This window comes from Oryx dammah, unplaced genomic scaffold (genome assembly GCF_014754425.2).
Source record: "Oryx dammah isolate SB20612 unplaced genomic scaffold, SCBI_Odam_1.1 HiC_scaffold_21, whole genome shotgun sequence".
NCBI lineage: Eukaryota > Metazoa > Chordata > Mammalia > Artiodactyla > Bovidae > Oryx > Oryx dammah.
The window spans coordinates 34,409,910-34,481,998 of record NW_024070205.1 but is presented as its reverse complement, the minus strand read 5'-3'; positions in this window follow the sequence as shown (position 1 = coordinate 34,481,998).

Here is a 72,089-nt window from a genome sequence, read left to right as displayed (position 1 = left end):
ATTAAAGATACAACCATTATGTATAAAACAAGCTATAGGGATATACTGTACAACACATGGAATATAGCAAATATTTTATAATAATTTCAAATGGAGTATACCTTTTAAAAGTTGTGAATCACTATATTGAACAATTGTAATTTATATACTATTACATACATTTATTGGAGAAGGCAATGGCACCCCACTCCAGTACTCTTGCCTGGAAAATCCCATGGATGGAGGAGCCTGGTAGGCTGCAGTCCATGGGGTCGCTAAGAGTCGGACACGACTGAGCGACTTCACTTTCACTTTTCACTTTCATGCATTGGAGAAGGAAATGGCAACCCACTCCAGTATTCTTGCCTGGAGAATCCCAGGGACAGAGGAGCCTGGTGGGCTACTGTCTATGGGGTCTCACAGAGTTGGACATGACTGAAGTGACTTAGCAGCAGCAGCAGCATATACATTTATATATTATATATTATTATATATTAACTATACTTCAATTTTTAAAAAAAGATTCATTTGACAATTTCTGCAACAACAACAAACAAGTCCATAAGGATTTTTATAGGGGTTGCTTTCAATCTTGAAATCAGTTTAGAAATAACTGCCATTTCACAATATTGACTGCTCTAATTGCTTCCAATCACAGAACATAGACAGTCTTTCCACTTATGTAAATCTTTAATGTCTCCATAAGACTTTGTAGTACAGGTTTTACACTTTGTAATTTAATCCAAGTACTTTATTCTTTTGGATGCTACTGTGAATGAAATTGCTTTCTTAATTTCATTTTTGGATTGTTCATTTCATTGTATAGAAATAAAATTGATTTTTGTATGTTGATCTTGTATCCAATGACCTTGCTAAACATATGTATTAGTGCTAGGAACTTTTTTGTAGATTCCTGTAGATAGTCTACATATATAATAAAGTCATTTGTGAATAAATATTGTTTCACTCTTCTTTTCTATTCTAGATAGCTTCAATTCATTTTTCTTGCCTTATTGCACTGGCTAGAATCTCCAGTAGAACGCTAAACAGAAGTGGTAAGAATAAACACTCTTGTTTTATTCATCTTAGAGAGAAAATATTGTTTCACCATTAAGTATGATTTAAACTATATTAAAGACTTAAACATCCAGCAAAAAGGATTCAAGAACCAACTTGAAGAGGCTCCCACTAACCAAAGATGGGAAATATGAACATCAATAATATTAGTAACTGCAATGGATTTAAAACCTCTTCAGTTCAGTTCAGTTCAGTCGTTCAGTCGTGTCTGACTCTTTGCAACCCCATGAATCGCAGCACGTCAGGCCTCCCTATTTATCACCAATTCCCGGAGTTCACACAAACTCATGTGCATTGAGTCTGTGATGCCATCCAGCCATCTCATCCTCTGTTGTCCCCTTCTCCTCCTGCCCCCAATCCCTCCCAGCATCAGAGTCTTTTCCAATGAGTCAACTCTTCGCATGAGGTGGCTGAACTATTGGAGTTTCAGCCTCAGCATCAGTCCTTCCAATGAACACACAGGACTGGTCTCCTTTAGGATGTACTGGTTGGATCTCCTTGCAGTCCAAGGGACTCTCAAGAGTCTTCTCCAGCACCACAGTTCAAAAGCATCAATTCTTCGGCACTCAGTCTTCTTCACAGTCCAACTCTCACATCCATACATGACCACTGGAAAAATCATAGCCTTGATTAGACGGACCTTTGTTGGCAAAGTAATATCTCTGCTTTTGAATATGCTATCTAGGTTGGTCATAACTTTCCTTCCAAAGAGTAAGCATCTTAATTTCATGGCTGCAATCACCATCTGCAGTGATTTTGGAGCCCCAAAAAACAAAATCTGACACTGTTTCCGCTGTTTCCCCATCGATTTGCCATGAAGTGATGGGACCAGATGCCATGATCTTCGTTTTCTGAATGTTGAGCTTTAAGCCAACTTTTTCACTCTCCTCTTTCACTTTCATCAAGAGGCTCTTTAGTTCCTCTTCACTTTCTGCCGTAAGGGTGGTGTCATCTGCATATATGAGGTTATTGATATTTCTCCTGGAAATCTTGATTCCAGCTTGTGTTTCTTCCAGTCCAGCATTTCTCATGATGTACTCTGCATAGAAGTTAAATAAGCAGGGTGACAATATACAGCCTTGACACACTCCTTTTCCTATTTGGAACCAGTCTGTTGTTCCATGTCCCGTTCTAACTGTTGCTTCCTGACCTGCATATAGGTTTCTCAAGAGGCAGGTCAGGTGGCCTGGTATTCCCATCTCTTTCAGAATTTTCCACAGTTTATTGTGATCCACACAGTCAAAGGCTTTGGCATAGTCAATAAAGCAGAAATAGATGTTTTTCTGGAACTCTCTTGCTTTTTCAATGATCCAGCAGATGTTGGCAATTTGATCTCTGGTTCCCCTGCCTTTTCTAAAACCAGCTTGAACATCTGGAAGTTCACGGTTCATGTACTGCTAAATCCTGGCTTGGAGAATTTTGAGCATTACTTTACTAGCATGTGAGATGAGTGCAATTTTGTGGTAGTTTGAGCTTCTTTGGCATTGCCTTTCTTTGGGATTGGAATGAAAACTGACCTTTTCCAGTCCTGTGGCCACTGCTGAGTTTTCCAAATTTGCTAGCATCAAGTGCAGCACTTTCACAGCATCATCTTTCAGGACTTGAAATAGCTCAACTGGAAATCCATCACCTCCACTAGCTTTGTTCATAGTGATGCTTTCTAAGGCCCACTTGATTTCACATTCCAGGATGTCTGGCTCTAAGTGAGTGATCACACCATCGTGATTATCTGGGTCATGAAGCTCTTTTTTGTACAGTTCTGTGTATTCTTGCCATCTCTTCTTAATATCTTCTGCTTTTGTTAGGTCCATACCATTTCTGTCCTTTATTGAGCCCATTTTTGCATGAAATGTTCCCTTGGTATCTCTAATTTTCTTGAAGAGATCTCTAGTCTTTCCCATTCTGTTGTTTTCCTCTATTTCTTTGCACTGATCGCTGAGGAAGGCTTTCTTATCTCTCCTTACTATTCTTTGGAACTCTGTATTCAGATGGGAATATCTTTCTTTTTCTCCTTTGCTTTTTGCTTCTCTTCTTTTCACAGCTATTTGTAAGGCCTCCTCAGACAACCATTTTGCTTTTTTGCATTTCTTTTCCATGGGGATGGTCTTGATCCTTGTCTCCTGTACCATGTCATGAACTTCTGTCCATAGTTCATCAGGCACTCTATCTATCAGATCTAGTCTCTTATATCTATTTCTCACTTCCACTGTATAATCATAAGGGATTTGATTTAGGTCATACCTGAATGGTCTAGTGGTTTTCCCTACTTTCTTTAATTTAAGTCTGAATTTGGCAATAAGGAGTTCATGATCTGAGCCACAGTCAGCTCCCGGTCTTGTTTTTGCTGACTATATAGAGCTTCTCCATCTTTGGCTGCAAAGAATATAATCAATCTGATTTTGGCGTTGATTATCTATTGATGTCCATGTGTAGAGTCTTCTCTTGTGTTCTAAAACCTCTTATATATATTTAAATCCACAAGTTCATATATGATCTTAAAGCACACAAGCAAAAAATTAACTGATTATTGTAGGATGCTAAGATTGCTGGGAGAAATACCAATAACCTCACAAATGCAGATGACACCACCCTTATGGCAGAAAGAAAAGAACTAAAGAGCCTCTTGATGACAGAGAAAGAGGAGAGTGAAAAGTTGGCTTAAAGCTCAACATTCAGAAAACTACAATCATGGCATCTGGTCCCATCACTTCATGGCAAATAGATGGAGAAACAGTGGAAACAGTGGCAGACTTTATTTCTGGGGGCTCCAAAATCACTGTAGATGGTGATTGCAGCCATGAAATAAAGAGATGCTTACTCCTTGGAAGAAAAGTTATGACCAACCTAGACAGCATATTCAAAAGCAGAGACATTACTTTGCCAACAAAGGTCCGTCTTGTCAAGGCTATGGTTTTTCCAGTAGTCATGCATGGATGTGAGAGTTGGACTATAAAGAAAGCTGAGTGCTGAAGAATTGATGCTTTTGAACTGTGGTGCTGGAGAAGACTCTTGAAAGTCCCTTGGACTGCAAGGAGATCCAACCAGTACATCCTTAAAGGAAATCAGTCCTGAATGTTCATTGGAAGGACTGATGTTGAAGCTGAAACTCCAACACTTTGGCCACCTGATGCGAAGAGCTGACTCATTTGAAAAGACCCTGATCCTGGGAAAGACTGAGGGCAGAAGGAAGACAAGGGGACGACAGAGGATGAGATGGTTGGATGGAATCACCGACTCAATGGACATGAGTTTGAGTAAACTCCAGGAGTTGGTGATGGACAGGGAAGCCTGGTGTGCTACAGTCCATGGTGTTGCAAAGAGTCAGACACGACTGAGCTGAACTGAACCGAAAGGAAATCAACCCTGAATATTCGTTGGAAGCATTGTTGCTGAAGCTGAAGCTCCAATACTTTGGCCACCTATCATGAAGAGCCAACTCATTGGAAAAGATCCTGGTTCTGGGAAAGATTGAAGGCAAAAGGAGAAGGAGGCAGCAGAGGATGAAATGGTTAGATAGCACCACCGATTTAATGGGCATGAATCTGAGCAAATTGTGAGAGATAGTGGAAGATAGAGGAGCCTGGTGTGCTACAGTCCATGAGGTTGCAAAGAGTCAGACATAACTTAGTGACTGAACAGCAACAACAATGAGTTAATGGGTTATCAACAGTGACTGACATCACAAAAGAAAATCAGATAGTGTGTGTCCCCGATGGAAGAACATTTTGCTGTATCAAAAAAAAGAAGAAGCTTGAAATTATTCTGATCCCCTAAACAAACTCCCATTTTATCAGCTCTATAGATGGCAGATAAACACAGTAAAAAGGACACCTTGGGAATATAGACAGCAAATTCCAGACTGTAGGAAACTCTATAGGACAAATGACCTGATTTCTTCAACAAATTCAGTGACAAAAAGAGTAGAGTGGGGAAAGTGGGAACACATAGAGTAAAAGAGACAAAGAGATAAATCAACCAGTCACAATATATAAATCTTACCTGGATACTGAGTCAAACAAACTCTGGAAAAAAAAAAAGGATGGTGGTATTTTTACAAAATTGGAATTTTGAACAATGACTGGATACTTAATGATGTTTAGAATTATTACTAATTTTCAGAGTAACAATTTTAGTGCAGAAGTATTTTTAAGGTGATCATGTACAAACACTAGAGAAGGAAATGGCAACCCACTCCAGTGTTCCTGCCTGGCAAATGCCATGAACAAAGGAACTGGATGCGCTACAGTCCATGGGGTCGAAAAGAGTCGGCCACAACTGAGGAACTGAGCACGTGCACATATACATCAGGGGTTCCCAGGTGGCTCAGTGATAAAGACTCCAAGTATATCTTTTGCAGGAGATGCAAGAGACGTGGGTTCGACCCCTGGACTGAAAAGATCCCCTGGAGAAGGAAATGGCAACCCACTCCAGTATTCTTGCCTGGAAAATCCCATGGACAGAGGAGCCAACCAGGCTGCAGTCCATGGAGCAGCAAAGAGTCAGACACGACTGAGCATGCATATATATGTGTGTATATATGCACACACACGCACACACACATATATATATAGAGAGAGATGCCTATATGTATTAGAGATATATACTGTAATATTCACTGGTGAAATTATACAGTCTAAAGTATGCTTCAAAATAATGTGCGTGGTGGGGTATGTGTGTGGATGAGACAAGACTGGTTGTCTGCTGTCTCCCACAGTTGAATGTGGGTGATAAGTATATGTAGTTGATTATACTAGTCTTCCCACATTTGCAGGTATTTGAAATTTTCCATAACAAGAAGTTTTTAAAAAGAAGATGCTGATGGAATTTAGAGTGAACCCTTGGTAACATCTTAAGTCTTGACTCATCTCCAAATAAGCTGTGTGACCTTGAACAAATTACTTGATCTCTCTGTCGAAGTAGACACAATATATACAAGCTCCCCAGCATGCTGCAGGCCACAGAATACATATTCTTCTTGACTCTTGATGATAATAAACTTGGCTCCCTTTTGCAGGGTTCCCTGCAGGAAACGGGCTTCTCAGGTGGCACTAGTGGTAAGGAACTCACCTGCCAATGCAGGAGACATAAGAGACAAGGGTTCAACCCCTGGGTTGGGAAGATCCCCTGAAGGAGGGCATGGCAATCCACTCCAGTATTCTTTTTCTATCTTTTTTAAAAATTTTAATTGGAGACTAATTACTTTACAATATTCCAGTAATCTTGACTGGAAAATCCCCATGGACAGAGGAGTCTGGCAGGTGGCAGTCCATGGGTTTGCAAAGAGTCAGACGTGACTGAATGACTAAGCACAGCACACACAGCCAAAGTCCTAGAGCTTCAGCTTCAGCATCATTCCTTCCAATGAGTGCTCAAGGTTGATTTCCTTTAAGAGTGCCTGGTTTGATCTCCTTACTGTCCAAGGGACTCTCAAGAGTCTACTCCAGCATCCCAGTTCGAAAGCATCAATTCTGTGCTCAGCTCTCACATCCAAACATGACTACTAGAAAGACCTTGGCTATACGAACAATGTCTGCGTGACTTCTAAAACAGTAAGCATCTCCAAAGAACTTCCCTTTGTCCAGCTGGAACCCAAGCCCCGGGCAGACTCTTCTGTTCTTGTCCTTGCCTTTGGTCACATCCCTCTCACAATGAGGCACATGGCAGGGACCGGCTACAGGAAAATGCCGTCCTTGCAGTTCTAATGGCCTCCTGGCCCTGACCCCAAGTGTAAAACAGGCCCCTGTGACAAGGCACAAATGCAGTGTCCTGGAGCCACGGCTGCTACTCCTGAAACAGTGCTAAATCTCCATTCTAGTGGGCAGTTAGGAAATGAGAAATGCCACCCCTAATTGCAGCTCACATATTTATGTACCCACACCTTTCTTCCTGATCTTCCCAACACAGAACAACCTGATTTAAATGCACCATTACAAGTACACAGCCTGGTCCAAAATGTCAATAATAAGCATGGCAACAATTACTATGACAACAAGAGGCTCTGTTTACGGTGTGTCAGACACAGAGGAAAGCCCTTTACACCCATTTCTCAACCTAATCCCACAACCACTTTCATGGGTGGGTATTGTTACCCTCATTTTCCAGGTGAGAAGGTCTGAGGCACAGCAAAAGGAATTAACTTTCCCAAGGTCACACAGCTCATATGGGCAGAACCGGCAAGCCACCCACTGCACCCCTTCCCAGCATCTTGCTATGAATCCCCAGCACATCCCAGGGACCCTCTCTCCTTCTCTAGCAGAAACGAGCCAGGGCGTTTTCAGAACCCCCGGGAACCATTCAACGCTTCATACAAAGAAAGGATCATTTGAGCTTGATTTAAATTGTTCCTATAGTTCTTCCTTTTGTTGCAAGGGGAGGAAAGAAACCTGGAAAAGGAATGTCTCCCCTGCTTATCTCCCTCACACACAAACCCAGCGAGAGTGGTAATTGATGGCGAGAGCATAGCAAGGTTGATGGGACGCCAAACGGAACCCCGAGATTCCACGGCGACAGCTCAAGTCTCACGGGAAGGGGCTAGCTTACTACCTTTCAGCCCGGCCTCTTCTGCCTTGTTTATAGGGTCTTCACAGTTTGGGGGACCAGGAGCAAGGGAGCGGGTAGGGAACAGCCTGTGTCCTCCCCGCCCCTGCCCCAGTCTGGCCACTCTGGGCTATTTATGGAACGATCAGGAAGAAAGGGCTGTCAGGCCCGGCCTGGGCTGCAATCTGCCAGATATGAAAACCAATTGCTTTTCATAATAAATTCCAGCTGGAGCCATAGAAATAATAAGGACGAGGAGAAGGTAACACCAATTTGCTTTATTTGATTAGCTCCGTCTTGGGCGGTCCAACCCTGGCTCCTTTTCATCAGAATAAGGGCAAATTGAAAATCGTAAAAGAGGCTTTCTTATCAGGGGACAAACGGCTGGGGAGATTCATATGCCTGAGAGCCCCCCGCGAGCCATGCCGGCATGGCTGCTGTGCCTGCCCATGATGGCTTAGATGAGTTGATCCCAGAAGTCACTCCCTCAGCCAGCTGGAGGACCCCTTGGCATTGCTGTCACTTTTCTGAATAAAGGCAGAGATGACCCCAGTGGGGGCATGGTCAGCCATGTGCAGACCACGTGGAGGCCTGCCCTCTATGCTGCACAGGGTCTCCCCCTGGCGGGTAGCCCCCAGACCCTCTTCTCCAGGGCCCATAGTCCTCCTGGAGGGCTGAAAGCAGAAGCGGGGGCAGCTCAAGCTTCCAGAACTCAGAGGCAGAGCCAGTGCCTTTCCCAAGGATGTCCACACGCAGGCTGCTAACCACAGAACAGCTCATTTCAATGGTGGCTGGAGGTCACAGAAAAGAAAGGGCTGCCTGGACCAGGGGACGGTCATGACTAGGAATCACTCCAGAGCAGGTCTGCAGGGACTCACTAAAGCTCCCAAGGCACTCAGTTTGAAATTCTCTTGTGACATTTGGTGATTTATTCAACTAATATTTACTGAGCAGCTATCATGGACCAGGCATTTGTGGAAGGCCAATCTAGGTACTGGCAAGAATAGAGGGGTCCAAAGGCCCACCTTTGTGAAGCTCAGGGGTAGGGGGGGAAGAACATGTGGGTGGAGGAGGAGCAAGAAGCACTGGGGCTGCTGGAGCCCATGCTGGGGTGAGGGGAGGGACAGGTGGCACCAGTGAGCACATCCTACGACATCTGGCAGTGATGGGTGACAGCCACCTGGGGACACCTCTCTCAGGACAGAACACCTGAACAGAAGCCTAGAAGAAGGCAAGGGCTCACCTGGGGAAGCTCCCCAGGAAAGACTTTCTCATAAAGAAGATAATAAGATGAGGGCCCCATTGGTACTCTTGGGGCATGACTAGAGGGCAGGAGCAAGTGGTGGGGGCATGCAGGCAGAAGAAGAGGCCAGAGAGCAGGGTGGGGCTAGATGAGGGGTCCTGAGGGAGGGCAGATTTTGTCCTAAGCATGATGAAAGACACAGGTCACCCAGGTAATGACTGTGTTACCTGCCATAAAGGAGAAGTGAGGAGTCTGGGTTTTAAGGCAGGCATGACATGCAACCGAGCAACTTTCACTTTCACTTCACTTCACTGACACGCAACACAAGGTGACATCAATGATTGCAGACACGTTGGTAAATGCGAGGAAGAAAAGTAGAGGGAAAAAAAAAAAAAAAAGAAAAGTAGAGGGTACCGAAAAGGCTATACCAGGAGGGTCTCGGCTAGGTTGGGGCAGGGGGTTGTGCCCTCCAACCTGCAGCCCACCACTCCTCTAAGAATTCTGAACTTGACCTTCAGGGGGATGGGAAGGTTTTAAAGCAGAGTGGGCTTCCCTGACGGCTCAGTGGTAAGGAATCTGCCTGCCAGTGCAAGAATCATGGGTTCCATCCTTGATCCGGGAAGATTCCCACGTGCTGGGGAGCAGCTAAGCCTTGTGCACAACTACTGAGCCTCTGCTCTAGAGCCTGAGAGCCGCAACTACTGAATCCATGTAATGCAACTACTGAGACCCGTGTGCCTAGAGCCTGTGCTCCACAGTAAGAGGAACCACCACAGTGAGGAGCCCATGCATCTCAACTAGAGAGCAGCCCCTGCTCACAGCATCTAGGGAAAAGCCCGACCAGCAACGAAGACGCAGCACAACCAAAAAATTTTTAAAAAGCCAAGAGTGGGGTGACTTTGGACGTGACATGTCTGCCTCACCCAGGTTGTCTTGTTCTTATACCTCCTCCCCCAACATAAAATCTTGTAAATAGCAAACACTCCATAAATGCTCAACGAGTGAGGTAATCAAGCAACTCAGTGGCTGGAACAAAGGAAATCCTCTCTCTTCTCTTGAAAATGGAACATGCAGAAAGCATCTCTTCCATTTTAAGTGCTTGGCCACTGAGGAAGCAAAGAGAAAAAGGTGAGAGAGAGAGTGAATGAATGGCCTCCCCATCTGAGGACTCAATATTATCCGGAAGAAAGCAGGCCTTCCATTCCTGCCTCTGGCTGCAACCCAGGTTTGGGAGGTGAGTCTGGAGGAGCCAAAAAGGGCATCATCGTTCAAATGCCACCAGGTGTCTGGGTCAAGTTTGACCCCACCAACCTCTCATTTGGCCCTAAATAGAGCTGGGCACTTCCACAGACCCTTACTGTCATTTTCCAACACTGATATTTTATTAATAATCCAATGTAAATCTGAGAGAAAATTAATGTGTCAGCTCCTAGCAGGAAGGACCGAACATCTCAATGTGATGGTCTGTTAGAGTTGTCATTTATCATTAGCATGCAATTCAAGGCAAGCTTCCCACGTTCTGGCGGGAGCTTCCGAGACAATGAATCTCTGGGAATTAGCTTCTGGTCCAATTATTCCTGTTTCCCCCCTCCCCCACCCCCCACCTACCTAAGAGATAAATTCTGTCTCAGTGGGAGGAAAAAAAAGAAGAAGAAGAAAAAAAGGGGGAGGAGGGAGTTTGCTATTCTCCTTCCTGGTTGAAATCAATTTTTCTCAAGGAGACAAGGCAATATTCATTTTGTGAGAAGGGAATACAGCTATACGCTAAAGACCAATAAATGGAGCCCTTCTGATGAAAACTTCCTCAAATCAAATGTAGGGGAACCTCTTAATGGGCTTTGTTCTTCTTTCCCATAATCCATTACTATAAAGAGGAAGATGGGGAGAGAGAAGACACTGCCAAGGTAGGAGCTTGCGTGAACAGCAGCTAGGGCCACCTTCCAGCTGACCCAAAAAAGTCACCGCAAACACTGGTCTCTCCATCTGCTCAGCACACCTTTCCTGCAGCATTACTGTTGGCCCTGGGGGTGCAGCACGGCACAGACAGGCACTCTCTGGTCCTCAGGGAGCTTACAGTCTAGTGAGGAAATCCATCGGTAAAAAACACGTAACAGAGAAGAGTATCAAGAAAATAACCCAGGATAGGAATTCTGTGCATTGAAATAGAACTGTTCTGCCTAGGAACTTTTTGTTTTCAGCCGTTAGTCAGAAACAGAAAAATGCAGTCTGGAGAAAATCAGGCTTCTGGTTCTCACGTGAATAGGGTAGTCAGACGGACGGCAGCTTCTGGAGGCAGCCGTTGGCTCCTCCTGGCCGAGGTGACTGGAAGCCCTGCTCAGACTGACCTCGCGGTCCCACACAGGCATCGCCAGGCCTTGGGGGTCCAGGGGCCCTTCCACCTTCAACGGAGCTCAGAGTCAACCACACTGTCTGCCCCAGCAGGCAGTCCACCTCAGCCCGCAGGCCTGTGCAAAGGGCTGGGGGCTCTGGGTCAGGGAGAGATCCCTCCGCCTGGGAGTCCTTCCACAGGCCCCCAGCCATGAGGAGGGTGTCCCCCCACAATGCCGGACCCCTTCCACACCCTCTGCCAGCACCATGCGCAGCCCCAGCAGGACACTGCGCAGCTGAGCTGTCCCCGCTCCTGTAGCCTCATGAGGGGACCCTGCTCGTTTTGTTGGAGCTCACAGGGTTCTCTCCTTCCATCCGCACCACCCCAAAAGGCCTCTGCTCTTAGTCCCCCATTTCTCAGAGGAGGAAGCCATGTCTCATTGACTCAGGGTCATGGAGCTGCCAAGTGGAGCCTGAACTCAGCTCCCTCCTGGGCTGTCTAATGCGGAGCAGGGTGGGGTGGGAGAGCAACCTCTGCCTCCCCACCCCCATCTCAGGATTCCGGGACCCCACAGGCTTTGAGTGGAAACCTCACAGCCCAGGTGCATCAGCTGAGTATGGCTGCACCCCTCTCTGCCCGATACACCTCCCCCCACCACCACCCTCAGCCCCAGCTGTGCTCTCTTTCCTGCCCGCTCTTCCTCTCCAGATGTGGCCTGGACAGCATCTGGCTTCTTCCCATCTTCAAACCACATCACAGGGCAAAGACGCTGCCTGGGCAGGTCCCTAAGGGCCTGAACCAAGACCTCCTGCTCCACACAGGAGGGGCGCTCTCATTCAGGGCACAGACTCAAATGTTTCCTGAGTTGGGAGCCCCCTTGCAGGTGGACACATCTGCCTTCTTTTGCATACAAGCCCCTGGGGACCCAGCGATGGCCCCTATTCTGCCCACCATGTCCCTCCTGGGCACACGAGGGTACCTCCCACTCTGACTGCTGATGGCTCCCACTGGCAGTGGGCATGGAGCTGGGTCATTCTGAGCTCAGGAGGGGGGGACCCTGGAGCAGGAAACACATCATCTGCCCACAGCAGGACAGGCTCTGATGGCCTACGCCCTCGGCTCTCAGGGAAGCCATTGGCACGGTTCTCCTGCCTAGTTGGCCTGGTGCCCAGGGGCTGCAGGGGCACCACGAAACCATCTCAGCTGCCCAGCACCCGAGCCCAGGAGTGATGACCCTCTCTGCCCAACCCTGCACTGGGTCCCAGGCAGAAAAGCCGGAGTCATCACCTCCAAGGCCAGGACTTGCAGCCATCACCTCCGTCATGACTTGAACAATGATTTTTTTGTTTTTTTCCAACATAAGACAAAAATCCCTGTAAATGCAGCTGGATTAATAACAGAATCAGGGAAGTGACCTTTGGTGCAGATGGAGGGGTGATGAGGCAGAGAGAGGCAGAGGGATGTTCCAGATGGCAGGAGACAGAAAGAGCTTTCTCACAGGAAAGGGTCAGCCTGGGGAGGGCTGCAGTGAGGCGGGGGTGGTCTGGGGATGGGATGAGGCCCCAGGGGCATGGTGGGATGCCGGGAGCCTTGGGGCCAGGGAAACTGGGCAGAGAGCACCAGGCCAGAGCTGGTGCTCACACCTCGGCCTCCTTGACTCGGCTGCATGGGGGCCATGTTCCCCAGTGACATTGATTCTTGGTCCCTGAAGTTAAAGAGCCCCAGGGAATTCTCCACCAGGGGCCCCAGGGGCCTTTCTTTGGACTCAAACCAGCCTTTCAAAACCCCCAAAGGGAGTATTTGGATACAAGTAAGAATGAGTCCCAGGCTCCACATTTTCATCAGTGGTTCTCTGTGGCCCCAGGGACTTTTTACCCACCTGGGTTCCCAGTTTTCCACAATGAACATATACTGTTTTCTAACAAGAGAAAGGGGGCAATTCTCTCCCATTGAGCAGCTGGATTCTCAGGGAGGCATAAGCTGATTCCCTGCTATCTGTGCACGGGGTCTCCTCCCCTCCAGACACAGACTGCCTCCCTCCCCGCCCCTCCTCTTCTCTGCCCCCACCCACTGGACCCAGCCCCGACTCTGGTCCTCTCTTGGCCCCTGCAGGCCCTGCCTCACTGGCACTTGCCTTCGGGCTCCTTGAGAACAGGGGCCATGTCTCACGAGTCTCTGCAGACGCGAGAAAGTCCTCCCGGGCCAGTGTCAGACTTGCAGCTGGTGACGGTGGCACAAACAGGGCGGTGACGCTCTGATGCGGTGGGTCAGCCGGCCAGCCCTGAGTGCAGACCTCTGCCCTCACCTCCCGCCCCGCCCCTAGACCTTAGAGCCACCTCTCCCCCCGACCCCCGGACACCGAGAGTCTCGACATGGCCTCCTCCAGGGTGAGGCTCCCCACACTCAGGGACATGCTCAGGGACACACTGAGCCACACTCTTTCAGCGCCCCTGGCACCAGAGAGTTCCGTAGCTTGGCATCCACAGCCCTCTGCCAGCTGGGCTCAGCCCACTTGGCCACCGTTTTCCACACGTGGCCTTAAGCCCCAGTGGCCCCCAGGCCTCCACGTCTCTGTGCTGTGTGTCGCCTTAGCCCAAAGTCCCTTTCCTCCTCCCCAGGCCGGAGTTCAGAATCCTGTTTGGTTCTTGGAGGCCCATCTCTAACGCTGCCACCACCTCCCTCCCCAACGTGAGATTAAATGTGGCACCTCGACCCTCCCAGAGCACAGGGTTCCTCAACCTCAGCCCTCCCTGCACCGGCCCTTGGCTTTTATTCCAGTGGGTTCCATGCGTCAGCCTCCCCAGAAGGCTGCAAACCCTTGGGCGAATACCATATCCATTTGGGGAGTGGTCTTCTATGGACCTAGTGGTGTCCTAACTATGGAAGGTCTTCAGAAAGATCTCCGATGGGTTCCGCACCAGGGCTGAGAGCAGCAGTGACCTGTAGGGACTGCTTCCAGCCCCAGTGAGGGGACTTCCCCGGTGGTCCAGTGGCTGAGACTCCAATCTCCCAGTGCAGGGGTATTAATAACAACCTGAGGTTCAATCCCTTGTCAGGGAACCAGATCCCACAGGCCGCAACTAAGACCAGTACAGCCAAATAAATAAATGTTTGGTTTTTATTTTTAAAGAGAAAGGCAACAAGTCCTGAGCACTAAGTGAGCTTTGGAAACTGTGCACGCGCCCATTTGATTCGGGCAATGACTCCGGGCAGGAAGTAATACCATCACTCATCGTCATGGTCAGAGGCCTGAGGCTCACAGCTGTTAGACAATTTGCCCAAGTCCTCCAGGCAGATACGAGTGACACCAGGATTCCGGTATAGGTGGGTCTCACTCCAGGAACATGCTTTGATCACTGTCCTAATGCCATTTCACTTGGAAGATGGTTACAGTTTCACAGAGACTCACAGTGTGAACCAAACCGTCGGAGACGAGGAAAAGCTCTCCTCTATCTTGCCCCCGATCCGGAAGGCCTAAGTGCCCTGGATGTTAAATTCCCCCACCTCCAGAGCACACACTCCCCAATGGAAACATGCTGTCCATACTTTCAAAGAGCATTCAGCCCCAACCTCGAGTTGCAGGGCTTCACCGTCTGGAAAATCCTTGGCTTTCATTCATGACAACCTGAATTGTGCTGAAGGTGTTTTGGTCAATAGAGACCTCTCGCCTCCTTTCTTCCGAGCTCGTAAATCAGAGCCCTATGGTCCAATGGCCATGATGTCCCCCTAATCACCTCACTGCAATATTAATAAGGCTGTTCAATGCAACTGGTTCCTTCCAAATTGTCACATAAAGATTTGGTAAATGTCAGACACATCATTTACTAGAAAACGATGTTTCACTGCCAGGGGAGGTAGGTGGCTGAGAGAATGAGGTAAAAGGCCCAGAGATGACCTTAAGGCAGCTCACGGCATGCAGTCCTCTAGCCTGGAGCTCCTAACTTGGGTCCTTCTCGCCTGGCAAGCAGCAGTCACCCTTGGTGAGTCCACCAAGTGCAGGACACTGGGCAAGGACTTGTGGCAGATGGGCAGGGTTAGGTCTGGCTCAGAAAGAAACAGCAGTCCCTGTCTGCAGGCAGCGTATAATCCTGTTGGTGCAAGAGAGAACGCCTCACGATGCTTCTAGCAAATTATTATCCCCATTTTAGGAAGCTGAGAAAGTTCCAGGAACATTGACCCACATGTAAGCAACTTGACATTTACAAAGGGATAGGTTCCCAAAAGTAAATTAGTGCCATGTCAACTGCTTATACGACAGTCAGCTGTACCAGGCATCCCTGGGATATAAACCCAGGATCTCCTGTTTACTAAACAGTCACTTTAACCAGCTAGAGTTGGACTATAAAGAAGGCTGAGAGCTGAAGAACTGATGCTTTCAAACTGTGGTGCTGGAGAAGACTCTTCAGAGTCCCTTGGACTGCAAGTAGATCAAACCAGTCAATCCTAAAGGAAATCAACCTGTTGGAAGGACTGATGCTGAAGCTGAAGCTCCAATACTTTGGCCACCTGATGTGAAAAGCCAACTTATTGGAAAAGACCCTGATGTTGGGAAAGATTGAAGGCAAGAGGAGACAGGAACAACAGAGGATGAGATGGTCGGATGGCATCATCGACTCAGTGGACATGAGTTTGAGCAAACTCCGGGAGATAGTGATGGACAGGGAAGCCTGGAGTGCTGCAGTCCATGGGGTCACAAACAGTCAGGCACGACTGAGTGACTGAACAACAACAACAACAACTGCTCATTAAAAGACAGGGAGGGAATTCCCTGGAGGTCCGGTGCTTAGGGCTCTGCACTTTCACTGCAGGGGACCTAGGTTTGGTCCCTGGTCAGGGAACTAAGATCCCATAAGATACGTGGTATGGCCAAAAAAACAAACAAAAAAGGATGGAGGCTGGTCCTACCAATTGGGGTGGGCAGATACACAAACAGTGACAATCACCACAGCCTAGTTTCTGATGGAGAAAGTGGAAATCACCTATGAATGGCTTCATTGAATTGCTCTGGTAAATGAATCACAGTATATTGATATAATGGAATAGGATACAATTATTGTTTAGTTGCCAAGTTGTGTCTGACTCTTTCACGACCATATAGACTGTACTTTGCCAGGCTCCTCTGTCCATGGGATTTCCCAGGTAAAGAATACTGGAGTGGGTTGCAATTTTCTTCTCCAGGGGACCTTCCTGACCCAGGGATGGAACCCACGTCTCCTGCATTGGCAGAAGGATTCTTTATCACTGAGCCACCAGGGAAGCCGAAAAGTGTTTTATAGAACTTGTATATTGTTGTTTAGTCACTAAGTCATGTCAGACTCTTTTGCGACCCCAATGACTCCAGGAGATACTGGAGGATAGAGGAACCTGGCCAATGGGGTTGCAAAGAGCCCACTTTTGCACTGGGGAGGCTCACTAAGTCTGTGCCTCTGGGATTATGACTTTCTCTGGAGAGGAGACTAAGGCAGAGAAGTGAACCCCAGAAATCGTGCTTACTGTCCTGGGGATCCTCTGTGTTTCTCTGGGGTCACGTGGCACATCACACTGGGGTACAACCCTCGACACTCTTCCTGTGTGGCTAGACTCTCTGGAAAAGAAGTTCCAAATTTCAGAAATCCAATGTGTTAGAAGCTAACTCCTATGGCTAGTCAGAGAAGCTCCCAGGATATTTTTGGTTGGCGAGGAAGAGTAATGGGAGAGGAGGGGGCTATGTGGGAGAATAAAACATCTGACCATTAGTGAGAATTTGCACCATTATGGCACATCCCACCCCCCACCAGCTGGCACCCTTTGGCTCCCTCCTGACACTTCTAGACTGTCCTCAAACTCTTTGTGGGTCATGGAGAGGGAGGCCCTTTCTGCCACTCTGCTGGCTGCGGGCGGCTGGAGATGCACCTCGTGAATCGAGGCTCGTCACAGTGGCAGCCTGTGCAGAGAGCAGCAAATGAAGCTGCAGCCTGGTGGGCAGGGTTCCAGCAATCCATCCCAGTGACATGGGGGAGCTGTAGGAACCTAGGGAGCTATAGGAACCCAGGCAGCTAGACCAGCAGAGGTGCATCTGTTGAATATTCCCATGCCCAGAACCCCAGGGGTGCCTCACCAGCCCTAGAGCTTTGCCCTTGACAAGTCACCCAACACCAGGAGAGAGGAGCCATCCCTCCGTGCCTCCAACCTGCTTAGGGAGGCATCCGGACCCCACTGGAGAAGGAGGTGGAGAGGGGACTGGCGCGCTCTCAAATTTTGTGCTGCTATGTACCATCATCTGATATGATGATAATATCTCATGATGAAACCACTACATGGCAGATTTCCTTTCGAGTTAATTTTAGTAAGTGGCAATGCTTTAGAAAGCCTGCACCATGGACCTTGCTGGGAGTGTGAACACAGCTGCTGGGAGTCGGCAGCTCCTGGTTTCTCCCTTTGCTGCTGAGTGGAAGGTGAGCCACCCCCTGCGATGGCCCTGCCAACTGGGAGAGGCCTGCAGACTGGCACAAAGCTAGGCCATCCAGTGGCAAGCTCACCAAGCACCTCCGCTCTGGCTTACAGTCTGATCTTGAGCAGCTATTACATTTCCAGCTAAGCCACAGTCATTCCTGCTAATAAAATGATGCTGGCGAGATCTCAGTCAGACCTCACCTGCAGGGAGTCGGCCTGTCCCCACAGGAGACATTCAAGGATGCTCTGGGCTCTCTGGCTTTATGGCATATGGCATACGTCAGGGGGTCACATATGCCACTGCACATCACGAGGGTTTATGCTAGTGGTTGTAATCATGGCTATTCTGTGGTCATATTAAGCCCAGCATCTCTCTGGTCATCGGTGCTAACCAAGGTCTTCAGGAATTTTTCACTCAGCTAATCACCTGCTAGACTAGCTGTCTACCTTCTACTGACCACACCGAAGATGGAATGATGCCTTCGTTAAATTTCTCATAGATCCAAGTGAAAGACAGGTCTAATAAATAAATTAAAATACGTCTAATAAAATAATATTTGAGATTAAAAGGAAGCTTGCTTGCATATTCATGAACCAAGTGAAAACTCAGATGAGCTCTTCTAAGCTTCTTACTCATGGGGAGTCACAGATTGAACATGTGCTGAGAGCATTTCTTAGCAAATATAAGCCTGGCAAAGGCACATTCACCCACGAGTTCATTGAACAAGCAGTTATTAACCATTGCTTTGCATTACTACTTATTTTGTATCTTCACCCCTCTTTGTAACCCTAGGACCTCATAGAAATAGTAGGTACTCCACTGACTGCCTGTTGATGACACTAAAATGCACAATCCCTGTCCCCAAGTTATTTATATGTAGTCAAGGAGGTAAGAGTCACTTCCTCCATGAAGTCTTCCTGATCCCCCTGGACCATGTTTGGTGACCCTGCCAGGCATTTCCCAAGCAGTCCTTACTCTCCCTGCCTGGCACCCACCCCCAACACATACAGACACACACACACATGTTTAATCGTTTCTATCCTCTGGGGGACAATAAGCTTGGGAAAGGCAGAGAATCTGCTTTGCTTCTCACAACCTGACATATAAATAAAGGGAATGTCCAATAAATCATTATTAGATGAATAAAAAAAGGAATGGATGGACATATGGGTGAATGGATAGGTGGAAGGGTTGGAGGGTGGGTGGGAGGATGGATGATGGATGGGTGGGTGAGTAGATCATGAATGGATGGGTAAATAAATGGATGGATGATGGATGGATGCTGGTTGGGATGGATAAACGTATGATGGATGGAGATGGATATACAGATATATGGATAAATAGGTGAGGGGGTTGGAGGATGGGTGGGCAGATGGACAGTGGATAGATGGGTGGGTGGATGGATGATGGATGGATAGGAAGATGGGACGATGGGTGGATGAACAGGTAAGTAAAGGCAAGAAAAAAGTTTAAGCTGTACCCCATGATAAAATGTACTGAGATGGTGGCCAGCAAGGGTAGGGAGGAGTGAGTGTGTTGGTAAGATATAGAAGGAAATGTCTCCCAGATCTTAAGAAAGCAAACGATTTGGCTTCCTCTGTGCCAGACAGTGTGCTGGGCAACTTATGAGCATCGTGTTGCATCCTCGCCAGGCAGGCGTTTCACCCATGTGGGGAAGGAAACCAGGTCCTGCAGATCAGCCTGCTCAACTGCAGAGCCCACATGCAGTGGAGCCAAGATGGAGAACATCTGCTGACATAAGCTCCCTCCACAAAGGCTGGAAGACCAAAAGGCATTTCCTGGCCCAGCAAGGGACAGTGCTACGAAGAAAGAGGTACCCATGGGAATCTCTGCAGTGGGCAGAGATGAAGTTGCTGGCATGGCAATCGTGCCCCTCAGAACAGAGATAAGGAGTCACAGTTCTCCAGGGGGCCCAGGATGCATGACCCCCTCCAGTCTACAAAAACACAAGCTCCTTCTCTCCCAGGCACAGCCACTATGTCATAGTGGGGAATGGAGTGGGGTGTCCTAGAGAGGCAATTTGACTTTCCTAAGTAACATTCTATAGTTGCCAGAGTCAGGAAACAAGAAGACAGAAAGGGAATGGGAGGGGATGAAAGAGAGCAGAGCCCAGGAAGGACCAAGTGATCCATACAGATCAGATCTCCACCCCCATCACAGGGACACTAGACATGAGGCATCCTTACAGCCAGGGGCCCCCAAGGAGCCAGCCCAGGAGACGCAGCATCAGCCTACCAGGGTCCCAGCCCTTGGCACAACACTCAAGGATTCTCTCAAAAGCATCATCTATTTAGCTGATAGCCCTGAAGTGTTTCATTTAGCTGGAAGTCATGGTTGGTCCATTTTCCAGATCTAAGAACCCTGCACATTATGTCTGGTAGCAAAGCCGTTCAATAACCCAGATTCCTCAACCTACCCCCAATCTGGAGAGCCAGCAGTTCAGACAACTTATAGAAGGCAGAGCCGCTGCTGCCTCCCAGGCCAGGTTTATTACTGTGTGTGTGTGTGTGCATGCATGCACACACGCGCGCATGTGTGCATGTGGGCGTACACTTCGGGAGGAGGAAGAGATACCACATGGCAGTTACTATCCCTTCTGACCACGGGGTAAAACTTGCCAATTTCTTTACCTATTTAATTCTCCCACTGGGGTAAGAATTATCCTCAAACCACTTATGAGAAAATCAAAACCCAGTGAGGTTCAGGTGACCCCAATCCTACAGCTATGAGCAGCAGACCTGGGATTCTAACCCAGATCTATCAGGGTCCAAGCCCATGCTCTCACTTACAACCCCATGTGGCCCATTCAGCAGACCTGGGGACACTGTACAGTGTGTCCACACTCTGCCCATCACAGTGTAAGGAAGAACAGAGCCCACAGTCGAAGAAATTGGCAAATTTTTCAGTTTAACAAAACTGAACAGGTTTGGGTTTCCCTGGTGGCTCAGTGGCAAAGAATGTGCCTGCCATTGCAGGAGACATGGGTTCATCCCTGATCTGGGACTATCTCACACGCTGGGGAGCAACTAAGCCCATGTGCCACAACTATTGAGCCTGTGCTCTGGAGCCAGGGAGCCACAGCTGTCAAGCCCATGAGTCACAGCGACTGAAGCCCGTGAGCCCTGGAGCCTGTGCTTTGCAACAGAGAAGCCACTGCAAGGAGAAGCCCGCCTGCCACAGCTAGAGAAAGCAGCCAAGGCCCAGAACAGCCAAAAATAAAGAGCTAAACACAATTACTCATAAAAATTGACCAGGCTTGATTCTGAGCAGACTTCCTCCTTCAAAGGGTCACACACTGCGAGTCCCCGGGAGCCACACTGCTCTTCAAAGCTCCCTGAGGACAAGGGCTCTGAGTCTGTCTTTGGTTCTCCAGAGCCAGTGGTTTGAAGCACAAGGGAGAAGAATGCAAGAGTCACTGAAAGTGTGAGTAAATGAATGAATGAACAAGTAAATAAACGCCATGAATGACAGTGCTGTCTAAAGGCAAAACAGTGGGGCTCTGGGAGAAAAACACGCGAGGTCTCAGGGTCTGTGCATCACCCAGAGCATCTCGCCTGGCACCTGACCTCCTGGGGTGGCCTGCATGTCCACACAACGGATTCTGAGGACACCACACTGTTCATCAGGGCCAGTGCCTAGAGGGCTTCCAGGGCCTCCTGCCTTTGGCCCTGCCACCTGGCAGGAAGGATTCCCGGCCAGCATCCACACAACACCACTACTAAGAGGTGGGGGAGCCCACCTGGTCCAGTCTGAGGGTGGGAAGAAGCTGTCATGACCGAAGCCTGCCCCATCCTGTGTCCTACAGCTCCTGATCATGTCCCCCTTGTCCGGGCACACAGGGACCTTAAAACCCCAAACTGGAACGGGGGTGCCAGACTAGAGGGTTCTGTGTGGATGCAGGGACACCAGCCCCGACCCACTGCCTGTGAGCTGACATGAGAATGCACGGCACCCTCTCCCACCTGGTACAGATGCCCCTTAGGATGCCAGGGCAGCCCAGACCATGTGATACCCTCTCAGAGTCTGTCTGAGCACCTGTTCCTCCTCCAGAGGGTCGGAAGCCACAGAGCTGACGTGGTCCCTTTTCCTGGAGCCCACAGAGGACAGAGCAGATGAGCAGCATCTTACGGACATCAAGTGACCAAACCCTCCAGAGGGTCTTCAGCGACCCTGTGAGCGAGTACTCCTGTGCCTAGAAGGAGGGCATGACCCAGAGGGAACGCGGGGGAGTGGGGCAGGACACACACGCTGGCAGGAGGCCAAGGCAGTGACCCGGCTGTCCCCCCAGCAGAGCTGAGGTTCCTGCAGAGGGAGGGTGTATTAACAGAATTTCCCAGTGGGCTCTGCTTCTCTCTGTTGCTCGTCTGGGGCTGAAAACAGATCCCTGACAAGCTCTCCCTCTCTTTCCAGGGGCCTCAGTTTTCCTGCTCTAACAAGTCATAGGTGGTCTATTTTCAGAACAAAGATGGTCGATTCATTCCTTCCACACACATTCTTAGGCCCCTGTTACGTGTTGGGCACTAGTCCACTTCCCCAGCCATGGAAGGCAGAATCCAACTCAGGTTTTGGACCCTGTGTGAAAATTTTGTAAAAAAAATATGCTTGGATGGGGAGCAGCCCCTTCTTGACAAAGACCTGCAGACGTGGGAATTCCCTGGTGGTCCAGTGGTTAGGACTCTGAGCTTCCACTGTAGGGGGCACAGTTCTGATCCCTGGTCAGTGAACTAAGATTCCACAAGCCACACAGTGTAGCCAAAAATGAAAGACCTGCAGTCGTGCATACGCTAGATCACACTCCAGCAACAGAACAGCACTGCTCCCTCCCATGTGCCACCAGCAGTTACAGCCTCATCGATTCCAACCTCCCCAGCAAATGCGGAAACTGACAACTCTCCAGGATCGCACTGAACTATGAGAAAAGGCTGGCCAAGCAGATGAGATGTGGGTGATCTTCCAGGGGATACACTCAATCGTCTTAAGCAAGCACACCTTTTCAAACATGTCCACAAGATTCATTTGTGTACAATCAACATGAAAACACTGTGGATGACAGCGTTTGCTATAAACTTGAAATTGATATAACTGCACGATCTCCCAAGATGCTCTACAGGCAGCTCTTTCCTGGTGATCTAGAGGCTAAGATTCCATGCTCCCAATGCAGGGGGCCTGGGTTCCATATCTCGTCAGGGAACTAGGTTCCATCTGCCAGAACTAAAGATCCCATATGTCACAGTGCAGGCTGAAGTTCCTAAGTACCACAACTAAACCCAGTGCAGCCAAATATATAAAAAAAAATTTAAATGCTCTATAGGGGTCTTCTCAGTAGCTAAGGCACTGGTGGTCACAGAAACCCAAACCTCCCCCTCCAACAGGATCCCCCCAAACAACAGATCAACAAAGTTAATAAATAAAAGAACACACAAGCCACAGCTTTAGCAGAACTAGAAGACAGAGACATTATAATGCCAAATTATCTCTAAATAGAAAGATAAACATCCATTTTCCCCATTTCCAGTAAAGCGACTTCTTCAATTCTCACCCAAAACCTTTGTAGAGAGCTAAGGGGTGGGAAGGGCTTCCCAGATGGCTCAGTGGTTAAAAAAAAATTTGCATGCCAGTGCAGGAAACACAGGAGATGTGGGTTCAATCCTTGGGTCGGGAAGATCCTCTGGAAGAGGAAATGACAACCCACTTCAGTATTCTTCCCTGGAGAATCCCAAGGACAACAGTCCATAGGGTCCCAAAGAGCTGGACACGACCAAGCACACGCTCACCACTACAAGGGGTGGGAAAGGGTCCCAAAACCACAAGAAGAGAGGAGTAGACAGTGGAGGGCTTGGGAATAAACCACAAGCATCTGGAGAAAGAGAAAGCATAACCTAAGTGGCAAAAAAGAAAAACTGGAAAAAGAATGCAGAACATTGACCAGGGTTCACTGGGTTTAAAAGGAGGGGAGAATTTAAAGGTGGGCATGGGCAGGAGAGAAATGAGGGGTGGGCACCATCCAGAAAGTGTGCAGTAAAGGGAGAGAAGGCAAGAAACTGACATTTACAAATCTGCAAAACCAAAATAATAAAATATATCCAAGGACACACTCTTCTTCAGTCCCCTCCCCCCACCAAAAGTCAACCATTAAAGAAACTGCACTCTGCTACACTGACAGAAGAGGGGGCACTTGAACTAAAAATCACATGAACCACTCGGCCTGTGAAATAGAGGTGGGAGCATCTTCATCTATATAAAGGCTGCTCAGAGAAGGAAGACGAAAAGAAGAATCCAAATATTTCATCTGATGAAAATTACTCCAAAAACACAACCATAAGGCAGAAGGAAAAAACCTGAAAAATAACATTGCAAATGGAATTAAAAACCTCAAAGAAGCATTTGAGAAACTATCCTCACAGCCTGCAAACCAAAAGATCAAATAACTTACAAGGGCAAGAGATTTAGACTGTCATTAGGCTTCTGAACAGCAACCTACAAAGCAGAGCGGTGATGGAGCAGCGTTTTCATGAAACTCAAAGTAAGAAGGTGTGAATCGAAAAGTTTATATCCAGCAAAGCAGGTCTTTAAAATCAAAGTCATAGAAAAAAAAATGGTTTTAAACACATAAGAACTCAGGGAATAAGGTACCCACGAGCCAGCCCTTCTTAAGACATCTACAGAGAATTAACTTCAGCCGGCCAGGAGATAACGGGGACTCTTTGCAAACAGATTTACAGGGACTTTTTAATATATTTAATTATAGGCCTAAATTAAATAGGGGAGTAGGGAGAGAAGAATAATGTACACATTTTACATGTTTGGTCAAAGTGAAAATAATACAACTACAAAATGGCAGGCAACAAAAGAAAGACAAAAACAGAATAAGCTTAATCACGGTGGTACAGGGAATTTTATATAATATATACACTTTGCACAATGATGACGGTACAGGAAGTTAAGGGATTTCACCTGCAACTGACAAATCAGATAGTAAAAGCTCAAAGAGGACTTAAAAAGATTTTTAAGCTAATAAGTATCAATACAAAGGTAGCCAGTAGAACAAAAATGGAAGCTTTTTGCATATCAAAAGAAATTAAATAATAAGTGAGCAAAGAAAATGTGTCATGTAGAGAAAGAAGTACAACAAATAGAACATAAAATGTATTATTCATAAAATATTATGAAAATGTTAAGACCAACCTTGTCAGTCATATAAATATTAGACATATAAGTGATTGTGAACAGGCTTAACTCCCCTATGAAAAGAAATAGATTTTTGATTTGGCTTAAAAAACACAATCCAACCATATATCACTTACAAGAGGCACACTTTTAAAAAGGGATTCAGAAAGGCTGAAAATAAAGAGTTAGGTAAAGATATATCAGGCAAATAGGAACAGTAACAATGCAAGTATTAAAATCTTGACATACAAGTTGAATATGCAGAATTCAAGGGGAAAAAGAAGCCTAAATGTGGCAAACATATTCTAATACTAAAAAAAAAAAAATACTAAAAAGAAAAAAATTCAGATTTCACAATGAAAATATAATAGGAATGACTATCAGTGCACAAAGAAAGACTAATACTACCTTTATTAGTAGAAACTGTAGCAAATGAAAGAAGAAACAGATGGAAACACACTAATAAGAGAGTACTCTTACACACCACTTTCAGCACAAAAGTGATCAGGTAGGCAAAAATGTAGGTAAAGATACAAAATCTAGAAAACATAATCAATAAAGCAATCATATGGAGATATTTAGATACCTAATATTAGAAATCACAACTTCTTATTAAGTGCCCATAGATTATCCACAGAAATTGATCATATATTGGGTGACAAATAGTAAGCATGTCAACCTTGATGCTGGGAAAGATTGAGGGCAGGAGAAGGGGGCAACAGAGGAGGAGATGGTTGGATGGCGTCATCGACTCAATGGACAAGAGTTTGAGCAGACTCTGGGAGATGGTGAAAAACAGGGAAGCCTGGCATGCTGTAGTCCGTAGGGTTGCAAAGAAACATGACTGAGCAACTGAATAACAACTCATAAACTAGAAATGTTTCAAAGAATTTTTCTGATCACTGTGTAGTAAAACTAGAAATTAACTTTTAAAATAAACTATTTTAAAGATACAAAGAAGTATTTCTCTTTTGTGTAAGGGGGAAAAAGGAGAAACTAATAAAATATTAGCAAAAGAAAGTCAGGACAGATAAAGTGAAAATGATTGGTTAACACTTCTCTGTGTCTACCCATTTTGCATTGTTTTGACTTTTGCAACATAGGAATCTTTTATATACTAAAAAGAAATCAACAAAGATGGGGTGGGACCCTAAAGTGGAATAAAAACAAAAGAACCTAACTCTTTTTTCCAAGTATAACATAAGCAGAGTGAATGGGAGTGGGGAGAGAAAGATTAATCTGAGTAAATTTAACCAGAGGATTTCAACTGACTTCAGACTAAAGCCCAAAAGTGCTATAAGCCAATTTTGAACTCTAGTTAGTAAGTTTGTTTTCTTCCATGGTATGGGTTAACTCTTACTTAACTACTTTATATGGATTTTGGGGTTTGGAAAATAATGTATTCGGAAAAATTTCTCCTTTGTTGAAGGAAGTTCCATATATGGAAAGATTAAAGGCCAGAATGAACCTAAGGTATTGGATTGGAATTGGTGTCATTACAAATGGTTGGTTTTACACATACCTGCACGAGTGTATATGTGTAGAAGTAGTTGAACATGTATGTGTATGTGCATGTTTGTGTATTTCTGAGTGTATACTCACACACATGTTTCTTATTCTTTCTATCAAAAGAGCGAACACCTAGAAGCAATGATACCGGTAGCAACGAATACATCTAAAATCCAGAAGCCATTCTCTACTGAAAGAAGCCGGACTTCAACAGAAAGCCCAGAACTAGTGGGAGGACAGTGCAAGGCAACCTTGGAAGAGTTCATTGTGCCAGAAAGTGAGGAAATGCTCAAAAGTGGATGGAATGAATGAATGACTGAGACAATCAATGACATGTACAAATCTCAAAATCATAGTGAAGAGAATAATTCTTACACAGAAGAATACATGCTGTACATGTTCCATTTATATGAGATTCTAAAATAGGCAAAACTAATTTATGGTAGGAACAAAATCAGAACTGTGGCTGCTCATGAGGAAGATGGGGACAAGGACTGATTGGAAAGGAACATGAATTAATTTTCTTGGGGGTGATGACAGTGCTTTATATCTTGACATGAGTTTGAGTTATGTGGTGAACACATTTGTCAAAATGCATCAAAGGGTATACAATATTTGTACATCACACTGCATGCAAATTTTACCTAATAAAAGACCTATAAAAAATATAGATCTATAGACAATATCATGTCTGCCCAGTGTTTAAGGATGCCTACAGCTTACTATGAAATGCAATTAAAAAATAAGATGAATTTCTGGAAGGTATACAAGTCACTATGGTAAAGCCTGGTAAAATGTTAAAGAATCTAGGTGATAAGCATGTGGATGTTCACAAAATATCCATTAATTTTCTCTATGTTTGAAATTTGTCAAAATAACAAGTTGTAAAAAATATCATGGGGATTTGTCAAAAGGACACAGCAGCCAAGTGAAAGGTACTCCCACTGGCCAAAGCTGTGACAATTTAACCGCTGAAATAACTGGATTATAAACCACTGGACCAACATATAACCCACTGAATATAACTCAGTCAACCCACTGAGTAAAATGGGAATACATGAGTACACATGGGTATAAATAAATGAGTAAATAAACGAATGTAAGAAAGCAGAAGCTCTTCAATACAGTAGAAAGAACTAAGCAATAAATAAATTTAGAAAAAAAAACACCATCTGGCAAATATTATAATAATTCAGACAAGAATTATCAATGGATGCTAAAACAAGTGGGTAAAAGTTTAATGAAAAACAAGATATTTACATAGACCTAAACTATTTCCTCACAAAATGTTAATTAATTACAAATGGGGTGAAGTAACTTTAGACTAAGAAATGCAGCAGATATCATCTTAACCAACAATCAGTGTTAACAGCTCCAGGAATAGGACAGCTGGTACCATGTACCTCTTAATAAGATACACTGAAATGACCCCACATGACTTCTGTGATCTTCCTGCCTGAAATGCATGTCCTGAACCTAGTCATGAAGAAACGCCAGACGAACCCAATTGAAAGGACATTCTTCAAAATAACTTGTACTCTTAAAAACAAGGCCAAGGTCATGAAAGACAAAGAAAGACCAAGGAACTATTCCAGATTCGTGGATATAAAAGAGTCACGGGGGGCTTCCCTGGTGGCTCAGTGGTAAAGAGTCTGCCTGCCAGTGCAGAAGACACAGGTTTGATCCCTGATCCGGGAAGATCCCACATGCTACAGAGTAAGCCTGTGCACCACCGCTGTTGAGCCTGTGCTCCAGAGCCGGAGAACCACAACTGCTGAGCCCACACGCCACAACTGCTGAGCCCATGCACTCTAGAGCTCAGGCTCCATAACGAGAAGCCCACATACTGCAGTGAAGAGTAGCCTCCACTCTCTGCAACTAGAGAAAGCCCGCGCTGCAAAAAAGACCTAGCCAGCCATAAATAAATCAGATGATTTTGAAAGGGGAGAGAGACATGGGAAGCAAATACGTGAGATGTTAGACTGGCTCTTACACCAGATGATGGTGGCTGTGATGATAATGGTGATGATGATGATGTTTTGCTATAAAGGACTTTATTGGGATGTAACTGCTTACAGCCCTAATTCTTAGGAGTGCTTAGGAGTAATGGGGCATCGTGTCTGGAACTTACTTTCAAACCACTCAGAAAAAAATGCACAGGCACACAGGCACAGAGAGAGTGACAAAGCAGAAATGATAGCCTGGTGACAACTGGGGAATCTAGGTGAAAGGCATATGGCATTTCTTTGTACTATTCCTGCAACTTTTCTGAAGTGTTGGAATTATTTCACAATGTAAAAGCTTTTAAAATATAAAAATGCTAGAAAGAAAATGCTAGATAATGTAGGTTATTCTCTAAGTCTAACTGGTCTCTCCTGGTCCAAAATGGCAAGATGCCACCGACTTGAAAACCTCTAAAGACTGAGAGCTGCTGTGTCAATGTGACACACCCTGAAGAGACACAGCACTTGAGGTATGAACCAGAAGCTAACCGGGCAGGATGACCTGCGGAGTAGATGGGCAAGGCTCTTGGGTTGAAGAGCGAGGTTGTTTCGCACACTACTCTGGCCAATTCCAACAGATTGCTGCTGACAGAGCCCTGAGTTCTCTCAGAGAGAGTGCCAAGGAACAGGCCTGACAGCTGCCTCCCCCTCCCAGTGCTGGAACCATCATCAAAGACGCAATTAATCATCCAAGGGCAAGGCTCCTCTATCTCCTACAGCCTCGGATACAAATCAACCCCAAAGTGTTAATAGATCAACAGTTATCTCTAATACCAAATACAATTTGCATTTGAGATGACATCTGCAATATTTTAAAAGCCAAAGTCTAAAACAACAAACTTGGCAGTTTTTCTGAGTAGCAATTAACACAGTGACTAATCCTATCAAGGAGATGGTAATTGGCATGGAGATAGCCTCTCACACCAGCAGCAGGTTGAAAACCTTAATCCTAACCTCTTTTTAACAGCACAGACTCTGGAGCATCTCTGCTCATCAAGGAAACTAATGCAATTATTAAGGACAAGGGTAATTACCCTACAGCTTTAAGAACAACAAAAAAAGAATTAAAATGTTCAAACAGCAGTCACACAGGAGAAGGATGGGAGGCTTGACTCGTGGTTGAAGGCTATTTTCTGTGTCATGGGCAGCCTAGGGTTAGGCTATGCCACCTCCAGACCCTGCCCAGGATACAGCATCAACCACAGCCAGTTCTGCCCAGCAGTGGCCACTCCAGGACAGCCTCCTATACAAAGGTCCCAAGTGCTAATCTGGTCAAGTAGGAGGTCCCAAGGATGTGACATTTGAAACAGCTAACAGAGCATCAAGCTGGTCTCTTCAATGTCTCTAGAACCCATTGTGCAATTCAAGTTACTCTCAAGAGTTAAGCCTTTTCCTGGATTCTGTCTAAAGTCTACCCATCCTTTAGGGCTCAGCTTAACTTTTAGGAAGTGTTGCTAAGCCACTCCAGTCCTCAGTAAACCCTGAACAATTTAAGCCTTTCTCGTGCAAACCATGAGCACAGAGGTGCCCCATTCACTCAGTATGTTTTGATCCATTACTGGCTTGATTTGCTTCTCAACAGAACCACATGGTTTTCAAGAGTCAAGACCCTGCCCTATGCCAGGTTCAGGTTGCCTAACACAAGGCTAGAAGACAGGCAAAGTTCTGGCAATAAGTTGACAGCTCTCAGAGGCTCAGAGACACCCAGTGCTCCATGGGGGTAAAGAGAGAGGGTTGGGAGGCTCTTTGCATGTGTGTGGCTGACAGGGTAATTGTAGAACATTCTGTGAAGCCCACAGTAAGGGTTTAACACAGGCATGATTGGTGAATCAACAAATGAAAAAGTGAACAAGCCAACTAGCACAAGTCCCGGTCCGTTTGCTTGGGAGGTGAGCAGGTAAATCTGGTAAGGTCGCAGCTACAGACAAGATGTCTGCACAAGCCAGCTGGCCTCCCCTGAGAGCACTGCTTGGCAGAAGCCCAATCTACACCTGCCATGCTGCCCGGGTGCCTGGAGGGTGTGCTGGTGGCCACAAGAGGACCAGGAGATGCAGAAGAGGTTTCTAACTCTGAAAGGATATGTCACTCTTGTGTAAAATGGATGAGGTGGCATGTTATTGAGCATGCAAACTTCTTACCCCCAAGCTATCACCAGACCCTCATCATCACTCCGGTTTTGGCTAGCAGCAGAAGGAGGAAATAGCTAACTGAGGCAAGACCCAGACTCTGGGTGTGGGGGGACTTGGCATTGAGAAGCCCAGGAGAGGTGTCAGGGCTCCTGACACCAAAAGGAATGGAGCAGCACTGGTATCAGGAGGGCTACAGAGATCAAGGCCGGGCTTCAGTCTTGGAGGTATTAGGAGCTCAGCATAAACTACAGTGTGGGGAGAAGCACAGAGCCAGCAATCTGGTCACGAGAAACAAGGATGACACACCCGGCACAAGGTCACAGTTGGACCAGCCACCAGGTCTCACGATGCAGAATCCTGAGATACGCACACTTAGGAATAAGGCTGATCCCAGATCTGCCCACTGGAGGTGCCAAATTTGGTTCAAAGGTGAAATTTAAGTTGCCAGTGATTGTACAGATTAGAAAGAAAAAGGAAGTATTTTAAATGGTGTATCCCTTTTTATTAGAATGAACTTAGCCTGTTTAAAAGAAGAAAACACACAATGACAGCCCTTCCTCCTGAATTTGTAGTACAATATGAAGAAAGAGCTATGCCCTTTTCTTCTTACATCCATTTTTATGTAGACCTTTCTGTCTGCATCAGTGACCTGACACATACCATCCTCACAGGGTGTCATTGGTGTCATCTCATGGTATCTTCCAATGTAAAAGTTTTCTTTTCCAGTTAGGTTACAAGCCCCTAGAGGGTGGGAGGGTCTAATTCATCACCAAACCATATACAGAGCCTAGCAAAGTGTTAGGTACAAGTTGTTACTCCATTAGTGATGATTGTTGATAATTATATAGCAATTATAAGTGCAGCTAACTGAGCAAAAAAATACGACTAGGAGGCTTGACTCACGGCTGAGCATTCCTCATCTAATAAAGGATGCATTTAATTGTTATAGAAGTGGCTTTGCCTCTCAGGGGGTTATGAAAGATACATCGCAGTTTCCAATTCTGAGCAGCAACCAAACACTTCTGAGTGAGAGGAGGGCATAGAAAGGAAGGAGACACACAGGTGTACAAAGGAAGGAGACACACAGGTGTACAGCCCACGGAGACTGTCCTTGTGGGAGAGATCATTTGGCTCAGAATTTAGAACCAAAATCTTAAGAATAGCCATGTGAAGCCACATTACTCCACCACTTACTATCCATCAGACTGACCGAATTTAAGGATCGACAATAGCTAATGCTGGGGACTTTCCTGATGGTCCAGTGGTTAAGACTGTACTTCCAGGGCAGGGGGCATGGGTTCACTTCCTGGTCATGGAAATAAGATCCCATGTGCCATGCGGCCAAAGAGTTAAAACAACCAAACAAATAAATAAATAAAATTGGGTTTTAAAAAATTTTTAATGTTTAAAACAAAGTTATGCTGGCAGAACCGTGAAGCAACAGGGAGTCCTACACTACAGATGGCAGTGAAAACTGATATAACCACTTTCAGAAACTACTTGGCAATTTTGACAAACAGTAAACAATCTAAATGTTCACCCACATAGATAGATATACTCTGATATATTCATACAGTGGAAAATAGATTACAGTAGTTAAAATTAATAAACTAGAACTACAGACATCTACATACATGAAGCTCATGAAAATATGCTTTAAAACAACATTAATGACTTATTTCCCCCAAAAGAAGATTAGCAGAATATAAAATTAACATTCAGAAATCAATTCCAGAAAGAAAAACCTCATTTACAATAGCAACAACAAGATAAAGTAAGTAGGAATAAAGTTAGTAAGAGATGTACAAAACCACTATGAGGAAACTTTTTTAAACACAAAGTATTTTTGGACAAATGAGATGTAAGTAGATCTTCAGTGGGAAAGTCAATATTGTTAGGATATCACTTCTCCCTAAGCTAATTTATTAGTTCAATGTAATTTTGTGGGGCTAGACAAATTGATACTAAAGTTCAGATGTAAACATAAACTTTCAAGAATAGCCAGAAAAACATTGAGAAAGAAAAGCCTCAATGGGGAAGTAAGGTAGAGGTTTTTATTCCTCAGTGTTTTTCCAGCTATTGTTGAAAGCTTAATTAAAACAGTGGTATAAGTATATCAATAGATAGAGAAGTAAAAGAAATTCAAATATAGATGCAGCCACATCTGGAAATTGTGTATATAATAAAGGTGGTCTCTGAAATCACTGAGGCAAACAGGGACTTTCTGACAAGTGTTGCAGCTAACAATTTCAACACACCAAATACAAGAATAATTTCCAAAAGGATCAAAGATATAAATAGAAAAACTAAAACCATACCAGTACTAAAAGGAAATGCAGGTAAATTCCTTTACAATCTGAGTGTAGGTAAAGATTTTATTACTATGATTCAAAAATACATATGCTATAAAAGAAAAGATTGATAAATATGACTACATAAAATAAAAACATTTCGCACCTGAGACACATTTCAGATTCAAAGATACAAATATATTGAAAAGAAAAGGATGGGTAAAATATATCATGCAAACAGCAACCACAAGAAAGTGGAGCTGGAAATCTACAGTAATCTCAGACAAAGTAGACTCTAAATGAAGACTGTCACTAAAGATAAAGAGGGACATTTCATACTGAAAAAAGTGCCAAAGCATCAGGAAACATAACAATTATAAACACATATGCACCTAATAACAGGGCATCAAAATACATGGAGAAAAAAACTGACAGAAATAAAGGTAGAAATAGACAATTCTACAATAGCATTTGGAGGCTTCAATATCCTACTTCCAATAATCGGTAGAACAACTAGATAGAATATCAAGAAGGAAAGGGAAGATCTGAGTAATGCCATAAACTAACTAAGCTAACAGACATCTTTAAAACACTCCACTCAACAACAGAATATACATTCTTCTGAACAGCACATGGAACATTCTCTAGGATAGACCACATGCTAGACCATAAAACAAGCCTCAAAAAATATAAAAGAATATAAATCATACAAAGTATGTTTTTCAACCACAATGAAATGAATGTAGAAATAAAGAGCAAAAAATGGGGGAAATTCTCAAATATGTGTAAATTATAAAAGATACTCCTGAATAAGCAATGAGTTAAAGGAAATCAGATAATATGTTGAGATGAAAGAAAAAGAAACCAGTGGACATTAAAACTTATGGGAAGCAGCAAAAGCAGTGCTTAGAGGGAAATATATAAAAGAAAAAAATCTCAAAGCAATAACCTTATCTTCTACCTTAAGACAGGAAAAAGAAGAGCAGAGTAACCCTAAAGCAAGAAGAAGGAAAGATATAACAAACATGTAAGGGAAAGTCAATAAAATACAGAACAGAAAAAAACAGAAAAAAACATTTATGAAAAAATCTGGTTCTTTGAAAAGATCAACAAAATTCACAGGTCTTTAGCTACAATGACCAACAGAGAAAAGAGAGAAGATTCAAATTACTAGAGTGAGAAATGAACAAGGGGACATTACAGTAAGTCCCCGACATACGGACCTTCAAGTTGCAAACTTTCAAAGATGCAAACATGCATTTGCATGTCCAAGCACATACGTTAGTTCACATGTCTGGCGAAAATTGTCAAGCATATGCATACTCCACAAGTTCGTGTGTTTTTGTATACTTTATCGTACATGTAGAGCACAGTATTACAGTATCTTGCATTTCAAGCCCAGGCTGTCTGGAAGCAAGTGTAAAAGTAGCAGTGATGTAGCTGGTACTGCTAAGAAGCATCAAGTGACAACAATGGAAACAAAAGAGAAAATAATTGAGAGAGTGGAGCAACAAGAAGTAACTAAAGAACTGAAGAGATTCACAAAGCAGGAAATGACAGGGAGATTTCCTTTCTTTTAGGAAGCACTGTAAGTTTTTTGAGGCACGGGACTTGAATGTAGAATGGAACACGAAGGTTGTGGCAGCCATTCAGAGTGCAATCTGTCATCTGTGATGGGAAGAAAAGAGCTACTACCCAGACATCACTGGATCGTTTTTTTCAACAGAGTAGATAGAATTGAATCCAGCAAGGAACCAGAACCTATGCCATCAACATCAGGCTCATGCCTGATGTCAAATTGCAGCTTGCCCTCAAACTCCTATTGCTGATGATCCTTCAGCTCTACCATTTCCCACCTCCTCTCTCTCCTCCAGTCAGTAACTCTTCTTGCCTCTTCGCTCGATATAAGCCCCTGTGTGCCAGCTGTTGTGCGATACTACTGTGCTTTTCAAGGTATTATACTGTAAGATTAAACATGTTTTCTTTATTTTTGTGTTTACTTTGTATGTATTATCTGTGTGAAAAGTATTATAAACCTATTATAGTATAGAACTATACAGTTGATTGTGTTAGTTGAGCAACCTAGGCTAGCTTTGTTGGAGTTATAAACAAGTGGGACTTCAGAACATGCTCTTGGAACACAACTTGTTTATATGTAGGGAACTTACTGTACTATGACTCTACAAAAATAAAAAAATATATTATAAAGGAATATTATGAGTACCAACAAATATTATGTACACCAACAAATTAGATAACTTAGAGGAAATGAACGGACAAATTTCCAGAAATACACAAACTACTGAAACTGTCTCAGGAAGAAATAAACAATCTGAATTACCTGTAACAAGTAAAGAGATTAAATTAGCAATGAAAAAAAAAATACCCACAAAGGAAATCCCAGGCCGAGAGGGCTTCACCACTGCTGCTGCTGCTGCTAAGTCACATCAATCGTGTCCAACTCTGTGGGACCCCATAGACGGCAGCCCACCAGGCTCCCCTGTCCCTGAGATTCTCCAGGCAAGAAGACTGGAGTGGGTTGCCATTTCCTTCTCCAATGCGTGAAAGTGAAAAGTGAAAGTGAAGTCGCTCAGTCGTGTCTGACTCTTTGCAACCCCATGGACTGCAGCCCACCAGGCTCCTCCGTCCATGGGAGTTTCCAGGCAAGAGTACTGGAGTGGGTGACCAGTGCCTTCTCCGACTTCACCACTGAATTCTACCAAACATTTATAGAGTAAATAGTCCTTTATAATTCTTTACAAACTCTTCCAAAAATTGTAAAAGGAGAGAACACTTCCCAACTCACTTTATGATATCATTACCCTGTTAAGAAAACCAGACAAAGACATCAAAAGACAAGACAACTACTCATCAATACCTCTTGTGGATATGCATGCATGAATCCTCAACAAAGTACTGGCAAACTGAAACCAGCAACATATAGAAAGAATTACATACTATGACCAAAGTGAGATTCATACCAGGAAGTCAAGGTTAGTTCAGCATCTAAGTAATACATCAACTAAATAATACATTACATAAATAGGCTACAAAATCACAGGGTCATCTCAACAGATACAGAAAAGGCATTTGACAAAATCCAAGATGATTAAAAAAACATCCAACAAACTAGAAAGGAATTTACTTAACCTCAATAAAAGGCATCTACAAAAATATCTACAGTTAGTATCATACTTAATGATAAAAGCTGGATACATTCCCTCCAGGATCAAAATGAGGATATCCACTCTCATCACTTCTATTCAACATTGTACTGGAAGTTCTAGCCAGAGTGACTTGGCAAGGAAAAAAAAACAAACCAGCACATGGATTGGAAAGGAAGAAATAAAACTATCTGCAGATGAGATGATCTTATAGACAGAATATCTTAAGAAATCCACCTTAAAATATTAGAACTAATTAACAAGTTAAACAAAGTTGCAGGATTCAAAGTCAATATACAAAAGTCAATTGTATTTGTATACACTTGCAATGAACAATTTAAAAATAAAAATTAAGGAAACTTCATTCATGATAGCATCAAGAGGAATACAATACTTAGCAATAATTTTTAACCAGAAATACAAAACTACACTGTAAAACCTAGAGAACATTTCTGAAAGAAATGAAAGACCTAAATAAGTGAAACAATATTAATATTCATGAATCACAACTTTACAGTAAGATAGCAATACTCTCTAAATTATTGTACAAATTCCCATCAGAATTCTATCTGACTTCTTCATTGATATCAACATCCTGATTATAAAATTCATATGGACTTGCAAGGGATATAGAATATCCAAAACAATCCTTAAAAAAGAACCAAGTAGGAGACACACATCCCAAATTCAAAATTTATTACAAAGCAATGATAATCAAGACAGTGTGGTATTAGTGCAAGGATAGACATGTAGATCAAGAGAATAGAATTGAGAGTCCAGAGATAAACACACACTTCTGTTCCCAATTGATTTTCAAAAAGGCAGCCAAAACACTTCAATCAGAAAAGAATAATCTCTTCATGAAATGGTACTGGGACATCTGGATAGCTGCAACCAGAAGAATGAAACTGGACCCTTACCTCAGATCACATACAAAAATTAACTCCAAAACAAAGTAGATCTTCATTACCTTGAATTCAACAAAGCACTCTTAGATGTGACACCAAAAACATGAGCAACAAAAGAAAAATTAGTAAATTGGACTTCATCAATATTTGAAACTTTCATGCTTCAAAGTGAAGCACACACAAAAAATGAAAAGACAACCCATGGAATGGGAGAAAGTTTTTGCAAACCATATGCCTGATAAGGGAGGTACTTATATCTAGAATATATAAAGAACTCTTACAACTTAATAATAAACAGACAAGGAGCTTAATTTTAAAATAGGCAAAGGATCTGCATAGACTTTTCTCCAAGGAAACTATGCAAATGGAAGTTATACAAATATATACAACATTGGAAAAGCCCTGATGTTGGGAGAGATCGAGGGCAGAAAGAGAAAAGGGTGTCAGAAGGTGAGATGGCTAGATGGCATCACTGATGCAATGAACACAGAACTTGGGCAAACTCTGGGAGATGGTGAGGGACAGGGAGGCCGGGGGTGCTGGGGTCGCAAAGAGTTGGACACAACTGGGCAATTGAACAACAACAACAACCAAGAAAACTACACAAATGGAAGTTATACAAATATATACAACATCAGTCATCAAGAATACACACATCAAAACCATGAGATATCGCTTCCCATCCACTTGGACGTCTAGAATGAAAAAGGCAGATATTAGCAAGTGTTGATGGAGAAATTCGAACTCTCATGCACAGCTGGTGGGAATATAAAATGGTGCTGCCACTTTGGAAAACTCTGTCTCTCAGTTTCTTAAACAATGAAACACAAGAGTTATCATATTACACAGCAATTTCACTACTAGGTATATACCCAAGAGAAATGAAAAATACGTCTACACACACACAAAAATTTTATGGCATAGCTATTCATAAAAGCCATAAGGTAGAAATCTCACAAAGTCCATCAATAGAGGACTGCACAAACAAAATGCGTGGAGGAGTGCTCTCCCCATAAAAAGAATGAAGTGCTGACACCTGCTACAACCTGAACGAGCACTGAGAACATTATGCTAAGAGAAAGGCCACACATCAAGCAATGGCATTCAAGTAAAAGTCCAAAAGAGGGAAGAGGAGGCTGCAAGTGATTTCATGGTCACATAAGACAGGGGTAGGGAGAGGTGTAGGGAGATAGTGGGCTGACAGCTAAATGACATGTGGTTTCTTTTTAAGGCAACGAATATGTTTAAAATTCATACCTGTAAATACACTAAAAGCCATTGAATTGTACACTTTAAATGGGTGATTTGTACGGTATGTGAGCCATATCACAATAAAACTGCTGTTAAACACATTAAATTTTTAAGTTTGATGAGAAACAAGATATTCACACAGTCCCCAAGCTTCATCTCATGAGATACTAACTACAAAAAGGAAATAACAACTTTACAGTGAAGAAAACTAGCAGACATCATCTTAATCAAGAGATTAGATAATGTTACCAGCAATGAGACACACAGACATCACACACCTAGAAGATGGACTGAGAAGGACGCAACATTACCAGCTGTGGCATTTTGAACAAAACCGTGTAACTTCATCAAACCATGAGCAAACATCAGACAAAGCAGAACCAAAAGGGCACATACAAGCTATCATGTCAAAATCAAGAACCAAAGAAAAGACTGAGGAATGGTTCCAGATGAAGAGGCTAAATGCCACTCATGACAATTAAATGCAACCCATGATCCTGGATGGTTGGATGGCATCACCGACTCGATGGACATGAGTTTGAGCAGACTCACAGAGTTGGTGATGGACAGGAGCCCTGGCGTGCTGCAGTCCATGGGGTCGCAAAGAGATGGACATGACTGAGCAACTGAACTGAATATGATCCTGGATTGGATTCTGGACCCCCTTCCAAAAAATGTGGGAGTACCCTGGTGGTCTAGTGGTTAGGACTCTAGGTTTCAACTGCGTGGGTTCGAGCCCTGGTGGGGTAACTAAGATCCTGCAAGCCATGGAGCACAGTCCAAAAAATTGTTTTCCTTTTGCTATAAAGAGAATTTGTGGCACAATTATTGAAATTTCTGTAAGGTCTGAGGATTAGCTAATAGTGTTATATCAATGCTGATTTCCTGATTTGGGTACTTGAATTGTGTGCACATGCTCAGTCACTTCAGTCATATCTGACTCGGCAACCCTATGGACTCTTTGTGACCTAAGGACTGTAGCCCACCAGCCTCCTCAGTCCATGAGATTCTTCAGGACTGGGATTCTCCAAAATACTGGAGTGGATTGCTATGCCCTGTGCCAGGGGATCTTCCTGACCCAGGGACTGAATCTGGGAAGCCCACTTGTACTGCACTTGTGTAAAGGTATAGCCTTGGTCTTAGGAAACCTGCACTGAGGTGTTTATAGGTAAGGGAGCATCCTGTCTACAACTTGTCTCAAATGTTTCAGAAGAAAATTCAAATATTACACATGTACACCATTTCATGGACTTCCCTGGTGGCTCAGACGGTAAAGAATCCTCCTGCAATGCAGGAGCACAGAAGACATGGGTTCAATCCCTGGGTTGGGAAGATCCCCCCAGAGGAGGGCATGTCAACCCACTCCAGTGTTCTTACCTGGAGAATCCCACGGACAGAGGAGCCTGGCAAGCTACAGACACAACTGAGTGACTAAGCACAGCACAGCACACACACTTCATGTATGTGTGTGAGTATGTATATCACAAACACAAGGTGTGTATGAATGCAAACACAGAAATGATTAAGCCTGTACAGTAAAATGGTAACAACGGAAATCTGGTGAATACCTGCACTATAAGTACAAGTGATATTTGTACTAATTCACAAATTTTCAACATTTTGAAATTGTTTTAAATAAAAAATTTAATTTAAAAAGTGTTTGCAGTACATGCAGTGATTTGCATAGAGTTTAAAAACACATGAAAGGAAATTATTCACTGTTTAAGGATACATATACATGTAGCAAGAGTACAGAAACATTCATGATACCAGTTATCATGAGGGTGCAGCAGAGTATACAAATGTTGTTCAGTCGCTAAGTCATGTCCAACTCTTTGCAGCTCCGTGGACTGCAGCACGCCAGGTTTCCCTGTCCTTCACCATCTCCTGGAGCTTGCTCAAACTCATGTTCATTGAGTTGGTGATGCCATCCAACCATCTGGTCCTCTGTGGCCCCCTTCTCCTCTTGCCCTCAGTCTTTCCCAGCATCAAGGTCTTCGCCACCTCATGTAAAGAGCTGACTCATTGGAAAAGAGTATATGATAGCTGTGCTTTATTTCTCAAGCTAATGATGGAATAAGACTATGCATTTCATTATTATTTATATTTTTATAGATATAAAATATTGAAAAATAATTTTTAAGTAATAAAAATCTTCCTCTCTGTCCTTCACCACCCCATCCCTTCTTTCATCCACTATCCTTCCCTCCTCCAATAATGCAGGATTTTACAGAGCAGGAAATTCCCTCCAGCCCTCAGACATATTTCAACAGCACTGAGAAATTCTCAGTGCACACAGAGGATGGATTCCCTGGAGAAGAAGACTAAGGAGGGAGAGCCCCACAACACACTGTTCTCCTTGTGGAAAGGAAGATGTCTCGCAGATGGCAGCTGAATGCTTCTGGAAAGGCCCAAGGAGGGAGAAGACTGCCCAGGACTGGGGTGTCCAGGACTGCAGGGGCAGGTGGTTTCCCAGTCTCGGGAGGAGCCTGCGGAGGAGGCCCAGGTCTGGGGAGTGGTGTGGGGTTCCCACTGCCACCCAGAAAGCAGGAATTCCCAGCAACACTAAGCCAGCAGGGCACGCTCCTCCCTGGATAGAAGCCGCCACCATCACCAGCATGTAATAAAGGAAAGGCATCTGCTGGAATGACAACTGGGCCTCTGGACCTGGAAGATCCCACTGGCCCCCACCGGATTCCCTGACAGTCAGGCTGTAGGAGGCCTGTCCAGGCAAGAGACAAGACCCTGTCTCTCAGGTGTTCAAAGCCATCATGTCCAAGGGGGTCAGCGCCTGACTCTGCCAATGAACCCCTCATTCATGTCCTGCAGCCTCGCTTCCCATGAGAGTAAGGGGCAGGGCCAGGGGAGCACACTATCAGGACAAGCTCCTCCTGGGGTCTCCAAACGCAGGGTCAGCCCCTGAAAGTCCTGACCCCACCAACACTGATGAGCAGGGGCCCCAGGGGAGGTCCACATGGGGGGAGGTCTACACATTCCAACAATTCTACTTTTCATGGCAGAGAAGAGCAAGGACAGGGGCTGGGTTCCTGGGCTTGTGGCACCCCATACCCTAGAAGTCACTCAGCAGAGAGGTCCTTCCACTCTTTTGACCATCTGATGCAAAGAGCCAGCTCATTGGAAAAGACCCTGATGGTGGGAAAGGTTGAGGACAAGAGGAGAAGGGGGCGACAGAGGATGAGATGGTTGGATGGCATCACCGACTCAATGAATATGAGTTTGAGCAAACTCCAGGAGATGGTGAAGGACAGGGAAGCCTGGTGTGCTGCAGTTCATGGGGTTGCAGAGTTGGACACAACTGAGTGACTGAACAAGTGAGGCCCTCCATGTGGATCCTGAAAATGGATGTGGCCTGGATGTCAAGAACTCTCTGCAAACTTCTGGCTAAGTGGATTGCAGTGAGATTTCTAACCTCTGGAATCTGTCTTCTCATGTAAGAAAAGGAAGTCAAAAATACCCTGGGGTTGGGAGGATTCAATAAGATAACAAGGGTGTCAGCAGGACCCTTCAGAGGGACAACACCGCAGGTGTCCTTTGCCCCTTCGTGTACTTTATCCCTCTCTCTCCCTCTCTCCCAGAAACACACCATGCTCTGGATCCTAGAAAGACCAGTCATCTCAGCCTCTGAGAGCTGGAAGCTCATGGCTCCTCAGGAAAGGATGTTAAATCTTGACATGAGAAATGCCCACGTATGACAAAAGAGACATCCCAGAATAGCCCAGCCTGGGCTTCTGGAAGAGCCTCTCCATCTTTGGGAACTCCGAAAATTCCTTCCTGTGTTCAAAGGCTAACCAGAGAGTGGTTCCTCTCCTTCCCCTGGTCAAGCCTAGGCAGAGAGTCCAGACTCCATGTCCCATCTCTGACCAGGAGCTACGTCAAGTCTCCCAGCCCCCAGTGACCCTTCCCACTTCTCGCTCAGCAAGTGTCCACGGTCTGCTTCAGAGTTCTCAGACAGTTTCACGGCTTAATCTTCCCATGAAATTTACACTTCTGGAGTTCAAGAACCACATACATACTCTATTTTTTTTGTATTCTCCAAGGTTCCTGGCACAATGCCAGACCACCAGTATGTGAATAATAGGTACTTGTGTCCTCGAAGGTAATAAAATATGTGCTCATTTAAATTTTTTAATTAGAAAAAATGACTAAAATTAGATAATGAAAGTTCTGCCTCATGTACCAGATTTGAACTTTTTCTAGAAACACTTTTTTTATGGACTTCACAGGGAACCAAGCAATTAATGCCTTTTCATTACAATTTAGGACCGAAACTGGAATATTAAAATTGCCATTCAGTGGGATGTGCACAAAATGCTAAAAATCTCCTGGTGAATAATTCCTCGTTATAACGACATGCTATATACTTAAATCTTACTGCTAGACACAGAAAAAGACAGTTAAATCAACTATGTCCATTTAAATATCATTTTAAGATATCTAGAACCCATCTCTTTATTGCTCAACAACCCTTAGCAATTTCTTTTGCCCTCATTTATTTCTGGTTCCCAAGGGAATCCTGTCTGATTTATTGGAAATTAGCTCCTACAGCTAGTAAATGCTTTAAACCTGTTTTCATATAAAAATCACTCTCAAATATGCTAATGCCCTGACACCTGGTCTGAGAGATCTCCTCCAGCAATGCTGAACACCCCACACACCCTACCCTGGGTGAGGCAGGTGCCCTCACCAGCCGGTTGCTCCAGAGAGCAGACAGACAGGTCTCTAAGGAAACATGTTTTCTTCACATCACATACATCACAGGCACATACACACTCAGAGCCCCACTACCTTCCACTTGTACAAGGATGGGCTGTCTGTCAGTGTGTGAGCAAGCCATCTTCCACATGGGACCAGAGTTGTCCCTAAAACAAGTCACCGTGTGTGGACGAGTGACTGAATACGATGGGAGCACTCCCCGTGGATGCTGCCTGTTTTAATCCACCTGTGTCAGTCAGGGAAGACTGGACCCCACTGCAGGAAAAACACAGGCTTATTTCCTGCTCATACCACACAGCCGTGATGGCCCCCCTGGGGCTCTGTCACACTCTGCCCTCACTCAGGGGAGCAAGTGAGGCAAGCTTGTCTCCATGTATGCTCTCAAAATCACCCCAGCAACAATGAAAGTGGTAAGCGGCTTCCCAGGTGGGCCAGTGGCTAAGATTCCATGCTCCCCATGGAGCATGGGCTTAATCCCTGGTGGGATGACCAGATTTTGCATGCCACAACTTAGACCTGTGTGCTCAGTCACTCAGTCGTGTCTGATTCTTTGCAACCCTATGGACTGTAGCCCACCAGGCTCCTCTGTCCATGGGATTTCCCAGGCAAGAATACTGGAACAGGTTGCTATTTCCTTCTCCAGAGGATCCTCCCAGCCAGTTCTTCACCGCCAGCACCACCTGGGAAGCCCCACTAAGACCTGGTGCAGCCAAATAAAATTTTTTTAAAGTATTAAAAAAGAAAATGTAGTCAATGACTCTGGGCTGCTTAAAATGTGTGCCTTGAAGAGACACATGTCATACCACTCACATGTTACCAACCAAAGCAACTGACATGATCAAGCCAAACATCAAAAGCCCCAAGGAAAAGGAAGCCCCCCCCCCATATATGCCCAAAAGGTGACCAGTGCTCACCAGGCTCAAACTCCCCGACCCTTCTTGCGAGCGCACTAGACAACAGCAATCCCTCCACCATCTCCGTCTGTCTGCCTGTTTGTTTGTTTGTATGTTTTCACCATAAAACTGAGAATCTTCAGCCTGGCCAGCAGGCATCCTCCCACTCTGAAAAGTCTGACAGTTTGCCACATTTTAGCCCTTGAAATCCCTAATGTACTCTTCCTAGGAATCAATTTTTAAAACAAATGGTTGTTATCTAGATAACTACTAGGAATAGAAAGAGAGCTCTTCAAATTGACAAAGAAGGAGGATGGAGGGAGGGAAGGAGGCCTTGGAGGCATAAGTGGAAAATAAAAAATCACAGGATTCTAAGAGTCTTAGCAGAGGAGAAGAGACACATCCTTCTCATTGCCCAGAGACACTGCGCAAGAGCTCGGGGAGGTGGAGGTTGGGCTGGGGACCGCACGCTCCTCCCGGGGCTCCAGGCAGATGAAATATAGTGAGTCTTCTTCCTTGCCCTCTCCCTTTCAGCTTTCCACAAATAAAGAGCTATTTTCAGAAGAAACCCTCCTGTAAAACAGCAGGATATAATGCTCACCGCGATAACAAATGTATGTAAAATATCATCTGTAGAAATCATTTTTAAGTTGAGATACCGTTCAAAGGCAAAGTGATCTATATGCCGAAAGACAGTGCTCATACATCTTGCAGAGAAATGATGGGGCCTTATTCAATGATTTAAAGAACAGCACCATAAAAAAAATAATTCCACATATAAATATTTAAATATAGTTTATTATATTCAATACCTGTCCAAATATATCCTCCATGTAGATCTTTTCCAAATGCACTCAAAGCTGGAAAACTCTAGAAAACTAGCGAGAATCCAAAAAACATCAGCTATAAAACTTTGCCATGCTTTTGGAAGATAGGGCTGTTTCTTAAAAACCAAATTGCCAAAAAGGTAGCTGTATTTTCACCAGATTTTAAGAGAGAAGGGGATTACAGAGGGAAGGAACTGGGTAAAGGTATTTTTATTCATTTTTATGGCATGCTTCTGCTTCCCTGATGGTATAGTCAGTAAAGAATCCACCTGCAATGTAGCAGACCCAGGTTCGAACCCTGGGTCAGGAAGATCTCCTGGAGGAGGGCATGACAACCCACTTCAGTACTCTTGCCTGGACAGAGGAGCCTGGCAGGGCATAGTCCATTGGGTCGCAGAGCCCGACATGACTTAGCTAAACCACCGCCAACCACCACATGGCATGCTTCTAAAGACCACATTTCTTGAGTTGAAATACTTAATATTATTAGGTACAATTCTGTATTTAAAAATAGATCCTTTAAATTGAAGCCACCTGAACTCACATGTATATGTATATAATGCTTCCATTCATACGTATCTATCTCCGAATCAATGTGATATAGTGCAAAGGGCATAAGAGATTTTGGATACAGTACAGGTTACCACTTGTTCTGCTGCTGTCTTCAAGGGCCCTGTCATTTCAGCATCAGAGATTGTAGAAATCACTAATGGAAATCTGACACCTGGTGACAACTTCAGACTGAAAGCCTCTTCTGTAAAATCTACCCCAAAAAACAGAAAAGAAAGAAAGAGCACACAGAGAAAATAATTTTCCAAATCTCCTTTCCCACTTGCACAGTTATAGAAATTTGAGCATTTACAATGCCTGCATTCTGAAGAGTGGTCCAGCATTTACCTGGGCTTTCTGCTCAGGGGCCCAAGCTCCTGCCCCATACTCCCTATGTCTCAGAACCTGTGTCCTTTACCTGCCTGTTCATGTCCCATCTCCAGCAGCTGAACTTCAGGAAAACTTACCTACTATTATCAGAAACATTGACAGTTTTTGAGAAACAGATGCAATTGGGCTTCTACTTAAGTACCATAAGTTTCAAAAGGCACTTGACTTTTGTTTCAGATGTGTGAATTTGTGACCAGGAAAAGGAAAAAATGAAAGAGGAATGAGTTTTTCCTTCTCTTTCCTAAGAAGGAAGAAGATGAAGAGAACAATGAGCAGGCCTGGACATCCCTAATTTTTACTTCAAGTGTTCCTAGTCCATAATCTATAACTAAATTTGCTTTTCTGCCCCCTAACTCTGCAGGAGCTACATTTCGCACCTATAATCCTTTGACTCTATACTAAATACATCCTGTATCTGATGTTTACCCTTACAACACTCTTCTCCTTGCAGTTACTTATCAGAAAGAAGGCCACAGAGCCACCAAACTGCCAGTCTCAATCACTAGGTTATACTGGTGCCAGCCTATGACTGCTTTTGAAACAATGCAAGAGAAAGAAGACAAGATCCTAACACCTTTGTTCCTCATCACCGACCCCTGACTGTGAGCCCTCATGTTGTATAAACCCCTAGACGCTTCATGGTGGGGGGAGCAGAGTTTTTGAGACATGAGCCTACTGTGTTACCTCTCCACTGGCTGAGAATTAAAAGCCACCTTTCTATTTCCTCCAAACTCTGTCTCCGTATTTTTTATTCAGTTTCAGTGGACAGAGAAAGCCAAGATTTGGGCAAGCAAAAACTTGAAAAATGACACACTCTCTAGAAAGCAAATGACTATTTTGAAAGGACCAGCAGAAGATGCTGAAGTGCTCAAAGAGTTTTGGCACCGGTAGGGATCTATCATGCAGTGTGGAGTACCACCCCAGAGCCAGCAGGGACCTGAGCTCTCTGCAGGATGAAATTGAGAGACTAGGCTCTTAGCATCTGATTTAGGATCTCAGTCCACTGTTCACCCAACACTGATCATCCTCACAGTCTCAGTTCCTTCTCCCCCTGGGGATTCTGTATTCAAGATATTCACTCCCGGTTCAGATCCTTAACCTGCAAAAATGAGAGGTAAAACTACACGAACCCTCACTTCTCAGTCTGTAGAACGGGAGTCATGTGCCTGACTTGGAAGAGTTGTGAAAAAGCCATGATACCAGGGGGCTCCCAGCTCCACAGCTGGCCAGTAGCAGGCACTCACGACCTGGTCTTTCCCAGCGTCACCATGGCTCTGGCGTGGGGAATTCGATTCAGTGGTTATCAATGGCCACAAGCACAGATGGTCCACTGGGGTTACTTCTGGCCCCAGGTTCCAGTGCTGATTCAAGAATTCCTGAATATGAAAGCCCAGGTGGCCCTTTCTACAATGACTGTATTTCTCCTGCCGGGCTCTCTGGCTTCAGCCCCTTCCCTCTTTGGGATCTGCCCATAAAGGACTGGCCTATTTCTCGTTGAGAAAATATAACACTCCTGGAGGTCGTAGCCACTTGTGAATAAAGTGATGCTGTTCCAGCCGAAGGCCAAGTGCCTCCCAGGTGGTGCAAGTGGTAAAGAATCTGCCTGCTGACACAGGAGATATAAGAGACTTGGGTTCCATTCCTGGGTCAGGAAGATCCCTTGGAGGAGGAAACAGTAACTCACTACAGTATTCTTGCCTGGAGAATCCCATAGACAGAGGACCGTGGCGGGCTATAGTCCACGGGGTCACACAGAGTCAGACACGACTAAGCAACTCAGATCAAATCAAACCAGTCCCAGTCGAAGGCCAAGTGCCAAGGCCCTCGGCCAGGTTAGACCCCCACAGCACAGAGTGAGCTTCCCAGGCTTGTCACACCTTAGCCTCAAAGTGGAGAAGGATGCAGGCCAAGGGCCTAGCTGCTAACACTCTTCCAACATCAGCATCCGAGTCTTACAGATCTCATCCTGCAACCCTGCTAGAACAGCAAAAGCGCCAGGAGGTCAGAAGCAAAGAAGTCAAATGTATATCAACCTGTGATTCTCCAGATAATGCCCCTTAGATTGTTCTAGTAGCTCCTAACAACATGTGTATGTGCTAAGTTTCTTCAGTCGCATCGGACTCTTTGTGACCCTGTAGACTGTAGCCCGCCAAACTCCACTGTTCGTGGGATTCTCTGGAGAGGCAAGAATACTGGAGTGGATGCCAGGTCCTCCTCCAGAGGATCTTCCCAACCCAGGGACTGAACTCAAGTCTCTTAAGTCCCCTGCATTGGCAAGGGGATTCTTTACCACTGGTGCCACCCGGGGAAGCCCCAACTCCTAACCTGAGATGGCGCTATTCCCCCAGCAGCCCCTGAAATGAGCTGAAGGTACACCTTGGATATCATCCATTTCACAGAGGAGGATGTCAAGGCACAGAGACGCAGGAACATGTGTCTAGGATGACACAGCACATTTCTAAGCATCTCAGGAAGTGGGCCCGGCTGCCTTGATGTCCAGCTGTTCTGTATTGTCCTTCACACCACAAGAAGAGAACGTTCTTGGAGAGGTAATGCAGGGCCTCATGTTTCACCAGGAAGCTTATTCCTGGGGCTTGCAAGCCAGTGGTGCAGAAACCGTCAATGACAAAGTGCTTCCCCACCATTCCGGCATTTGTTATCACCGCTCCGTCCTCATCCCTCATGGCTTGCAGCTGCACCAGATGTGGAGAAAATTACATGTTCCCTGAAACTTAATGACCAAATTTAAAGCAATTTCAAACTAATCAGGGTTCTGTTAAGCTGATTTTATTAATTTAACAGTTTTAAGAGTTTAACAAAATGATGCACTTGGAAATCTTTGTTGTGGAAGCTGTGCATTTAGGTGCAGAAGGCACAGTGCTGGCCCAAGAAATCCCCCTTCAAATAGAAGAATGGTGTGGCAAACAAGAGAATAATGCTTCTCAAAAATGCCTAACTATTGATAACACAGTGCACAGCAGAACACCATACCTACCACTTGGGCTGTTAGGAGTAATTTATATGTGGTGCCTCTACAGAGGAAAGTTCATAAGACACTTAAAGCCTGAAAAGGAGCCTTCACTAGTAACTTTAGAGTAATCTGTCAAGTCTGCACTTGCATCTAGGGTTCAGAACAAAGCTACGAGCTGTCCTACCTAGTAATTCTTTTTATTCAAAATAGAAATGCAAGGACTTCCCTGGAGGTCCAGTATTTAAGACTCCATGCTCCCAATGCAGAGGGTACAGGTTTGCTCCCTGGGCAGGAAACTAAGATCCCACATGCTGTGCAGTGTAGGGGTGCGGGGGTAGAGAATTAAAAAAATAATTAAAAAATGAGAATGAATGCAGCCTTTAAAAAATAATAATAAAATAGAAACATTGCACCTTTCATTTCTGATGGAGACAGCTGACAAGTTCTTGGCTTCCTTCCTTTGACCAAGGGCTCTTATTTAAGGAGCTATATTCAAACGAAGTCAAACAGCAACCAGAACAAAAAGCCAGACCCTAACGGTCCTTGAATCCCACAAGCACAGTCTGCAACATCTTGTATTTTTTAAAGATAAATCAGAAGTTAAAACCCAGATTTAAAAATATTACCCTTGCATCTGTCTGGAAGAAAGTCTTCTCATCATTAAAGGACTAAATATGCATCAATCACTAGCTGTGTGACTTTACGTGAGTGACTTCCCCTCTCTGAGTTTATTTCTGCATTGGTAAAGCACGGACTGCAAGGAGATCCAGCCAGTCCATTCTGAAGGAGATCAGCCCTGGGATTTCTTTGGACGGAATGATGCTAAAGCTGAAACTCCAGTACTTTGGCCACCTCATGCGAAGAGTTGACTCATTGGAAAAGACTCTGATGCTGGGAGGGATTGGGGGCAGGAAGAGAAGGGGATGACAGAGGATGAGATGGCTGGATGGCATCACTGTCTCGATGGACGTGAGTCTGAGTGAACTCTGGGAGTTGGTGATGGACAGGGAGGCCTGGCATCCTGCAGCCCATGGGGTTGCAAAGAGTCAGATACCACTGAGCTACTGAACTGAACTAAACTACGTGTATCTGAGCTACCTGTGGTTGTGCTTGTGTTCAGATGCTCAATCCTGTCTAACTCTTTGCAACCCCATGGACTGTAGCCCACCAGGCCCCTCTGTCCATGGGATTCTTCTGACAAGAATACTGGAGTAGGGTACCATTTTCTCCTCCAAGGGACCTGCCTGAACCGAGGATCGAACCTGCCTCTCTTATATCTCCCGTACTGGCAGGTGCACCTGGGGAGCCCCAACTACCCAGGGTGCCACTGTTGAAAGTTTGTGCCTCAGGTTTACTGTGTTTGTTTGTTTTCCTTTCTTTGTTTCTATTTTCTAAGTTACAGAAGTAGTACATTCTTTTTTAATGAAAAATATAAACTTGTTCATTTATTTATTTTGTTTTTGTTTTGTTTTTGGCTGCACCATGCAGCACGTGGGATCTTAGTTCCTTGACCAGTTATCAAACCTGCAACCCCTGCAGTAGAACCACTAAACCACTGGATCACCAAGGAAGCCCCGAAGTAATACATCCCTATTTTTTAAAAAAGACCCTCAAACAATTGGAAGCATCACAAATAAATATTGAAATTCACCTCCCCCTCTAACTTCAGTCTCTTTCTCAGGAAAAGTCACAGTCAACAACCTTATGCATGTTTTTCCAGCACTTTCTGTGCGTGTGATTGTAAAAACATATAACTGTATATAGAGAGATAGATGTCTATGATATATGTTGTCTATGCTGTACATACATATATAAAAATAATTTACATTGTACATACTGCATTCTCCTAGATATCATAAATTAACATAATCCATATGCACTTGTGGGCTTCCCTGGTGGCTCAGACAGTAAAGAATCCTCCTGCAATGCGGGAGAACTGGGTTTGATCCCTGGGTTGAGAAGATCCCCTGGAGGAGGGCAAGGCAACCCACTCCAGCATTCTTGCCTGGAGAGTCCCCATGGACAGAGGAGCCCAGTGGGCTACGGTCCATGGGGTCACAACAGACAAACACAACTGAGCAATGAAGCAGAGCACATATTCACTTGCACATGCATCTGTTTGCACACAGAATTTTTAATATCTTCTTCTCTCTTTTCACTTAACAATACATCACGGATCTCATCCTCCGTTGGTACTTGCAGATATAACTCCTTCTGTTGAATTGCTGCATGGTCCTTCGTGGTTTGTGTGTCGCATACATTGTTTAACCTTTCCTTTACTGATGGGCATTCGGATTTTCTCTAGCATTTCTCTGTTAGAAAATCACACAGCAAAATACTGATGTTCACCTAACAGTGCCTTCAACTTTGCTGTATCTGAACATTTTCATAATAAAATATTGGGAAGAAAAACAAGCAGCAAGGACGAGTCTCTTCTGTTACAATTTCATGCATACAGCAACCATGAGGAGGAGAGCTGAGGCTGAAGGAGAGCAGGAGTCAGGGATAGAGGATGGATGTCTGGCTTGCACATTGCTTGGTAATAAAAGAGCTTAAAGTGCAATGGTTTCTTATTGCTTTACACCCACTAGGTTGGGTATTAAAAAAAAAAAAAAAAACAGGAAGAAGTAAGTGGAGAACAGGAACCCTTGCTATTGGAGGAATATAAAATGGTATAGCCACTGTGGAAAACTGTATGTTGGTTCTTCAAAAAAAAAAAAAAAAAAAGTAAGCACAGAATTGCCATATGATCCAAATGGCTCAGTAGGTAAAGAATCCACCTGCAGTGCAAGAGATACAGGAGACATGGGTTCAATCCCCTGGTCGGGAAGATCCCCTGGAGGAGGAAATGACAACCCACTCCAGTATTCTCACCTGAAAAAACCCAAGGCAGAGGAACCTGGAGGGCTGCAGTCCCTGGGATCACAAGAGTTGGTCATGACTTGGCAAATAAACCACCACTAACCACCACATGGCCTGCTTTTAAATACCACATTTCATGAGCTAAAGAGTCGGACACAGCGGAGCAACTAAGCACAACAAACGCAGCACCACCGATTCTATCGCTGGGAATACACCCCAAAGCTCTGAAAACAGGCACCTGGACAAATAATCGTACAACCCCGTTCACGTTCAGATCAGCATTCTCCACAACAGCCAAAACTACTCAGGTGTCCACAGACAGATGAACAGATAAACAAGAAGTGATAGGTTCGCACAGGGGAATATTATTCAGCCTTAAAAAGGAAGGTGCTGGGCCCCTGGATCAGATATCCTCAATATGAGGATTAGGAGAATATGTTGCCTCGCCAATTTAGGGACAATGCCCCTCCTCAGCTCGGAAGCAGTTATGGAACGAGAACGATGCCCCTTTTCCCTAGGCAACATAATTCTCCTAAAAGAAAAAGGGGGAATGAGTCATTTCATAGGCAGGTTGATAAGAAGTCTAGGGGTCCCCAAGGAGAGAGGGGTCTGGAATTCTCAAGGAGGAAGAAAGGACAAACTTTTTTCCTTCTCTACAGTCCTTAGGATTATTTAACAACAATGTATTATGTATTATGCCTGAGGACAGTCTCTGGATTAAACCTTCTGGCTAAAAAAAAAAAAAAAAAAAAAAGGAAGGTGCTTCAGATGTCTGTAACAACATGAGTGAACCTTGAAGACATTCTGCTAAATGAAACAAGTCAGACACAAAAGGACAAATACGGTATGGTCCCACTCACATAAGGTTCCCTACAGCAGTCAAATTCCGAGAGGCAAACAGTAAGAAGGGTACGTCAGGCGCTAGGGGAGAGGAAGCAGCCCACTAGTGTTTTATGGGAACAGAGTTTCATTTTGGGAAGATGAAAAAGTTCTGCCGATGGATGGTGTTGATGGTTACATGAGTGAATCACGTATGCCACTGAACTGTACACCTAACAATGGTTAAAATGGCAAATGTAATAAATGTTATATTTATTTTACCACCGTTTTTTAAACATGAAATGTTTTGTTTTGTTGTAAGTTCACAGTCCAAATGCCCCTGCCTCAAAACAGCTGCCTCTGACATGAATGGACCCACAGAGTGTCATACTGAGTGAAGTCAGTTCAGAGAGAGAAGGAGAAATATTGCACGGCATCCCTTATATGTGGAGTCTAAAAGGAAAATGATACAAATGAACTTATTTACAAAACAGAAAGAGACTCACAGACTTAGAGAAGGAACTTAGGAACTTACGGTTGCCTGTACACACTGCTATATTTGAAATGGCTAACCAACAAGGACCTACTGTGCAGCACAGGGAACTCTGCTTAATTCAGGCTACATAAGGCTGAATGGAAGGGAGTCTGGGGGAGAATGGATACGTGTATATGTATGGCTGAGTCCCTTCCCTGTTCACCTGAAACTATCACAACATTGTTAATCAGCTATATCCCAATACAAAATTAAAAGTTTTTTTTTAAAAAAACCCAGCTGCCTCAAAGAAGCAGTTTCCAGAGAGCTTTATAAGAACTATACTCAATATTCAGGGACCTGAAGAAGAGCTGGCCCCTGCCTTCCAGTGTGTTACACCATGGGTTGCAGGAGGGAGGGGCAGGCAATTAAATCATCAATGACAATAAAAATAGCAATAATCCTGCCAGTACAAAGGAGCTTGAGCTTTTCTGAAATCCAGAAGGCAGGACAAATCAATGTTCCTCTTATTTGCTATAATTTTCTGTATGTTTAAAATATAATAACAATTCTAAATACATGTCTTTAAAACTGGAATGTGCCATGAAATTCTCTTCAGGAAGTCTGGAATGCCTAGGTTCCCAGATGTTTCAATTTTATGATCCACTTTTTAAAAATGTAATAGAGAGACAAATATGGGATTGACAACTTTTTATTTTGCTAAGTAAGGATGTTTTTAAAAATGCCATCTGTCTTCAGTAGCATAGTCAAAGAAGGTATATTTTATGTTTAAAATAATGACCTTGGGGGATTTCCCTAATGGTCCAGCATTTAAGACTCCATGTTCCCAATGGAGGGGGCATGGGTTTGATCCCTGGTTGAGGAACTAAGACCCTACATGCTTAACAAAGAGTCAGACGTGACTGAATGAACAACAGCAAATGCTTAACAGTGCATCCTGAGCTTTGATATACAAAACTGTCCTTACCAGAAAGAGAAGATGCACCTTTTCCCACCTCAAGTGTTCCAATAAAGATACCTAATTGCCCTAATCTTGCACACTTCACCACAGCCTAGCCCACCAGGCTCCTCTGTCCATGGGATTCTCCAGGCAAGAATACTGGAATGGGTTGCCATGCCCTCCTCCAGGATCAAACCCACGTCTCTTACGTTTCCTGCATTGGCAGGTGGGTTCTTTACCCCTAGGGAGCCCACATTCCTCACCTGCAAACACGGAGTCATTTCCAATACCAGCTCAAAAGTCCTAAACACTCCCCTTGCCCCCCTGGTCACCCTGCCCTATGCTCCCCCTGCAATGAATTCTAGCCACTCCCAAGACTATTGCCAGCTGACATCCTCTCTCGCAGGGACCGTCCCCAGTCCTCCTCACAGACATATCAGCAACAACTCTCCAGGGAGACTCCTGACTTACCCCACTGGGAAACTCTGAACTGCATCCACCAGGGAAATCCAAAATTACCCCCACCAGGGAGGCTCCAGATTATACCCACCAGGAGACCAGGAATACACCCGCCAGGAATACCACTCAGATGTGTGTATTTCTCTATACTCATTGTTCTGTCTGTTTCTTTCCCTTAAACTACAGTGTTCATTCTCTCAAAGTTGGTTTATTGCAAGGAATAGTGCCCACCACCTTTTTTCAATAAACGATGCTTAGTAAATTGGGAAGATCCCCTGGAGAAGGAAATGGCAACCCACTCCAGTATCCTTGCCTAGAAAATTTCATGGACGGAGGAGCCTGGTGGGCTACAGTCCATGGAGTAGCAAAGAGTCAGACACAACTAAGCGACTAACACACACAGTGAGTGAATAGTCAATGACCAAATCTCATGCTAACTAATATAGGTCTTTTAGGAATACTAGCAGTATTCCACCCCAAAATGATGGCATCAGTGAAGATTACCCACTTGCACAGTCACAGTGGGTGGGGGTCAGGGCTGAGTCATCAGCAAGGCTGCCACCCACCATCACCTCCCAATCACAAAGGGATGTCCAACAGGTCAGGCTGTAGGCAGTATCACTCCACTGAGGGGAGAGCTAACATTTCCTTGGTGGTTCCTACGTCCGATCTCAGCACTAAGCACGTCTATGCACAATCTCACTGAATTCTCCAACAGTACCAGAAAGCACATATTGTTGAACCTTTTTCATAGATGTCTATTTTGAAACACTTTACAACTGATGGAAAATCTGCAAAAAAGTGCAAACGGTTCTTGTATATCCTTCACACAGATTCCCCAAATGTCAACACATACCTCGTTTGTGTTCTCTCTCTCCAGACGCATGCACGCGCACACACACACACACACACACGACACAAATACTCCCACGTACACATATTGTTTCTGAATTGTGTGAGAGGAAGATGAAGTTGCAATGCCCCTTTATCTCTAAATACTGCATATTTATTAAAACTCAGAACATTAACATTAACATAAAACTATCCTCTAATGTAGAGACCTCCCAGTTTCACCAATTGTCCGTTAACGTCCTTGAGAGCAAAGAAAAAGAACAAATGTGCGTCTTGCCCAGGACCCAGTCTGGCATCACACCATGTCCAGTTTTTATGTCTTTGGTCTCCTGTAACATGGAAAAGTTCCTCGTTTTTTTTTTTTTTTTCTTACATGACCTTGACATTTTTCTTAGAGTACAGGCCAATTATTTTGTGGAAGTCCCTCAGTTTGGGTTTGTCCAATGTTTCCTTGTAATTAGGTTCAGGATGTACATTCTGCCAGAAAAACCACAGAAATGGTCCTGTACCTCCTCAATGCATCATATCAGAGACACAGGATGGCTACTGTCCTGTTATTAGTGATGTGAACTTTGATCGCTTGATTAAGGTAGAGTCGGCCATAGATCTCCACCACCAATTACAATTTCCTCCAAAATTTCCCACAAACTCATAGCAATTGTGTGGAGAGATATGCTGGGACTTTATAAATTCCTTCTGCATTGCCAGTCTATTCCAAGGAAACACTTTTCTCTCCTCCCCACTTATTTGTTTGTATTAATCTGATGCTCGGTTGTCCCAGATTTGACCCCTGGGAACCCGGCTCTTATGCTCTTTTACTGTCTCCATCTCTCCTTACTTTCTGGTCTTCCAAGTTGTTCCAAGCTCATCTTGTCCTCTTTACACCCTAGCCCTGCAATTAACCATAGCTCCAAAGACCCCTGGTACGTTTTAGTGGAGAAATTATTTAGCAAACAAGATGTGGGTCCTTGGTGTGCTACTGGGGTGTCATGGCTTTTCGGCTCTCTTGGCAGACACAGCCACATCAGTGCACTCACATATATATTTGAAGGTCTCTGTGTGTACCAAAACCTTAAATTCCAATCTGACATCATGGGACTAATGCTAGCCTTTCACCTTCTAATACGTGTATCTTCCTCCACTGATTCAGAGAAAACTGGCTTCCACTACTGACAATACATTTATATAGTTCCTCAATCTTCAACAGAAACAACAAAGCAATTTCAGAACTACAAGTCCATAACACCTTTAAAAGCAAACCTACTACATTTGAATCATTTCTAATGAGGTGGATGAAACTGGACCCTATTATACAGAATGAAGTAAGCCAGAAAGAAAAACACCAATACAGTATACTAATGCATATATTTGGAATTTAGAAAGATGGTAATGATAACCCTGTATGCAAGACAGCAAAAGAGACACAGATGTATAGAACAGTCTTTTGGACTCTGTGGGAGAGGGAGAGGTGGGGATGATTTGGGAGAATGGCATTGAAACATGTATAATATCATATAAGAAATGAATCGCCAGTCCAGGATGCTTGGGGCTGGTGCACTGGGATGACCCAGAGGGATGGTACAGGGAGGGAGGTGGGAGGGGGGTTCAGGATGGGGAACACATGTACGCCCGTGGTAGATTCATGTTGATGTATGGCAAAACCAATACAATATTGTAAAGTAATTAGCCTCCAATTAAAATAAATAAATTTAAATTAAAAAAAAGCAAATCTACTAATGAAAGTAACAATATATTTGTTTACAACTGAGGATGTATGGTCAAAATACCATGTGCAAAAGTTGCTTGGGGAGCTGGCTTCACTGTCAGCATGGTTTATCTATTTGAAATACAGCTAGACTCACTTTGTTTCTGTATTTATTCCACACTGGGTCTTGATGCTTTTTCTCTCGCTTTTTTTTTTTGAGTTGTGAAATATCAACATGATTATAAATGTCAAAAAACACACAAAAAGTCATACTCAGAGAAATTCTACTCGTTATTCTTCTGATCCATTCTCATCCTCCCATTCTTTCAACTCTGGTCCCAACCATAGGTAACCAATCTCATTAGATTCTAGTTCACCTTTCATATTTTTCTTTTTTGCTAACATACACAAATACATATATACATTCTAATTTCACCTCCTTTATTAAACAACAGTAACAAAGTAGAAATGTTCTTTTGTTTTTACAGCTTTGCTTAGGTATATTTTTTATATCATAAAATTCACCCTCTGTAGGTGTAGCAAATTTGGAAAACTCAGCAGTGGCCACAGAACTGGAAAAGGTCAGTTTTTATTCCAATCCCAAAGAAAGGCAATGCCAAAGAATGCTCAAACTACCGCACAATTGCACTCATCTCACACGCTAGTAAAGTAATGCTCAAAATTCTCCAAGCCAGGCTTCAGCAATATGTGAACCATGAACTGCCAGATGTTCAAGCTGGTTTTAGAAAAGGCAGGGGAACCAGAGATCAAATTGCCAACATCCGCTGGGTCATGGAAAAAGCAAGAGAGTTCCATAAACTCCATTGACTATGCCAAAGCCTTTGACTATGTGGATCACAATAAACTATGGAAAATTGTGAAAGAGATGGGAATACCAGACCACCTGACCTGCCTCTTGAGAAACCTATATGCAGGTCGGGAAGCAACAGTTAGAACTGGACATGGAACAACAGACTGATTCCAAATAGGAAAAGGAGTACGTCAAGGCTATATATTGTCACCCTGCTTATTGAACTTCTATGCGGAGTATACATCATGAGAAATGCTGGGCTGGAAGAAGCACAAGCTGGAATCAAGATTGCTGGGAGAAATATCAATAACCTCACATATGCAGATGACATCACTCTTATGGCAGAAAGTGAAGAGGAACTAAAGAGCCTCTTGATGAAAGTGAAAGAGGAGAGTGAAAAAGTTGGCTTAAAGCTCAACATTCAGAAAATGAAGATCATGGCATCTGGTCCCATCAATTCATGGGAAATAGATGGGGAAACAGTGGAAACAATGTCAGACTTTATTTTTTTGGGCTCCAAAATCACTGCAGATGGTGACTGCAGCCATGAAATTAAAAGACGCTTACTCCTTGGAAGAAAAGTTATGACCAACCTAGATAGCATATTCAAAAACAGAGACAATACTTTGCCAACAAAGGTCCGTCTAGTCAAGGGTATGGTTTTTCCTGTGGTCATGTATGGATGTGATAGTTGGACTGTGAAGAAAGCTGAGTGCCAAAGAATTAATGCTTTTGAACTGTGGCGCTGGAGAAGACTCTTGAGAGTCCCTTGGACTGCAAGGATATCCAACCAGTCCATCCTAAAGGAGATCAGCCCTGGGTATTCTTTGGAAGGAATGATCCTAAGGCTGAAACTCCAGTACTTTGGCCACCTCATGCGAAGAGTTGACTCACTGGAAAAGACTCTGATGCTGGGAGGGATTGAGGGCAGGAGGAGAAGGGAACAACAGAGGATGAGATGGCTGGATAGCATCACCAACTCGATGGACGTGAGTCTGAGTAAACTCCGGGAGATGGTGATGAACAGGGAGGCCTGGCGTGCTGCGATTCATGGGGTCACAAAGAGTCGGACACAACTGAGCAACTGAACTGAACTGAACTGAGGTGTAGGGTCTGGTGAGTTTTAATAAAAGTATGTAATGTGCAACTGTCACCACCATCCAATTTTAGAACACTTCCGCACCCCTGATCAAATCCTGCTCCGACCACTCTAGAAGATATACTGCCCTCTAGTTGTCATTTTTATATCTTAGACGTCATCATTTGCCACTTCATAGTCATTCCCCTCCTTTTTTATAGTTGTGTAGTACTCCATTGACTGTATTTACCAATAGTCATTCAACCAGCCCACCATGTTTAGGAATTAGGTTACTTCCAGCAATTTGCAACTACAAATAATTCTGGAATGAATAATCTTGTGCAGGAATATTTTCATACTTTTAAGGTATATCTTCAGGGTTAATTCTTACCAGTGGAATATTTGGTCAAAATGCAAACACACAGGTCATTGTGATAAGTATTGCCAAATTTCCCCTCAAAACAGCTGTACCTATTTGCATTCCCAGCAGCAATATACATGAATGGCCAATAGGCTGTATTATTGAGCTTTGTCAATTCTGTCAAATGACAGTTGAAACATGTTTTCTCAGAGTTATTTTAATTCTCTTTTCTCTAATTAGGACTGATGCTGAACATGTTTTCATATGCTTAAAAGCCACTTGTATAACTTATAGGTGAATTATCTTTTCATTTCTTCTGCCTATTTTTCTATTCGGTTCCCTTCTCCTCCAATTTCAATAGTGCTTTATATATTAAGGATGCACGCTCAGTCCCTTTAGTCATGTCTGACTCTTTGCTACGCTATGGACTGTAGATCACCAGGGTCCTTTGTCCATGGGATTTTCTGGGCAAGAACACTGGAGTGGGTTGCCATTTCCTCCTCCAGGGTATCTTCCTGACCCAGGGATTGAATCTGGGTCTCCTGCATTGCAGACAGATTCTTTATTGATGAGCCACTGGGGAAGCCCATATATTAAAGATGTTAATCCTTCATATCTGAAGTATTTTGCAAATATTTTCTCCCACTTTGTCATTTGTGTTTTGATTATGCTTCAGGTGGGGTCTTTTGCGGGTGTATTTGTTTGTTTGCCATGCCAACAGTGTTCATATAAAAGTAATTAGTTTTATGTAATCAAAAGTATCAATCTTTTCTTTTACCACATCCAGATTTTGAGCCACAGTTAGAAAACTTTTTCTCACATCTATGTTGCTGGAAAATTCATCCATGTTTTCCTCTAGTATATTTACGATGTCATTTTTTTGTAGTTAGGTCTCAGATTCATTTGGAGTTTATTCTTGTGCAGGTGAAGATATACATCTAATTTTATCTTTTTTCAAAGGGCTACCCAGTTATCCCAACACAATGTATTAAAAAGTTAACCTCTGCTCCCACGATATGAGATCCCATCTTTGTTGTTGTTGTTTAGTTGCTAAGTTGTGTCCACCTCTTTGCAACGGCATGGACTGTAGAACCCCAGGCATCCCTGTCCATGGGATTTCCCAAGCAAGAATATTAGAGTGGGTGGCCATTTATCATACACTAAATTCCATATGTAATTGGCTCTGCTTCTGGATTTTGCATTCATTCCACCGCTATTTTGTTTCTTCATGCACCAATACCACACTAGTTTAATTACAGAAGGTTTATCCTTCGTTTTAAGGTCTGGTAGAGTTGTTTCCCCTTATAACTTTTATTTTTCATGATTTTAATGGTTATTTTGTGTCTGATTTTTCATACGGACTCAAGTATCACTTGTCTTGCTCCATAAAAAAGCTTATTTGTATTTTCACTGGGATCATGTGAAAGTCATAGATTAACTTTGGAGAAACTGGCTTTTTTTAATTATGTTAAGTTAACCCATCCAAGATCAAGGGATGTCTTTCTATTTGCTTGAGACTACTTTTGTGTCTTGCAGAAGTGTTTTAAAGTTTTCCTCAGGTAGGCTTTGCCTGTTTCTTGCTAAGTTTATTTCTGAGTATTTTATCTTCTTTGTTGCTGTTGTTCCCTGTAACTGGTTTCTGTTTATGTAAAAGAAAGCTATTGATCTCTGTACATCAATTTTTACCTGCTATCTTAAAATTTCTTTTACTGTTTGATTTACTATTATCATTGATTTTCTACGGTTTTCCTATTTTATTATCATATCACTTGCAAATTGAGATGGTTTTGATTCTCTTCCTCTATAACTTACACTTCTAATTGATTTTTCTAATTGCTGATACCTCTAGTACAACTGTGGAACAGTAATGAAGATACTGGGCATCTTGCCTTTGTGGAAATGCCTCTAGTGTTTTCCCATCACTTTAGGATGTTGACTTTAGGATTCAGGCATACAAAATATTTTATCATGAGGAGAAATGACCATCCATTCTTGTTTCCTTAACTGATATATCAGGCATGGGTGTTGACTTCTATGAAAGGTCTTTCAGAATCTGGAGAGATACTTACATGATTTTTTCCTTAAGTGTATTGTTATACCAGTGGATTTCCTCATGTTGAACTAAGCTTGCATTCCTGGAAAAAATATCATTTGGTCAAGGTGCGTTGATTTCTTAGTTGCATTTGATTCAGTTCAGTTCAGTTCAGTCGCTCAGTCATGTTCGACTCTTTGCGATCCCATGAATCACAGCACACCATTCCTCCCTGTCCATCACCATCTTCCGGAGTTCACTCAAACTCATGTCCATCGAGTCGGTGATGCCATCCAGCCATCTCATCCTCTGTCATCCCCTTCTCCTCCTGCCCCCAAATCCCTCCCAGCATCAGAGTCTTTTCCAATGAGTCAACTCTTCACATGAGGTGGCCAGAGCTATGAATAATCTGTTTAGTACTTTTGCATCGATATTTATAAGTGATACTGTTCTATAATTTCATTTTTGTACTTGCTTTGTCATGTTGAGGAATCAATGTTATTCTTACTTTCAAAAAAGAATTATATGTTCTCCTTTATTTCCAATGCTCTGAAACAATGAACAAAGACTGGAACACAGCTGGTCTTTGAAGATCTGGTAAATTTCCCCTGTGAAACTATCTGGACCTGGTGCTTTTTTCTGGCATATTTCTTTCATGATTTTTTCTAGACTTTTAAAGAAATTGACTTTTTTAGGCTTTCTCTATTGAATGGAGCCAATTATGATACTATATTTCATCTAGTTTTCATATCTATTTTATAGAGGACTGCATAATATCTCATGATTTATTCAATTTCACCTGCTTCGATGATTATGCCCTCTTGTCATATCTTATTTTATATATTTGTGCTTTCTCTCCATTTCTTTATTGTTAGCAAGTGTTTCACCCATTTTGTTACTGTTTTTAAAACAATATTTTAGAATTGTTAATTAGATCTATTTTTTCTCTATTCTCTAACTTATTTTTTCTGCTTTACTTCTTCTTATATTATTTCTTGTGCTCTCTTTTAGTTTATTTTGTGGTTCTTTTCCTAGGTTGTTGAGCTGGAAGTTAGTTCATTGTTTTCCTTTTCTGGTCATTATTCATAAAAGTGTTTGGAATGTGAATTTTTCTGTGATCACCACTCTAAATGTGTCCCATAAATTCTGATACATAGTGTTTTCATTTCATTATCTCTTTTTTTGCTCCAGATTTGTTTCCCCTTTATCCAAAAGTTCTTTAATAGAGAGCTTCCCTGATAGCTCAGCTGGTAAAGAATCTGCCTGTAATGCAGGAGGCCCCAGTTTGATACCTGGGTTGAGAAGATCCCCTGGAGAAGGTAACAGTTACCCACTCCAGTATTCTGGCCTGGAGAATGCCATGAACTATACAGTCCATGGGGTCACAAAGAGTCGTGTTTTCATTTCATTATATCTTCTTTGTTCCTGATTTGTTTTTCCCTCTTTATCCAAAAGTTATTTAATGGAAGGTTTTTAAATTTCCAGAAGAAAAGTTATTTTTGTTTTTCTGTTTTTGTTAATAACGCCTAGCATACTGCAAAGTAATATTTCTACTTCATATAACTTACTGAAGTTTTTTGTGACCTAATATATGATATATTTTTTTAAATGTTCCATGTCCACCTTACTATGCACTATGGCATAGTAAGAATCTACCGTCTTAGGTATATACATATATATATGTATACATACACCCTTCCCTGATGGCTCAGTGGTAAAGAAAACCCATGTCAATGCAGGAGACACAGAGATGTGGGTTTGATCCCTGGGTTGAGAAGATCCTCTGGAGGAAGAAATAGCAACCCACTCCAGTATTCTTGCCTGGAGAATCCCATGGACAGAGGAGCCTGGTGGGCTACAGTCCATGAGGTCACAGAGTCGGACACAACTGAGCGCTCACACATAAGTGTGTGTGTGTATATATACACACACATATATACCTCATTGATTATGTTGTTATGTTTTTGCCCACTTGTGCTGAGTGTAGTAATCTCCCATTACTAGTGTGTTTCTACCTGTCTCCTCATTTCTTTATAGTTTCTGCTCTATAAATATTGTTCCTGTGTTATTTAGTACATAGCTATTCATAACTGTCATAAACCCATTTTGAATTGCCACGAGCCCCCTTTTTTCCTAAATACCTTGACTGAGCACCTGCTACGGGCAAGGCAGGATCCATAAACTGCCATTTATCCTTCCATGTATCTGGGAGCTGTGGCCACCAAGGGATGGACACAGGGGTGCCTTTCTGGTCATGAAGACTCCCAGGGCTCTGGTACAGGTGTTTCTCACTTAGGGTACCAACTGTTCTAAAAAGAATTCATGACTTCTGGGCTATTCCCACCTGTCCAGCCAGGCAGCATCCTGCAAGACACCTCCATAGGCAAAGCCAAGCAACCTACTGCTGCTGAGAATAGATGCTTCCAGTCCCATCATGTTCTTAAAAACTTAATACCACACAAACCAAGGAAATCCCCCAGGTTATGGCTTCCTGACACAATACCATGTTCTGTTAGCTGAATTACACAGACTTCTTGTGAGGAGGCTGAGAAAGGCTTCATCCTGCATCCAGAACCACTGCAGGGAGCTCTCTGCACTCCGGTGACTCCACAGCACCCTTTCTCCTCTGCCTTCTTAAAGAAAAAGAAGTGAAAGCCAGCCACTCAGTCACGTCCAACTATTTGCAGCCCCGTGGACTATACAGTTCATGGAATTCTCTAGGGCAGAATACTGGAGTGGGTGGCCGTTCCCTTCTCCAAGGGATCTTCCCAACCCAAGGATCTAACCCATGTCTCTTGCATTGCTGGCAGATTCTTTACCAGCTGAGCCACAAGGGAAACCCAAGAATACTGGAGTGGGTAGCCTATCCCTTCTCCAGGGGATCTTCCAGACCCAGGAATGGAACCAGGGCCTCCTGCATTGCAGGTGGATTCTTTACCAACTGAGCTGTCAGGGAAGCCTCATGCAAATTCGGGCTTCCCTGGTGGCTCAGATAGTGAAGAATCTGCCTGCAATGCAGGAGACCTGGGTTCAGTCTCTTGGTCGGGAAGATCCCCTGGAGGAGGAGAATTCCATGGACAGAGGAAGCTGGCAGGCTACAGTCCATGGGGTCAGAAAGCATGGGGCACAACTGAGAAACTTACACACATGTTCATACACATCCAGGGGCCACTCCTTCTACAGGAGTAGCAAAGCAAAGCAAAGAGGCACCCTCTTTGAACACAGAAAGCATTTTGGAACCAAAGTCAGTATCCCTTGGCTAAGAGTCAAGCCAGGATGTAAACACAAAGACAGTCAACTAGACTTCATTGATTAGCAGAGTACCAGACAGACCCAAGTGAACCTGGGGTTAATCAGCAGACGGGGGGAGGGCTGTGGCTCAGTTCAATGCCATTAACACACCACGGTCCCTTTTCGCCCCAACACACAGTCAAAATGTTATGGAGAACTTGCCAGCCTAATTACAAATTCTGAGCTTTCATTTGGTAGGCAATTAATAGCCACTAGAAACATAAATCAGGGCAGAGACACAAACAAGGGAAACTGTTTACAAACCTTTCTTAAAATTATCCACAGAGATACAGGCTGACCAGCTTTCACATTATAAGAGCAGAGAACTTATGCGCTGGAAAGATGAACACACTTACTGTCTGGACCTTTATAGAAAAAGTTGTCAACCTCTGGACTAAGAAGCAAACAATATATTTTTATTATGTAAAACCCATGACTGAGGGGTTGCTACTGCATTTAGCTTACCTGGATTCACTCGTTAATGTAACTGTCCTTTATAAAAAGCCTATGAAAGAGTGGAAGCCACTTGAATCAGCCACCTGTGCAACAGTCCCCACGCCTATAAATATTACAGCTGGTAATATTTCAGCTGTTGTGATGGTTCAAGTTGGCTACGTGCACCAAATCTTGGCTTCCAGTACCACTTTCCAATAAAAGGAACCAGAGCTTCTTGGAGAAAAGACTGACTCTAGAGCTGCGGCAGGAAATATACAAGATGAGCTGGAGCCTGCCACAGAGTAGAGAAGCACTTTAAAAAAATACACAGTGGATATGTCAATGTGACACAAAAAGAGGGCCCAAAGATGGAGCAATTTGGGCAAAGAAAGGGAGCACGTAGCATTGCCTGCCCCACATCCAAAGCACAAATATCCATCTGTTCATACTGATTTAGATAAATAACTAGATAAATAATTAGGGGAGAAGAAACAAATCTCCCATGAAAAAGAATTTTAAATAATTTATGTAGATACTCTGCCCTGAAGGAGTGGGGCTTCCAGTTCTTCAATAGAAGGCCCCAGGGCTGCACAGTGACCTCTTTCCAGGGGACAGTATGGAGGAGGGTGGGGGACAGAGGGAACACCTGGAGACACCTGGTAAACCCCACCTCAGCCAGGCAACCACGGTCAACATCAACAAGGGTGAGTCAGACTGATAGTGGCACCCTCAATACAATGCGAATACAATGGTATTGCACCTCTGCAGTGTTCCTTCCCAAAACGTATGAGCCCAGCTTAATGATGAGCAGAACAGCAAACTGAAGGACAGTCCACCAAACACCTGACCAGCCATCCTCAGAACTGTCAAGGTCATCAAAAGCAAGGAATATCTGAGAAACTGTCACAGTCCAGAAGAGCCTAAGGAGATATAACTAAATGTCATGCAGTGTTCTGGATGGGATCCTGGAACAGAAAAGGACAGTTTACTAGCTTTCACCAAAGAAATCTGATTAAAGATTTTAGTTGAACATAATGTATCAATTGCATGCTTCCCTGGTGGCTCAGAGGGTAAAGAATCTGCCCACACCTGGGTTCGATCCCTGGGTTAGGAAGATCTCCTGGAGAAGGAAATGGCAACCTGCTCTGGTATTCTTGCCTGGAAAATCCTATGAACAGAGGAGCCTGCCGGGCTACAGTCCATAGGGTCGCAAAGAGTTGGACAGGACTGAGCAACTTCCCTCACTCAATGTATCAATCCCCTATTCCCAGGTGGCGCAGTGGTAAAGAATCTGCCTGCCAATTCAGGAAATGGAGGAAATGTGGGTTGGATCTCTGGGCCAGAAAGATTCTGGGTGTAGGAAACGGCAACTCACTCCAGTATTCTTGCCTGGAGAATTCCATGTATAGAGGAGCTTGGTGGGCTACAGTCCATGGGATTGTAAAGAACTGGGCTGGACTGAACACAGCATAATTTATCAACATCAGCTCATTAAAAACAGTGAAAAACGTACCATTCTAACATAAAACAACATGAGAAACAGGTCTGGGCAAATGTTCCTCTGTATGACCTTCACAACGTTTCTATAAAGCTAAAGCTGATATAAAATGAAGTCTATTTAATCTCTTTTTTTAACTAAGTGCTGCAAAGGCATACAAATGTTCATGCTAAACATTTGACAAAAACAGATCTCATTCAACCCCACAACAACATAATAGTTTTAAGAAATGAGTTAGACAGTGTTCTTCTCTGCTTCTCTTTGACAGGGATTGTAGAAAACTGGTATAATTTCTTCCTTAAATGTTTGGTAGAATTCACCAGTGAACCCATCTGGGCCTGGTGCTTTCTGTTTTGAAAGGTTATTAATTTTTTATTCAATCTCTTTAATAGCTGAAAGCCCATTCAGACTATCTATTTCTTCCTGTGTGATTCTGGCAGGCTGTGTCTCTCAAGGAATTGATCCGTTTCATCTGGATCATCAACTTTGTGGTCATAGAACTGTTCATAATTTTTCTTTTTTATCCTTCAATGTCCATGCAATCAATAGCAACAGCTCTTCTTTCTTTAAAGACATGAATAATTTGTGTCTTCTTCCTTTTTTTTTTCTTAACCTGGCTAGAAGCTTATCAGTTTTATTGATCTTGACAAAGGACCAACTTTTTTCTCTTTGATTGTCTCTGTGTATGTGTGCATACTAAGTCCCATCAGTCTTGTCCGACTCTTTTGCACCCCCATGGACTATAGCCCGCCAAGCTCCTTAGTCCACAGGGGTGCTCCAGACAAGAATACTGGAGTGGGTTGCCACGCCTCCTTCAGGGGATCTTCCTGACTCAGGGATCAAACTTGTGTCTTTTACAGCTTCTGCACTGGCAGGTAGTGCCACCTGGGAAGCTTGATTATCTCTGTTGAAGCCCTGTTCTTTATTTAAGGTGAGAAGTTTTATTACCTTGACCTTAGAAGTGAGGTAACTGAGTTTGGGAGGCCTTAAGGGAATCTCAGAGTGACCTAACCATTGCTACAACTCACTTTCATCACTATACCATACTGCCTCCCAGCTCATCTGTTCTTCCAGAACTTCTTGATTAAATATTATATGCCATGATCTGGGCTTTCCGGGTGGCATTAGTGGTAAAAAATCCACCTACCAATGCAGGAGACTTAAGGAACACCGGTTCAATCCCTGGGTCAGAAAGATCCCCTGGAGGAGAGCATGGAAACCCATTCCAGTATTCTTGCCTGGATAATCCCACGGACAGAGGAGTTTGGCAGGCTACTGTCCATGGGGTAGCAGAGAGTCGGACACAACTGAAGTGACTTAGCATGCACGCATGCCATGATCTGGTCTAGAAATCCATAGATGTACCTAAAGCCTCAGAGCAGACACCCAGCTAGGGGGTCCTGAACAGCCAGCCTCAGGACCTGCCTGTCCCCACCCATGACCCAAGCCAGTGAGGAAAAAAATGCAAATGACTCAGCAGATCAGAAGCCTCTAGAGCTGGTGCCCAGAGTGGCTGGGGTGGCTGGGGTCGAAGGGCACATGGACTCCAGCATGTATCCACTCCTGACCTAGAGGACACCCACTGTACAACTGTGTGGGATTCCTGGGGGACCCTAGAAGGAGCACCTCATCTCCTGAAACCACTTAGCTCTTCTAGAGCACAAGAGTATCAGCCCCTCGTGTAACTGAGCAGGACCCTGTGAGGACTTCCCAGAATAGAGTCCAGTCCATGTCCACCTGCCTTTTGTCTGTAGAAAAGCTTTAGTCAAGAAATAAATTTAACTAGAAAAGTGAGAAAATGCAGAAAGGAAAACAGTCAAGCAAGACAAAAGCATAATACTTTAGCCATTAAACAAAGTCAAGGACATTTAGCTCTAACTCAGGGACTACAGGCAACATTCTGAGCCCTGTTCTTTGAGATATTCTGCAGATACTGAAATCCCCAGCCAGTGGAAGAAGTTAACTGTTTGTGCCCAAAAGCAGGAAGACAGACCCCAGACCTATTGGAACCAGAAGGTTGATGATGCTGACTCCTGGTTACCTCACCACCAACCAATCAAGGTCCATGAGCTGACCATGCCCTGCTCCTTGACACTGTAAGACTCACGACTCCCTCCAGGGTTGGACATAATTCTGAGGGGATTGGCTGTGACCCCCTTTGCCTGACAAAGCAATAATGCTCTCCTTTTCTACTTCACCCAAAACTCTTGTCTTCACATTTCTATTCAGGACTGGTGCACAGAGGCCATTTCAGCAGCACACAGAAGAGGGCCTTCACATTGACTCCAGGCAGGCGGCAAGAGTTAGCAGGCATTTCTGAGTTTCTCAGGGCTTCTTTAGACTCTGAAATCCCCAAGTGACCCCAGGAGCACTCATTTTTCTGGGTTACCAGCTCCATATGCTCTGAATATGGGTTTTTCTTCCCTTCAGTGTGGCTTCCATGCCTCACCCCCCTGGTCAGGAAGAAATACCCAACACTCAACTCATTGAGACCAAAAGCATCTCACTTTAAGAAAATCCTTGCTGCAAAAATCTCACCTTATAAAATGTAGCGGGGGTGGCTATCCACAGCGTTACCAAAGGATTCCATGTTGTTGTTCAGTCACTAAGTTGTGTCCAACTCTCTCTGACCCCATAGACTGTAGCCCAGCAGGGTCCTCCATCCTCCACTAACTCCCAGAGTCTGCTCAAATTCGTGTCCATCAAGTTGGTGATGCCATCCAACCATCTCATCCTCTGTTGTCCCCTTCTCCTCCTGCCCTCAGTCTTTCCCAGCATCAGGGTCTTTTCCACAGCTCTTTGCATCAGGTGGCCAAAGTATTGGAGCTTCAGCTTCAGCATCAGAATTTTATTAAAAGATTCCATACTTTTCATAAGAGTAGAGAGCTACTCCCCACCCCACCTCTGTGTCCAGTGGGGAGGACTCTGAGGTCAGAATAGACCAAGGAGGGTGGGTACCCAAGGCCAGGTGGCAGAGCTGAGGCCCTGGGAGGCCCAGCACAGCCCCCAGGAACAGCCTCTAATCCATTTCAAGGTTTGCTCCACAACGCTGGGAGCAGAGAAACTGACACGAAGTGTAGGAAAGGGCTGATAAGTTCAATAACAACAAAAACAACACATTTGTGAAATCACGGTGTTGGTCAGTAGGAAAGAGCTCTCCCTGACACCCAATTTTCTGAAACCATGATGGCATGAGGCAGAGCCTACATCCAGAATGGCCAGAGGGACTCGAGGGGGCCTCGCCCCCTCCCCTCAGGGCCCACTGCCCAGAGGAGTGGGGTGGACGACCACAGCCGGGGGGCCATCCGCACGGTTTCCCGCCAGTTCGTGGTCTGACTCAGAGCCTGACTCCGGGATGCATCTCTGCTTTGGGTAAGGCAGAGTGGCTGTGCCTTTCAAATTTTGGTTTAGAAAGTGGGGTTGCTTTTGCAGATAAAGAAGAGATGCGGCCTGGGTGACATGGGGATGGGTCCAGCATCAGCCCTCAACTCCTCCCTTGCTCGTTGTAACACCAGCAGCACCGGCAGCACACGCCATGGTGCCTCACTGGGGGTCCTCAGACCCCCTGAAATCCACAAATTTGGTGGCCAGGGCACCTCTGGTCAGGGAGCAGGGATCTGGGCCCAGCTTCTCCACTTACCATGTGAGCTTCAGAAACTTCATCTAGGCAGACCTCGATTTTTTCATGTATAAAGCAGGGCCATGTACATATAGGTGTGTATCACGAATTTGAGCAAACTCTGGGAGATAGTGGAGGACAGAGGAGTCTGGCAGGCTACAGTCCATTGCATCACAAAGAGTCAGACATGACTTAGCAACTGAACAACTATGTGTGTATATATATATATATACCTCCAACAACAAACATTTATGAAACATATACTATGTGATTGACTGATATGAACTCTTTGCTCCAAACCAGTCACTTATAAAGGAAATCAACTCTCAATATTCACTGGAAGGACTAATGCTGAGGCTGAAGCTCCAATACTTTGGCCACCTGATACAATGCAAAGACTCCCTGGAAAAGACCCTGATGGGACAGGAGAAGAAAGCGGTGACAGAGGATGAGATGGTTGGATGGCATCACAGACTCAATGCACATGAATTTGAGCAAACTCCAGGAGATGGTGAAGCACCAGGAAGCCTGGTGTGCTGCAGTCAATGGGGTGGCAGAATCAGACAGGAGGTAGTGACTGAACAACAACTATGTGATTAGCCCCCAGATACTGTTATGAATACAACTCAGGGCAGGAAATGTCACCACAGGCAGGACAACCCGAAGTCAGGCAGCAAAGACCAGCTGGAACCCAGAGAGGCGGGGCATCATGGCTCAAGGAGCAGGGGGCCAGTGGTGAGCAGGGATTCAGGCAGGTGGGGATGCTGAGGCCATGTGCACGCACATGCGCAAACACAAGGCCCAGGGCTGAACCCGTCGGTGTGACGTCAGCCCCTACCTGGAGCAGACAGTGGCACCTATTCAGAGTTCCCTGCTGACGACGATGAAGGGGACTGCAGCCAGGAGTGGGGGTGGGGTACCTTCTAGGCGGAGGGCCCACAGACAGGTGGCAGGGCTCTGAGGAGCATCGTGGGCCCCGAGAGAGGAGCTCAGCAGCACCCCAAGGCACCCCACCTCGCACCCAGGCAATGAGAGCATCCACGAAGGTAGGTCCACCTGCCTGGCCCCTCCCCTACTGTTGTCCTCCGTGCATCCCATTCACTCAGGCTTGGAGAGAAAGCACATTTTGGAGAGGTTGGGATTCCGCAGTTTAATTCTGATTACGGCTTAATACGACATGTAGGCCATTTGGCCTGGTGCCTTTCTGCCGAATGTAGGAACATTTTAGTGGAATTGGGTTATCCTGTGCATGTGTGGCCAACTGTTCAAACAAAACACTCTCTCTGGCTTTCTTAAAGAGCTTAGCAGGTGATGGGAGAACCGAACACCGAAGAACAGCAATTCCAGAACCAGACTTTTGTGCACTGAAATAAACATTACCATTGTTTTATTGACATGCATCTAACGTTCCCACCACATACTCCACTGCATTAAAACTGCCACAAGCCTCAGAGCCAGATGTCAACAGCCCTGTCTGTTGCCCTCCACAGAGTGTCCACAGGGACTGGAGGAGACACTGGGACATTTAGGCATGAGCTTCACTCCCAGGCCAGTGCCTATTTGTCTGTCTCACTCTCCCCTACTTCCCTCTTACACACACACACACACATGCATGGCACACTCCAGGAAGTGCCAATATAATTTATGATTTTTCCCCCTAAATGTCTATTTTTCCAGGTTATCTTAGGGTTAGAATATTTGAAATTACTTTCCATTTTCTCAGTAATTTTCAAAAAGAACTTAGAAGAGTGCCACGCACTAGACCTGGGGAGAGACAAGCTGGATGCCAAAGTCTGACGGAGGACACTGCCTGCCCATCCTCCCTGTGGACTGCCCATCCTCCGGGCTCCTGTCCTCCCATATCAGCGAAACATCCAGCTGAGAAACAGCCCCAGAGAATCAACGACCTTCTGCTGGTCCCTGGCTCGGAGCAGTGGGGATCATGAGAACTGGGGCTCCAGTCCTTCCCTACTTCTCTAAAGTAGCTTCCTTGGAGTCCCCTCAGAAGTGAGCACCCGAGCCAATGGCCAGTCTCCTCAGCACCAGTGGGTGGGCATCAGCCTCCTCTCACCCTACGGTCTGAGAGCAGGGAGCATGTTTTCAGCCCCACTCTTTCTCCTTCTGGAACCTTCTGTCACACAGCAGCTCTTTGGGTTAACTCTTCTGTCATCCAAGGCACTTGTAAACAGTGACTTTTAAAAAAAAAAAAGCCTTGTATGTTTTTCTGTACCCGAGATTTATGGAAATAATTAAGAAATTTGATTACGATTCCATTGTGGCTGTTTACTCAGAGAACAAACCTTTCACGTGAACACTTCCTGGCGCTGACTAATAGACTCGAGTTTCTTTTTATTCTTAAAGCATAAATTTTCCTTGTTGATAGTGACTTTGTATAGCGGTTGCAGCTGGGGCTGTTTCTACCAGGTTTC